Here is a 60,948-nt window from a genome sequence, read left to right on the forward strand (position 1 = left end):
AACCATCAGGAGGAAAGGAGAAAGGTTGTAGCTCTTCAGTTAATAGGGGCACCTCTGTTTTAGAAATGAGATTTTAAAATTGATGTTAATAAAAAGCTCTTTTTCAGGATATTTGGTTTGAGTTAGCACTTGTGACTTACCAAGTAACAAAAATACTAATACCTGCATTTCCTCCCTAAAATGGGTCTTAGCTTATCTCATCAACCAACCACCTGTTCTTAGAAGTGGCCATCATCTTCCTCTGTGAAATGGAGATGTGGAACGTTGTATGGTCCCTACAAAATGTGCCAATAACTGGGCTTTGGTGGAGGGTGAATGAGGCTTATGCAGTATGAAGGTGTGAAGTATGATGCCAAAATTATAGTATTGTCTGAACAATCCATAAAATTGAAGGGAAAATAACTAAATAATACACATGCTAGTAAGTTTCAAATGAAAAGAAATGGTGACAAAGGAAGTCATTTACAAACAAGAACAAAAGCCAAATTCCTATCCAGTGATCGTTTTCTTGCTGGTATTTGAGTTTAGGCAATTGCTGATTACAAACATCAACTATGCACAGAAATAGACCTGTCAGGGGACTCTTTTCACTGGGGCCCTAAGTCTCTTCTCTGATGGCTGATGTGCCCCAGCTGTTGTGCCTCGGCTCTGTCTAAGTTCCTACAATCAGAACACTCAAGGAAAATCTCAGCTATTCTAATTAGGCTATTTGATGACATTTAAATAATCTGAAAAATTGAATTAATTCAATAATTGAATAGTTAATATATACTTATTTCATTATAAGATTAAAAATATAAACAATATGGAGTGAAGGCCTGCCAACAGCTCTGCCTTCTTCCCAAATAGTTCCTGAAGTTATGCAGTTTTCAATGAATTTAGACAAATTTCCTTATATGCTTAGACAAGTCCCTCCGTCTTCTCTAACATGTTTCATCAAGATGTTGCTTTCAGGGCCTCCTCTGGTGGCGCAGCGGTTGAGCACTGGGCTGCGAAGCTGCGCGCAGCCTCAGCAGCGCCGGTTCGATCCCCAGCCACGGGGCGAGGGTCCCACATGGCGCGCAGACCTCTCCTGCCGCCCGCTGCTCCCCTTAGCAGTGTATTTCATCAGTCTGCCTGTTCTGCTCCCTGCTCTGGCTCTGGTGAATTCTCTCACCCTCCCGCGCTTCTGACTGTACCCAGTGCTTGTATGAATAAATAAATCTTAAAACAAAAACAAACAAAAAAAAATTTAAAAAAAAAAAAAAAAAAAAGATGTTGCTTTCAGACAAGTGGAAGACAAGGAAAAGGACACAGGAGTGGAAAATATCTTGTCCTGTTGGACATAAAGGCAAGAGCAGACCCCTATAAAATGCCTTTTGAAAGCAATTCCACAATGGGAAATAACTGACTTAACAGGAAATTACTAGGTATTGGCAGTAGAGTCAGTCCCTGCAGTACTTCTATTGTATGTCTGTTATGTTGCTATAATGCTCAGTGATCAATTATAATTAGGAGCACATAATGAACTCAAATTTAGCTATCGGAAAAACTGTACAGTAATGAGACTGAAAATAAGAACAGCTGTAGTCATTTCTACTTTATGGTTTAAAAAATGCACACTGGAAATTATACTAATCTGATAAGGATTAGCGACGTGTGTTTTGTAAGAACCAGGAATCTAAGAGATTCAGGCTAAATATGTTTCAGGGCAACAGTGGGTTAATAGTGGGTTAATGAATAATGCAACAGTGGGTTAATGCATAATGTGGGGTTAAGGTTTTATAAAAATTATATCTAGTGCATTTATTTTGTTTGTTGCATAAAATTTTATTGTTTTGTCATTCACTTACAAGAATATATAAACTTACGTGTGCAATTTCACACCTTAACACATGAACATGCTCCACTCACCCTCCACCAAAGCTCTAGTACTATCACCTTACCCCCTCTAGTCCTTCCTCGGTGCCCCCTCCCTGCTGGTAACCACCACAGTTTCCACAGTGTCTAAGATTATTTATGTTACATTTTACTAGTTTGCTTTCTTTGGTTATTTTTGTTCCACTAATGAGAGAGAACATAAAGTAATTGTCTTTCATTTTCTGACACCTAAGTATCCAATAACAGATATGTGGATAAAGATGTGGTCTCCACGCAATGGAATACTACTCAGCTATAAAAAAGACGGACTCCTGCCACTGGGAACTGGACCCGGCTCAGATTTTGCCACAGACTGGACCTTGCTGCCTTAACAGCTTGCTCTGCTTATCAATTCCTCCATTTACTAAGTGAGGAGATTGATTTCTGAGTAACTTTCCAGTGAGATTATGTCACTACAACTTTCAATAGGTGTTTGACTACATCTTTGACAGACAAAATTTGTAACATGGATAGATCTGGAGCAGATTATGCTAAATGAAATAAGCCAGAAGGAGAAACACAAATACTTAATGATTTTACTCACCTGGAATATAAAGAAACAAAGCAAGGAACAGACAAAACAAAAACAAAGCAGGGAAGGAAATGGTTATGGTGGGGACTATGGGGGGTTTGGTGGTATGTGCACTGCAGTGGTGATATCTGATGGGGTATTCAAATATTATCTTGATTAAAAATTAATTTATAAACAAACAAAACCAAACAAAACAAACCCTAGAAATTTGACGGCAGTAGTGTTTGAGACTCCTAGAGGGGGTGGGGAGAGGTGAGTGTAACCGTGAGAGGGCCCTAATGGAATATGATGGAGGATTATTGGTTCTTTGGGGGTGGGGGTGGTAATGTGACATCTATCTGAAGAGGTACCTGCACCCTAAAACATATACAGTCATGTAACCAACATTATCTCAATAAAAATAATCCAATTTAAAAAATAAAATAAAATCTGAATGTCCTGAACAAAAAAAGGGGAAGCAATTATTCCAATCACCATTGTCTTACCACTGCCCTCCCACCTCCCTGCTGCTCATGTTAGGTGACAGACAGTCAGGACCCTCTGTTAGCTGAGCTATGGCTGATGACAGACATGATCTTCATGACCCGCTGGGACCAACCTTGACCACTGCTAGCTTTCCATATTGGCTTGCTCTTATTCCAGAGGTCATGGGTTGAACTTGAGTTTCCAAAACCTATTAACAAGTAACACCCTGGCTCTCTGCCTCCAGGTCACTCTTCCTTCCACTTTCCTGCTCCCTAGCACCATTCCCAATTGCCCCATCAATTTTGTCCACAACAAGCCTCTAAGTGTATTTCTTCATTTTCTTTTATTTCTTTTATTTTTTGAGTGTAGAAGAACTGGGGAGTAGGCTAGAGGTGCAGAGGTGGCAGGGTGAGGGCAAGAGGACTCACCAGACACAGAGTGGGGAATGGAACAGGTAGATGTACTGAAATCCACTGCTGAGGGGAGCAGCAGGGAGACAGGAGAGGTCTGCTGCACCATGTGGTCAGCTCCCTAGCCAGGGATCAAACTCAGGCCGTAGTGATGATAGCTCTGAGACTTAACCCCTAGGCCATCAGAGAAGCCCACTTCATGATTTTCTTATTCCCCTCTCAATCTAGTTATAAGAGTGATAATTACAATTTTCCCAAGCATTTTCTCTTAACTCAGTGTGATACGATTAATGATTTTTGATATCTTGCTAACTAATATAGTTGTCTTTCAACTATGCTGCTTTCTAAATCAATATACACTTAACATGTCACTGTAAATAAAATTGGTGTGTCTTTCATTTTTCTTTTTCTGAGAGGAAATCATTGAAACACTGTTGGCTCTGATGTGCTTTCTCTCTTTACTTCTTAAGATAAAATAAGAAAAGAGAACATTTGGTGGAGAAATAACTGCAAGTACTTTCCTCCCATCCAAGCCACACTAACTAGAACAGAGCTTTACATGAAATAATTGGCTGAAACAAAATGGAAAACGCCAGTTTGGTCATTTTGAATGAGTTTAAGAAACTTGATAGCTGTGTACAACATGACACCATTCTTCATCTCCAAATTCTGCATTGGAGGAATTTAGGCAATTGATACTTAATTTTAATTATGTGACTTCCTTCAAAGAATGCTTAAAGAGGGCCTCCCTGGTGGCATAGGGATTAAGTCTCAGCGCTATCGCCCTACCTCCAGGGGGACCTGAGTACTATCCCCGGCCAGGGAGCTGACCACATAGTTCAGCAGACCCTTCTTTCTAACCGCTACTCCTCTCAGCAGTATATTTCCGTCATTCTGCCTGTCCTGTTCCCCATTCTGTCTCTGGTGAATCCTCTCACTCCCCGCACCTCTGGCCTGTACCTCAGGTCTTCTATGCATAAATAAATAAAAAATAAATCTTTTTAAAAAAGAATACTTAATGAATCTCATTCCATTCCCAGTCACTTGAAAGAATTTTTGCCAAAGCTTTTTCAGGTGGAGGCTGTTGATGATAGAAGGCTCTAGTAATCATGCTAATGGGTGTCAAAGAGCCCTGTGAGCTGATTGGTTTCTTATGTTTGTCAAACTGAAATCTCTAATATCCCAGAGATGACGCTCACAGTTGTCATTTAATGCCCATGTTATATTTCTTTTTCTTTAATTTTTAAGATTTATTTTATTTATTTATACAAGCATTGGGTACAGCACAGGAGGGTGAGAGAATTCACCAGAGCTAGAGCGGGGAGCAGAGCAGGCAGAAGGACCTAAGTACACTGCTGAGGGGAGCAGCGGGCGGCAGGAGAGGTCTGCGCGCCATGTGGGACCCTCCTTCGGTGGCCGGGAAGCAGCCGGGGATCGAACCGGCACTGCAGAGGATGAGGGCAGCTTCGCAACCCAGCGCTCAACCGCTGTGCCACCGGGGAGACCCGCCCATGTTATATTTCTACAGCACTCTTCACTTATAAAAATATTTATCCCCACTCTGACAAAAGTGCTCTGAAATCAGAAGATAAAATATTATTTCATTTGATAGGGAGAAATCTTAATAAGGGCAAGGAAGTGGTCCCTGGATCCTCAGTCTGAGAAGCATTCATTTGGAAAATTGTGTCTGTATTTGATGACTAAATTCAGAAATACTAATGCAAATTCCTTCAACACCAACATTTATAAAATACCGTGTTTTGAAATATGAAATGTCGGATGTCTTTATTTTTCCCATCATTCCTATAAAATAAGTCCATTTAGAACTTCCACTGAAATTTTTAACTACAGTGATATTTTATTTTGCTTTGTTTTTCTCAAATTAGCACTAGAGCCAGTATTCTGAAAGGATAATAGTCTTAATTAGCACTGTTAATTGTATTTTTAATTTGTTTTCAAAAGATTTTTGCCTCTTGAAACCAAATTAAATGAAAAAAAAAATTAAACATTTCCTTTGGGGGCCTCCCCGGTGGCGCAGTGGTTGAGCGCTGGGTTGTGAAGCTGCCCGCAGTCTCTGCAGGGCCGGTTCGATCCCCGGCCACTGGGCGAGGGTCCCACATGGAGCACAGACCTCTCCTGCTGCCCGCTGCTCCCCTCAGCAGTGTACTTCATCACTTTGCCTGTTCTACTCTCCGCTCGGGCTCTGGTGAATTCTCTCACCCTCCCATGCCTCTGACTGTACCCAGTGCATGTATAAATAAATAAATAAATTTTAGGGGAAAAAAAAAAACACATTTCCTTTGGAAAGTTCTGGCTTCTCAACTGGAAATCTTATATTGGTGGACTATTAACCTTCATCCTGTATTCATTAGCAATCATTTGGAAACACTAATCATTTTGGTAACAGAACAGTCTAGCCATGTCAGTCTTTAGCATGGAATCATCATCCTGTAGAGAGGAGGCCCCGGAGAGGATGTGGGGGTGATGGAATATGGTGGTTGTTTTTTATTATTTGTTCATGGTGTTTCCTCTAAGAGGCCCTAATTTAAAGTCAAAGTTGCAAGTTCCAAAGGCCTTAGAGACACGGTATTTCCAAGAGTAATACCAATTTTTCCCAAATTCCATCCACAATCTTCATTCAGTCATTGCATTCTCCAGCCCCTCACACCTGCGGCCCACTCTCCCCCACCCCTAGTTGCTTCTCAGGATCTATGTGTCCTTTTTTCCTCCTCCTGGGGCATATGTCTCCTTCTCCTTCTTCCCATCCAGTTTAAATCTCTCTCCTTCCAGGAGACCTTCTTGCCCTGAACTATATAAGTAATAGCACACATGTCATCAAATAACATCTCGCAAGCTTTGCTAGTCCATTATCTTGTTTTATTTTATTGTGTGCTATTATGATTTTCTGAAATTATCTTTGTTATTTTTTATTCACTTGATTTACTTGCTTGTTTTGAATCTTGCGCCATCCCAATCCAATAGACTATAAAAATAGAATATACAATGCAGGAGAACAGAAGATAAAACCCTATTTTCCTATTACTGTAGCCAACGTATAGATCTCAGTAGTGGAGACGTAGAGGCCCCAAAAAATACTTGTTGAGGATGTGAATTGCCACATAGGAGAAAGAGCATGAACTGGACCTGGCTCAGACTTTGCCACTGTTTATCAATTCCTCCATTTATTAGGTGAAGGAATTAATTGCTGAGTAACTTTCCTGAGAGAAGATTATGTTACTACAGCTTTCAATAAGTGTTTGACTTCATCTTAGAGAGACAAAATTTGCAAATGGAAACATCTACTGCGCCGTTTTTAGGGATAAAAGAGGACTCTCACCCTCCCCCAGGGAGCACAGCAGCATTCCTGGCCCCTTTCATTTCAGGTAGGACTGTTGCCCCCTGATCTTAGGGACTAGATGAGACCTGGGTCTAGGCAGCCCCAAGAAACCCCCGAATCATCAGATCCAATAGCCCTGGTCTAAGGCTGAGAAAAACACCAATTATGAGCTGGCTTAGTTACACTTTTCATGACTTCTCTTAACTAAATATGTTTTGAGGTTTTGGCATTAGACCATTTGCTAATAATGATAATAAATTATTGTTCATGATACTAAACTTTGTTGCTGGCTTCATTCTGCTGCTTCGTGAAAATCTTTTTTATTATTATTATTTTTTAAAGATTTATTGATTTATTTATGCAAGCACTGGGTACAGTCAGAAGCACGGGAGGGTGAGAGAATTCACCAGAGCCAGAGCAGGGAACAGAACAGGCAGACTGACGAAATACCCTGCTGAGGGGAGCAACAGGCGTGGCAGGAGAGGTCTGCCGCTCCATGTGGGATCCTTGCCCGCAGCCGGGGATCTAACCGGCACTGCAGAGGCTGTGGGCAGCTTTGCAGCCCAGTGCTCAATCACTGCGCCACCAGAGAAGGCCCTGCTTCATGAAAATCTTTTCTGCAAATGCCAAGGACCTTCAGTGTCAGAGTTCCTAGTACTCTTGAGCAAAGTATGGTCAACTTTGAAAATTGTGGGGAAATTTCTACACTTTCAATATGTTTTATGGAATCTCTTTTTCCATAAAAGTTGTTTTTTTCTGAACGTGGCCATCATTTCTATTTTGTCTATTGCTTCTTGACTATATTCCACATGATTTTGATCCCATAATTACTTCGCTCATGATTCCCTTCATTTGAAAATAGGTTTGATTTGCTTAGCCCCACTGCACTTCAGAGAAAATTTCTGATGGGTGGAAGGTGGTAATCATAATAAAATTACTAGCATGCTCATGAATTCAAAAGAAGATAATTTTGAATTATCCTCCTAGGTCATTTACTGTAGCAGCAATTCAGGTTCATAAAACAACTTCTTTTCTAAGCATGCTCTCCAGAAGCTTCTTTTTTACCTTGAGAATGATGCACAGTGAAACTGCCTGAGTACATGGGCTGTGTCTGCTTCCTGGAAGAACAGAAAAAAAAGGTAAGTTTTGTGCAAGGCCGGCTCCTCCACGTGGCCGGCTCTCGAGGGTCAAACCAGCAGGAAAAAACCACTTCCAAGGTAGACGAGCATCCGTGCTGGTTTATCTCAACATCTGTCTCCAAGCCCCAGGGCTCACTACCTTGCGTTTCGGCACTCATGACAGAAGATAATACAGAGCCCCAAACACATAACCGCTCAACCTAAATCCACATGAGTCCAATATTCAGAGCAGTCACTACCCTCTTCACTGTCTGATATGGATGAACCTAGAAGTGTTTTCCTTGCATGACATCCTGAAGTTTTCATCTCAACAATAACAATTTACAAAGATGATGCCTCAGATCCCGCTTAAAGAGCTTATGTTATCAAAGTGTCATCTAAATGATGACTTGTGCTAAACCATCACAGCTCTCCACCCAACCTCTATTCAATTAATTGTGGTCAGAAGAATATTAGCCAAGATGCAGCATGGTCCACCATCAGCCAAGCAAGCCTGAGAGTAGACTCAGCTAGCTATTCCCGCACCCCAAGAGCTGTTTAATGTAATCATTAGAGATGAAAGACTCACTTGTGGTTGAGTGGGGGTCAGTTGAAGTATATAACCTGACAAAACCGAGGTGAATAGCGGCACCTTTGGTTACCTGGGAAGAGCCACACCAGCTGCTCGAGTTTGCAGCAAGCTACAAGATTTCAAGGCACCTCTCGGAGAGGAGCTTACGGCACTACTGGGTCACACCTGTGCTGCAGGAGCAGATGTGAGAGCAGAACTGCAGCACAGCAGAGAGTAAGAGGCCTGAGCATGAGTCCCCAGAGCACGTCAGCCTTGGGTCCAAACTTAGAGGACCAACCTCTGGGAATGTGGAGGGAATTTCAGGAGTGGTGCTGATGATGAGGATAAAGGGCAGGTGGAAGCACACAGAACTATCCCTGGCGTATGTTCAGTGTGTATGTGTGTATAGATGTATATAGAACTGCACATGTATGTGCATACACGCAAGTGTGTATATGTCTGTGTACACATGTCCATGTATGTTCATATAAGTGTGTGTGTTTGTATGTAAGTGTGTGTGTGTAAATGATGGTGATGAAGTAGATCCCTTAAAGAAGAAGAAGAGATTACCCAACAGGCAGGAAGGAAAGAAGAGCAATGTGTTTTAAGAAACTAAAATAAGAAGGAATTTGCTAAGAAGGAAAGGGCCTTCAGATTCTGTTGATTCCATGCCTCTTGAGTTGAATAATTTTCTCTCTCTCTCCCAGAATATTATCCATTAATATGTTTTTATTACCGTCTACATGATAATGGTCCCCCATTAACACATACATAAATTTGTATGCTTAGATATGTGCATATATATATCCCCATATATATATATATATATATATATATATATATATTATATATATATATATATAACCCCATACTCATATCTGACTTTCCCTCTTGAGCACTAGACATTATATCTGACTGGCAGCCCAAGAAGTAACTTTGATGTTGTAGAGACATAACCACCACCCCCCGACCTCCCCCATACCTTCAGTTCTACTGTCGATTTCTTGGGTTTGTTGCTAGTTTGACTCTATCTGACCCTTTGTTTTGTTTCTCTCTATTCCACAGATAAGTGACACCATCCAGTGATTGTCTTTCTCCCTTGACTTATTTCACTTAGCATAATCCCTGCCAGCTCCATCCAGATTGTTGCAAACGGCAAGAGTTTATCATTTGAAATAACTGAGTAATATATCACGTGTGTATGTACCTCGTCTTTCTGATCTACCCATCTGTTTTAGAATATTTGGGTTGTTTCCATAGCTTAGCTACTATAAAGAATTTTGGGGCCTCCCGGTGGCGCAGCGGTTGAGCGCTGGGTTGCAAGGCTGCCCTCGGCCTCTGCGCCGCCAGTTCGATCCCCCGCTGCTCCCCTGCCACCAGAGGAGGGTCCCACATGGCGCGCAGACCTCTCTTGCCACCCGCTGCTCCTCTCAGCAGTGTACTTCGGTCCTTCTGCCTGCTCTGCTCCCCGCTCTGGCTCTGGTGAGTTCTCTCACCCTCCCACGCTTCTGACTGTACCCAGTGCATGTATAAACAAAACAAACAAACAAACAAACAAATAAATAAAACATGCCTCTATTAAAAAAAAAAAAGAATTTTGCAGAAAAATTTTAAGATTTTTGAGCCCAAACTAGACACCCTCTCTGATCTGTCTCTTTGTTTACCACACACTACATTAAGTCACCCCAAAGTGACTTAAATCCATTTGTGGATTATGCCTGTTTTGCTGGCCACCGCTGCTGTGCCTGGGTTCAGAGACCATGTCAACCATCAAGGCACACCACCCCCAGTTCCCGCTTTCTCATTGCCTGTAACCCCCACAGTCCTTTGAAAACATTCATCAGATCCTCGCTCTCTCTTCATTTACAAACATCCAAATTCTGTCTTCGTGAACACTTCACATGAAGGAACAACTCATTTTCAGTGTAGGAAGGTCTCGACTAGCTCTCAGAAGACATAAAATTATACAAAGAAAACCCAGTAGGCTGAACTCAAGACACTGAATCAATATTCTAAAATGATCTTTTTCATGTATCTGAAGCGCAGTAGGGTTATGTGAGGTAACCTGAAGAATAGCTTTTTCTCTTGTCTCTTTTGGGATTTTGGAGAGGATGGGGTGGTGGGCGTGGGTGTTATGTTACACCATTGAATGCAGCTCCAAGTTCTGAAACAATACCTTTGAAAATCCCATATTTTTTGGCAGCTCCCAAGTTAGGAAGTGTGGGTGGCTTTCCTTTTCCCGTCTTCACTTGGTGCCTAATTCCTTTTGGTTTGATTTGATCAATACAGCAGGTAATTTCAGTTGAGTGATAAGACGCTTAGCTGAGAAGAAAGGAGAAAAGGGGAGAATGGAGGTATCATCAACTCAGTGTGTTTTTGTTTTGCTGGCAGATATTGTTGTCAAAATATTTATTTGATTGTTTCACTGTTGGTGGAGCTGGATTTGGTGATGACTCTGTTAGAGTCAGCTTAACCTCTGGGATCCTGGGAGAATTTAGCTCTGATTTACTTCTTTTTTTTTTTTTTTTTAATAGAGGCATGTTTTATTTATTTATTTATTTGTTTGTTTTGTTTATACATGCACTGGGTACAGTCAGAAGCGCAGGAGGGTGAGAGAATTCACCAGAGCCAGAGCAGGGAGTAGAGCAGGCAGAAGGACCGAAGTACACTGCTGAGGGGAGCAGCGGGCGGCAGGAGAGGTCTGCGCGCCATGTGGGACCCTCCTCCGGTGGCCGAGGAGCAGCCGGGGATTGAACCCAGGGCTTCAACCCAGGGCTTCGCAACCCAGGGCTTCGCAACCCAGGGCTCTACCGCTGCACCACCCGGGAGGCCCATGATTTACTTCTTTTCTGCAGGTGTTCAAGGGCGAGAGATCAACATGTCATAAAAGAGAAGAAATCAAGGTCGAATCATTCCCTTTTTATGATGTGACATTGAGAAAGAGGCGTGTAGGGATAAAATACCGCCCAGGAGAGGCTGTTGTAGGAGAGAGGGAGAAAAAACTAAGTGCAGCAAATTGACAGTGACAGCCCCAATTTTTCACTCCTCATAAGCAGGCCCACTGACAGTGTTTGCCCCAGTGAATCATGTGACTGGTTTTGACCAAAGGGACATTAGAGAATGCGACAGACCATGACATCCACACGTGAAAAGATGTTCATTATCTCTCATGGTTAGTGAAATGCGAGTCAAAACAAGCTACTGCCTTCCCAGTGAGAGAATGGCTCTCATCCTAAAGACAAGCCACAAGGTTGAGAACATGGGGAGACCAGGCAGCTCTTACGTGCTGTGGGGGTGTGACTTGGTGCAGCCATTATGAAAAGAGCATGGAGGCTCACCCAAAAAGTAGGTTCCAGTTATTCCGCTTCTGTGTATTTACCTGAAAAATATTAAAACGCTAATTCAAAGAGATAAATGCATGCCACATCTGACAATAGCTATTTACAATAGCTGAGAGCTGGAAACAAACTTGGCTGATGAATGGATTAAGAAGATATGGGTATATATACAACAAAACACCACTCAGCTATTAAAAAAAAGAGATGAGGCCTCCCTGGTGGTGTAAGGGGTTAAGCATAGCACTGTGAAGCTGTCCACAGGCACTGCAGTATGAGTTTGATCCCCAGCCAGGGCACTGACCCATGTGGCACAGCAGACCTCTCCTGTCTTGCCCCTGCTCCCCTCAGCAATGTATTTCAACCAGTCTGCCTGTTCTGTTCCCTGCTTTGTCTCTGGTAAATCCTCTTACCTCCTGCACCACTGGTCTGTACCCCAGTTCTCATATACCTAAATAAATAAATCTTTCAAAAAAATAAAAAAATTTAAAAAGATGAAATCCTACCAATTGCAGCAACACGGATGAACCTAGAGGTTATTATACTTAGTGGAGCAAGTCAGGTGAGAACAACAATCACAATATGATTTTCTTCTTATGTAGCACATAAAGGAACAAAACAAACAAGTGGATTCAATAAAGCAAAAATAACTTTTAGATTATGAGACTAAGTTAGTGATTACCAGAAAAAGGGTGGGATGGATTAATCAGGCATGGTGAAGTCTAGAATTGGACTTTAGTAATAAAGATAATGTAATAGATATACATGCTGATTTAGAAGAGGCACACCTGAAATTTACATATTGTTAAAATGCAATGTTACTTCAATAAAGATTAAAAAATGAAACCAAGGACACAGATCGATGCTCTTGAATTCTGATGCCATCTGAGCATAAGCAGACTGTGGGAGAAGACTACACAGTCTTGGCAGCAATCAGCCAGCCCCTAGCCTGGCCAGAAGCCGACGGCCAACTACAAACCATGAGTAGCTGCAAACCCATCACAAAGCTGAACCCAAGCCAAATTATGGACCCATAGAATGGTGCATGGTGATAAAGGGGTGGCTCAGCCCCTCATCTGGGGGGTGGCTTGTTATGTAGCAAAAACTAGCTGTTACACAAGTGCTTGGGTGCAGTTGCACACACCTGTAGGAGGATTCGTGAGACCTCTATACTGAGTGTCCACAAGAAGGAGCTGGAGAAATTTTGAGATTGCTTTGTCCCTTTGAAGTCAGTAGAGGCTATTTGCCACCAGGCTTTTCCACTGCAGTCTGATTCTTGTGTGGCCTATTTTCCATAACAGGATTAGAAACTGCAGGAGACCTTAGGATAGATTACGGAGATGGCCTCTATAGAGAAGAGGAAATGTTAAATTACAGCTACAATTTGCTGCAATATTTACCAAGGACCATCACTTCTTTCTTTTTTCTTCCTTTTTAAAGTCAAGGAGCCAGGTGTGAGTTTATAGAGTTGACTGGAAGCTGAGAAGAAAACTCTCTGGCCTCTTTGAAGCTGCCAGTACCCGAAGCAGGTCTTCTCAGCCCACCGTGGTGCAATAAGGGCTGGGAGAAAGCCCTGCTGACAGATTGTATGGTATCTCATAAAAGTGAATCTCATGAAAGAGAAATAATATCCATGAAAAGAGCCACTTTGGGTGCACCACATGCAGTAATTTGGCTTTTTAGTGAAATAGAATACAATATGAAGCTTGAACAAGAATTTCAAAATTCAGTTAAGGGAGTCCTGTCCGAGTGGATGCTTATAGGTGGAAGACACTGTTCTGTTGTGTTGGGGTGCGGATTAAATGGCGGGAGTCGTGGAGCAGGCTGTCACGTTGGGGTCACCATTTATTGCCTCGAAAGGCGACACTGTTGGGAGCAGCATGGGATGAAAGGGATTCCTCAGAGTCCACATGGAGCAAGGAGAAGCCTGGAGTGGATACCCAGGGATGTAAAGTGCAGCACCACCCAAAGGCAGCCTTGTGCTTATTAGCATCGAGCACAAGGCGGGGGGGGGCGGGGGGGGCAAGTATGTAGGGAGTGCACATGCATTGGGGAAGCAGTTACTGGGGATGTAAGGTGGGGTGGAGTAACCCAGGGGCGCCAGTGTTCCTGCCAGTCTAAATATTATCTCTATTCTAACATCTGCAGGCTGCTATCAGCAGATGCTGGTTTCCCAGGATGTTCCTCACACCAGGACTTTTGCCCTTGGTGAGAGGCCCCATACCTGACCCTATTACTAGCTGACAAGCAGGAGCTCTGGGCACCAAGAATAAGGAGGGCCAGGATCCCACTCTGTACCTGGCACATTTTACAAGGAGCGTAGAAGGTCATAAAGGAGCGACAGGTGATCTCCAGGACCCAGCCGCAGAGGCCAGCCCTGTCAATGACAGCATCAGGCTTTGAGCCACATCTGCCGGCACAGCCCAGCCTGGCATGTGGGATGTGAGCCTCCTCCGCACCCCTGAACTGCCTCGGTGGAGCCCAGTGTGCTAGGAATGGTCCTTCAGTCTGGCAGCTAACTGGGTGGTGACTGAGATGCAGGGAAAGTACAACTATCTTAGCTGATCTTTCCATGGAGGATTCTTTGAATCCAAACTTTTATGTCCCAAAGTTTCAGTTTCAGAGGTGCTAAAAAGACTCAAATCAGTCTTGCTTCTTGAAGGTATAAACCTGAGCTAGGGGTCTTTGGGTTGACACTGCTGGTGCAGGGGTTGTGCTGAGGGTCCCCTGAGGAGGGGAGATGTAACTTCAAGAGTGATACCTCTCAAGTGGCCCTTTGCCATGAAGGACAATGTCCAGCGAAGCCATCAGAGCTTCATTTTCACTTTCCCTTACTCTTTAGGTGAGTTTTGTGTTGCCCAATAATTTCTAAATTTTTATTGTTGTTTTTTGCATTGTGTTGTTTAGGAAGGCAGACTAGAGAGAACAGACCAAAGAAAATGGAACACAGCAGTGCTCGTGGGATCAGATCTCAAGCTCTCTTTGTCTCTCTTTCAAAAAGAATGTGGGGAATTGATCCAGTCATCTATTTTGGGGCATTTGAGTTGTTTCCAGGTTTTACCTATTGTAAATAGTGCTGCAATAAACATAGGAGTACAGGGCCTCCCCGATGGCGCAGCGGTTGAGCTCTGGGTTGCGAGGCTGCCTGCGGCCTCTGCGGCGCTGGTTCGATCCCTGGCTGCTCCCCGGCCTCCGGAGGAGGGTCCCACATGGTGCGCAGACCTCTCCTGCCGCCCGCTGCTCCCCTCAGCAGTGTACTTCAGTCCTTCTGCCTGCTCTGCTCCCTGCTCTGGCTCTGGTGAATTCTCTCACCCTCCCTCGCTTCTGACTGTACCCAGTGCTTGTGTAAACAAAACAAACAAATAAATAAATAAAACATGCCTCTATTAAAAAAAATAAATAAAAATAAACATAGGAGTACAGGTGTTCTTTTGAATCAGTGTTTTTGTGTCCTCTGGGTAGATACCAAGGAGTTGTAAGAAGATGGAATACGCAATGGAATATTACCCAGCAATCAACAAAGATAAACTCATGCCATTTGCAGCAATGTGGATGGAGCTAGAAGGAATTATGCTCAGTGAAATAAGCCAGAAGGAAAAAGAAAAATATCGGATATTTCACTTATAGGAGGAATATAGGGGAACCAAATAAGAAAAGAGTATAAAAAAATAATAACAGTAGAAAACGCAATAAAGCAAAAACAGACAATTATAAACCAGAGACATCCTGCAGGGGAGGAGGAGGGAGAGGGATCAGAGGGAGGGAAGGAGGAGCACTGGGGACTGTGATGATGGTGCACGGGTGCATTGGTGAAGGAAATTCTATGGGGACTACACCTGAGGGTGGAGAGGGAAAGCAAATATTGTTTAAAAATGAATAAAGTTGTAAACAATTAAAAATTTAAAAAAGGAAAACTTATATCCACACACACACAAAAAAAAAGAATGTGGGGAATTGATAAGGCATAGGGAACAAAACTTTAAGATTCCCTAAATGCTTAGTTTGGTGTGTGCACTGAAAAGTTGGAAAGAAGAACTAAAGTCAGGCAAGTTGTTAGTGGTCTAAAGAATAGGAGAAAATTGGGGGGAATTTTTCCATGTGGATAGTTTGCACAGCAGCTGTGAGTATGAGAGATTGCTGGGCAGGGGGTTCAGGAGCTTTGGAGGGAGCAAAAAAAAAATTGGCACTTCAGACCTCTCCTGACTCAGCCACTGCTCCCCTCAGCAGTGTATTTCAGTCAGTCTTCCTATTCTGCAACCCGCTCTGTCTCTGGTAAATCCTCTCACCCTCCCGCACATCTGGCCTGTACCCCGGTTCTTGTATGCATGAAAATATAAATGTTAAACAAAAAAAAAATGAAATAAAATAAAAATAAATAAAAATGTGTCTGGTGTCTCATACATTAAGATATACAAATATCAATTATATATTTTTAATATGGAAGTTTGAAACCCTGCTATAGAACATGAAATATGTAAATTTCATCCAGGAAAAGAATAATGTTTAACATATCAATGACCTCGTAAGCTGATTCTACTCACTTTCAGTTACTCAAAAATCTAGGCCGATTTTAGGCAGGTACGTCATGGGCGTCCACAGTTCACAGGTCCTCTGCGGGTATTTGCTAACACAGACTGACCTCGCAGTCATAGTGATATAAAGGCTGTCTTCTTCTAGAAGAGGCTTTCTCTTACTCAGGCCAAGCTACATCTTCTTATTGGGTTAGAAGCAATGAATCATGGCAGGATGAAACCAGGTAAGAGTGGACATCAGCTTGAGAGTCAAACTTTGAGATATATTTTTTTCCCCCAGAGGAGGATGTTTAGGAGAGAATTTCTTTATTGACAAAGGATGTTCAGAGAAATTTTGAAATTCAAATTTCTCAGATTTAACTTGTGGTCAAGATGGGGTCATGGAGATTGGATTTACCTTCCAACGAAAACCTGGAAAAAGCTTGAGACATATTTCAAATATTGGGCATGAGGAATCAACTGGCATTGCTGGAAACAAATGAAGTGAACCATGTGTTAGTTCAGCTTCCTGATAAGAGGGTTTCCAGAGCACTGGGGTGAACGAGGCCCCAGGCAGATCTGTGCTGCCTCCTGACAATGAGAAAAAGGAGCTGGGGGGGCAGGAGAGCAAGTGAACTACTGTCCTCACAGCAGAGAACTGAGGAGGGGGCCAGCAGAGATAAAAACCCAAGCCAAAGGCTGCAAGTTCTCCTTGAATTAAAATACAAGCAACTGAGCAGTGATCAACATATGTGGGTAAGTAAACAACCCAAGGTCAAGAAAGAAATTGTTGAAATCAATCAAAAGTGGGCCTCCCCGGTGGCGCAGCGGTTGAGCGCTGGGTTGCGAAGCTGCCCGCAGCCTCTGCAGCGCCGGTTCGATACCCGGCTTCTCCCCGGCCACCGGAGGAGGGTCCCACATGGCGCGCAGACCTCTCCTGCCGCCCGCTGCTCCCCTCAGCAGTGTACTTCGGTCCTTCTGCCTGCTCTGCTCCCCGCTCTGGCTCTGGTGAATTCTCTCACCCTCCCGCGCTTCTGACTGTACCCAGTGCATGTATAAACAAAACAAACAAACAAACAAATAAAAACATGCCTCTATAAAAAAAAAATTAAAAAAAAAAAAAGAAATCAATCAAAAGTCTCAGAACAATGCCTGGTGCTCAGCCAGGGATGGGAACAGCATCTATTCCCAACAACAGAATAAAATGTAACTGGAAAGGCCTTGGTTGGAGTGCCCTACTCGGCCCTGAAAACAGAGACAATAAGCCCTGGAATCCAGTCTGCTGTGGACCTGCTCAACTGAACTTTAAAGCAAGGCCGGAAGGATCAAACTGTTTCGAAGGAAGTTGACCATGTCCTCTGCTATTCATCCCTTGGTATATACTTCTATTTTCATCTGATGTCATTTTCCTTTTCCCTGAGGACTTTATTGAAAATGTATGACAGTGTAGGCATGCTGACAACAAATCCTTCCAGCATTGTCTCTCAAACAGTCTTGACATCACCTTTGTGTTCAAAAGTCACTCTTGTTGTGTAAGGAATTCTAGATTGGCAGTTTCTCCTTCACTCTCTTCTGGTTTGCACTGTTCCTAATGAAAAGTCTCCTGTCATCCTGTTTCTCTATCCAGGATGTGTCTTTTCTGGCTGATTTTAAATTGTGTTTCTTAACCATTCACTTTAAACCTCTACTGTGCTATGTACACTGGGCAATCTTTTATTTTTGCTGTCATTTTCTTTTAAATGATTTGCTAAACATCTTAAATCTGTAGATTTACAGTTGCATCAAGCATGGGACATTTTTTACCATTATTTCTTAAAATATGTTTTCTATTCCACCTCATCCATCGAGGAGTCTCACCGCAGCTATTTGGCAATTTAAATAAAACAAATACATTTCCCTGCCTCATTTATTTCTGCCTAAGTGACTCTATTCAGTGGTGATATGATCAGTCATATCACCTTGTGATTATCAGAGATCATAAAATCTTTTAAAGTCACAGTGGAGACTTTTCGTTCTCCTCCTCTATGTTCATTAATTGTGGTTTTGTCTTTTTTTACTAAACACACTTCCAAGGGCCTTCAGTACAGATAGGTGATTCCATGATCTGTTGCTGTAGAAGATACTCACCACAGTTATTAGTTCATTTTACACTTTTCCTGCTATCCTTAACTTTTTTTCTCATATTATGTTAGTAATAATTTGAGTAACTGGGAAACTGATCTGGTCATCAGGACTCTTGGGTAAGTTACTATAATAATGGTTTAATCCAGCTGCCTTCTGAGGTGTCCATTTGATCAAGGGGATTTTCACTTATCCAGAGGGATTAAATTGATATAATTAGAGTTCCATTATTTTTAGAGAATTTAATCAAAAACAAAAATAAGAAGTTGAACCAACTACAAATTAGTTGATTGTAGCAATGAGCTCAAAGAATGTTTTAATGGTTTTAAAATAATTAATAATAAACTATTTCAACTATTTTGAAGAGCTTAGTCTAAGGAACATAAGTTAAATAATAGCACAGAAAATAAGCAAAACAAAACATTTAAGCAAGGAAAACATAGTTACAATTTTACATTTGGGTTCTGAAAATGTACATGGTGAGATGATTCAAGGGGTGTCTTAGATGTTGTTTCAATGACAATCCTTTTAAGCATTGTTACAATAATGTCAAATAGGGGTGAATGTCAGGAGGAAGCCCACTGATTTCCTTTCCAGAGTAATGAAAACAGAAACTCCAATTCCAGATGTCTCTGGAAAGCTAGATAATCACCACAGATCTTGTGCTTCCAAAAGTTCACTCAGTCTCTGGTTTTGTGCTTTGTTTGAAAAAAAAAAAAAAGATAAAAAAAAGACATCCATGTGTTCAAACATCCAGCTCTAGCAACTGGCCCCAAATCAAAAGGAAATGTTAGTAAGTGTTCTCACTGAAGGCAAAGATCAGACCATTTTCCTCATGCTATGGGAAGTCCCAGGTGCATAGAATTTCACCAGGAAGATAATGGCTTTTCAATAAATAATGACAGTTGTTTAGGAGGGCAGGCTGAGCAGAGAGACTCTTGGGTAGTCTAAGTAGCTGTGGTGATGCCTTGAATCTTTGCCACTATGCGCTCCCCACTGGTTCATGGGCAGTGAGGGTCATCTCCACTCTGCAAAGGAACTTCACCCCTTTTAAATCCTTGGTGCCAATTTAGTTTACAATTAGATTTGTAATTCAGTGAATGCATAATAGTGCTCACCTGTCCCACTGTCACCTGCCTATCAGCTTATTTGATTCATGTCCTCTGCAGTGCCTCCACCTGTGGCTCATCCTGCTAGGCAAACCTTTTCACTTTCTCATCCACCTGAAATTTCAGTTTGACATTCCCCTCCTCAGTATCAATCCTCTGATAACAGGCCCCAGCAGAAGCAGTTTGGATGCAGTAATGTATTATGCATGCAATTCCTAGCTCTTTTCCTTGCTTCAAGATATGATCTGTGACTCTTCACTCCCCCTCCCTCTACTTTCCTGGTTTTGCCACTTCTCACACCAGCCTTTGCTCACTACCTGTCTGTCTCTGCAGCCTCATTAGAAATGTGGGGACAATAATATCCTTGATCTCAGAGCCCTTTTGAGGATTACATGAGTCAATATATGTAAAAGTTGTAGAAAATTGCTGTAGTGTTACGGCAATTTCCCAGAGAAATCAGGCTGCACTCAGAGAGGTGGGGAGAGATTTGATTTTCACACCAGTGGGCTTAGTGGGATCACTCCCCAAAGGGCTGAGCACCCAAGAGCAAAAATGGCAGGGTTTTATACAGTTTGTGTGAGGAAACTTGCTATTCCATCCATCATAGCATAAACATTCTTTATTGTTCAGGAAGAGGGGTCAAGGTGTTATGGCTACCACTGCAGACAAGCAACAGTGCAGTACACCCAGCAACTTCTCCACTCCAGCAAGTAGCAGAATCAAACAGTAGACTCCCCCAAGCAGCAGGCTTGAGAAAGCAACACAAACTAAGAATCAGACTCCCCCAAGCAGCAGGCTTGGGAAACCTTCAGTAGAGCGTTACGGAAATATTAGCTATATATAAAATTGCATGAAATTATAAAATACTAATGCATATATAGGGTATAAATACATATAGGGTATAAATATATATATATGTGTGTGTCTATCTATCTATCTGTCTATCTATCTATCATCTGTTTAGCCCCCTCCTTTTGGACATTCTTTTTTCTCTTCACATTGCAGTTTGAGAAGTTCCTACTAACATATTTTCCATCTCCTTGATTCTGTCCTTGGCCACATCTACAGATGAGCCCATTTAAACACATTTTTTACTTCAGCTACAATGTTTTCAATTTCCAGCATTTCCATTTGGTTCTTTCCTAGAATTTCTATCTCTCTGTGCACATTACCCATCTGATCTTACATGTTGTCTACTTCTTCCATTAGTCTTTACCTCATCAATCATGGTTATCTGAAATTCTCTGTCTGATGATTCCAGGATTTTTGTCATATCTGAACCTGGAGCTGATGCTTTCCTTGTCTTGTCAAGCTGTGTTTTTCCAGCCTTTTTAACTTAATCTGAATTATTGGTTTATTACTAAAAGCTGGACATAATTTATTAAGTGAACAGTCTTTTAAGGTGAGGTTTTATGTTAATCTGGCTAGGAATTGGACCATTTATTTTTTTTTTTAATCTGTAGGCATCTGGGACTCAAATCTCTCTGGCATCTGTGCTTTCTTCTTCCCATTTCCTTTAGACTTCTCAAAAACTGCTCCTTACATGGAGGTGATGTGCTGCTGCTCTTTTAGCTGTAACCCACTCCTATTTTGCTAGAGCCCTATTGACACCACACAGATGAGTAGAGTGCTCTGCTCTAGAATTTTGTGATTCAAAATTCAAGCTTTCAGTGATACCATGTCCCTGGGCTGTGACCTTGAGATGCTTTTCTTATTTCCCCCTCTCCCTTAGAAGAGACAGGAGGACTAGAGAGAGCTAGAAGTGGGTGATTGTCCTTCTCTGAGATGAAGGACACAGAAACACAGGGGATTTTTCTTGGCTCTTCATTATGAAAGTCCTAGATATAAACCTGATGAAAGTCCTAGATATAAAACTCATGAAAATATGTCTTCTGAGGCCTCTTCTTCTCAGAATAGCTTCTGATTCTCAATCTCCAAGAATTCAGCAAAATTACCCCAAAGGTGTTTCTACCAGTTTGTCCAGTTTGTCACTGTAGTCCAGGAAGGCCAATCTCAACCACAATTCTCTGAATTCTCTTCTTTCTTTCACACACACTCTCTCTCTCTCTCTCTCCTTCTCTCACCATTTCAAAACCTTCATCACCCAGAGGCAAACCTTTTCTATCATCAACTTCGAAAAGGTGATCACCTTATGAATTCACTGCAAGTTTTATTCAGAAAACAGCAACAGAAGAAAGTAGACATATTCATGGCCACACACACTGCCTTAGACCCCTGATCTAGATGTCCCAGAATGGGCCTCAGTCCTGATGCAAAAGGAAACAGTGGAAGAAATGCAAGATATTGTGTGTTTGAAGTTTGCTGGTATGCTTGTGCTCTCTGTTTGCAAGCCACCCAACCTCATTTAAATAGAGTTCTACATAGTAATACCAACATTATCTACAGTTACCTATTCTCCTTTGAATTCTTTTTTTAAAAATATTTATTTATTTATGTATACAAGAACTGGGGTACAGGCCAGAGGTGTGGGAGGTGACAGGATTCACTAGAGACAGAGTGGGGAACAGAACAGTCAGATTGACTGAAATACACTGCTGTGGGAAGCAGTGGGAGACAGGAGAGGTCAGCTACACCATGTGGATAGCTCCCTAGCCGGGGGTTGAACTTGTTCTTCAATGCCTGAGGACAGCTTCATAGGTTGCGTCTTAAACTCTTGTACCACCAGGGAGGCCCTCCTTTGAATTCTTATCACTTTGTGTTTACATGTAAACACACACACATCTGTGGGAATAGGGTGGAGGAATGTCTGTTGAGGGCATAACAATATGACATCTTGAAATCATGAGCTACTTTTTCATCATCCATATTTCAGTTGTCACATAATTTATAAATAGTCAGGATGCAAATATGTGATTGTCTTGTTCCTGGGTCAGTCATCAGTTGAGAGCTCTCCACAGTAAGGAGGGCACAGTGGGTCTTCACTGAAGGGATCAGCCACAGCCATCACTACAACCCTATACACCCCACTACAACAGAGACCGAGAGGATTTGGGGGCTAGCCAACTTCTCAAGCAGGTTTCTCTACAAGTGTGAGGCTTGAAGTTTTCTTTGAAAGCAAACACATTTTTTCAGAGATCATGATCCATGCTTCAAATCTTTCCGTATTCTTCCCATTCCTTTGCCACTTAGAATAAACACTTAATAGTGAAGTCTCAGATGATATTATACTACCATAAATTCCATTTTATATGTAAGGCAATTTAGGCATCTGCACTGAACCATTTCAACTCTTTCTTGTTAAAAATAACTGTATGTTTCATAGGCATTTCTAAAAATATATGCATTTTTACAATGTTTCCTATTAATAACCAATGTGGTTTCTGGACTATAGATCCTGGAGACACATATGTGTCCTGTGCCACCTACTTGGGCTTGCCAAACAGTATTCTTGATGAATGTGTGGAATGCCCTTCTTCCAGAGTCAAACATCTGGTTTTGGCACCAATTATTGGGCCAGCCCCACATTCAGCACAAAAATGGAATGTACTGGATTTGCTCAGGAAGGAGCGCATGCTACCCACATTTCCAAATGTCAAGGCTCTTGCAAAACTCATTTGAGTTGATTTTAGGTGTGACATGGAATCAGAACACTACTCTTTCTTGCTTGCTCTAGATTTTTGCTTATGCTACCAGCTCATCCTAATCATCTTCTGTGTTACAAGGAAAGACTTAATTTACCAGCAGAATCAAATAAGGACTAACCAGCAATTTCCACATCAAACAGATTTTTAAAATTGCAGCAGCAGCTGAGATCAAATTTTGTATTATTATCATTAACCTATGCTCAGATGTAAAAGTGGAAAAGCAGCCATGAGGGGTCCATGGTTCATTGTACTATACATACTTAAGCCCTAACATTATGAAGCAGTTTTGGTTGTGAAATGTCCAGGACTGAACTGTGAGAATCTGGGTGACAGTTTCCTCCAGATCCCAGGTCTCCCAGCATAGCCATTAGCATCTTTTCTTTTCTCAGCAAATATTTATCAAGGACTGTGTCAGTAACGATAGTAGGTGCTAAGGCTGTAATCATGAACAGAACAAACCCTCTACCAAAATTGAGGAGGTCCAGGTAGAGATATTTAAAAATAAATGAACAGGGACCTCCCTGATGGCGCAAGGGGTTAAGTGTCAGCACATGAAGCAATCATAGCCACTGCAGCACGAGTTTAATCCCCAGGTAGTGAGTTGACTCACATGGCACAGCAGACCTCTCCTGTCTCACCCGTTGCTATCTTCAGCAGTGGATTTCAGTGGATCTACCTGTTCTGTTCCCCATTCTGTCTCTGGTGAATCCTCTCACCCCCACCCCACCCCCCACATCTCTGGCCTGCACCCAAGCTCTTGTATGCATAAATAAATAAATCATTTTAAAAAATTTAAATAAATAAAAATAAAGGAACAAATAAATACATGTCAATCAATTATATGAATCTAAGAAGAGTGAGAGGCAGTGGCAGATGGGCTGACATCTGAGCAAGCACCCGATTCTTCTTGCCTCCATAGTGGATGCAAAATCCTTTATTTCCTAATCCCCATGTCCTGCATGTGCTTGGCCATGCCACCAGGTTTGAACTTCTCCTTCCTAGGCTTTGTCTTCCACCTCTCAGATCATGTCTTGGAAAATTCATGCTAAGTTGACTGGACTGGGTTCTCCTTCTGACATTCTTGTGGTCACCCTCTCTAAGGAGCTGTGTGCAGTCCTCCTGCCCAGGTACTTGTCTGGTACTTGTCCTGACCGAACCGCTGCTTCTGCCCCGCTGTCCACCAGAAAGGGGCAGTTTGCTTACTTTGTCCATGCTTCAAAACATAGAAAATAAGAGTTATTTTTTCACAGGGTGTAATAAATGCTATAAAGTGCTTAGGAAGAACCTAAAATACAGTAAACCCAAAATAAATCAATGATCATAGTGATTATGATCATTACAGTCACTATGTGTCTGCATGTATTGCATCATATCTGGGACCCTCATCTAGAAATTAAGGATTATTGACACCTGCAACACCAGAAAGGGAAACAAGTGAGACAGGACATGCAAGATAGCATCACACTGAAAATGTGACAGTGAGGACAAGACTGACATTCTGATTGTCTGAGGTGATTTTTTTTTTAAGATTTATTTTATTTATTCATGCATGTAAGAACTGGGGTATAGGCCAGAGGTGAGGGGGTGAGAGGATTCACCAGAGACAGAGTGTGGAGCAAAGCAGGCAGATCCACTGAAATCCACTGCTGAGGGGAGCAGCGGGCGAGACAGGTGAGGTCTGCTGCACCATGTTGGTTTGTCTCCCTGGCCTAGAGGGGACCGCAGTGCTGGCAATAGCTTGATAGCACTGAGATTTTAACCCCTGTGCCACCAGGGAGGTCTCTTGAGGTGATTTTTGAAGGACTGATAATTAGGACTTGTTTAGCCCATATACAAGAATAAAGTTTGTCAAGTTCTGACTTCTGCTTTGAATATGATTGAATGCAGGATTCTAGAACCCATGCTTGGGAAGTTTTCCCCCTTCAACAACATATGTGTAGAAATGGCAGACCCTGAAACATCACAGTGCATTTGCTTTCAGTTTTAAAACATCTGATTCAATAAATAAGGACAGAAGTTATTACCTTCCAGAGTGGGGCTTCCACAGGGAAGATGGTATTTGGCATTTCTGGATTCTCTAACTCAAGGAGGCTGTCAGGGATGTGGCATCCTTTCATCCTCTCCTGGGTATTTCCCAGAGGAGCCCTAAGAACACCTCTCCTCATGGTTAGAAAACATGTCACCTCTAGCCCCAGAAAAATCCAGAAGAAAATAATGGGGGGTGGGAAATATAATTCAAAGCCCCCCTTACAGCTACTGGCTGGACATGGACCCGTGTCCTTCCATAAACTCATCATTAGGAAGAAGGAAGGCTCCCCCTCAACTGGTTCACACCAATCCTGATTTACCTCTGGAGATGGAGTGTAATTTTCCTCTACTAAGGTCTATGAGGAAGTGGTGAATCTCCAAACAAAAGCAGGATCTGCCCTTGAGGAAGAAAGGCGCATTGGGTGCAGAATTGACGGCAGACGGAGTCTGCAATAAATGACCAACAAACTTTGCAAAGCTACTAGTGTTACCTCTAAAGTGTGCTGACACTAGATCTTTGATTTTTGTTAGGCATCAGCTGCTTGGACAGAAGATATACTTGTGTTTCCCACCCCAGATTATTACACAAGAGAGGGTTTCAAGTCTTGGGGATTTACAAAGTAGTCCTGTCCTTCCATATATCCAAAGACAACCAGAAGTTGCAAAGCATCTCCCATGAACATTTTAAGAGTTCTGGGTCAGAGGTTTTCTTGTTGCCAGTTGAGATGGATTTGCTTTCCAACCAAAGTTCCTACACTCCAGTTGTCCAGTGGAATGTGGGTGGCCAAAGCAGAAGGGAGAATTTGTTCTCAAGCTTGTCCTTATTGTGTTTGTCATAACATTGTTAGTGCTTTAGGAGTGCAGGAAAATGCTAGCTTTGCTCCTTATTTATTGAGCGCAGCCTCCCATAAAATCATTTTATTTTCCTCAGAGCTGTATTGGATTTTCGTTTATGTTGGTGCCTCAAGGAAATGTCTGGCAGGACCAGCTGGGGAGGAGTTGATACCCATTGGAATCACTTTCTAAAAATGTAGTTGAATGTGGGGAGAAAAACACAGAAAAAGTTAAAAACTGAGCAGCAGGGAAATCTTCTTGAGTATAAATTGTACATTCAGATTGGCTACCTGGACACCATTGGTAAGAGAGAGAATGAGAGAGAGAGAGAGAGAGAGAGAGAGAGAGAATAAGAGGGGGGAGGGAGGGATCGAGTGAGAGAGAAAGAGAGAGATCCCAGCTAAAATTTCCATGATAGCATCTTTTACAAAAGTTGTTAAGATGCTGAAGAAACTCCACCCTCAAAAAGTGGGCTTTTGTATTTAATTCATATATAGTGTTAACTATTAAGTAGAGGATATTAATATATAATACTTGCTTTTATGGTTTTAATGTCTGTAAATGGAAAAATTAATTATTCCTTAGTCTTTCCTTTCTAAGGATACTCTAGAGTCTTTAATATCCACTTTTTTTATTACGAAAAGCTATAATTTTTTCTGTTTAGTCCAAACTATGGGCAGTATGCTAAAGACCATATCACTGTCTTTTTGCAGTTTCCTCCCCTCTTGAGATCTAGACTAAACATGTTACAGCCAAAAATGTCAATTCTGCTTTCTGAATGGAGTCAGTGGCAGCTGGAAGCCAGGAGAGGATGAGAACACCATTGGTAAGAGAGATACCCATGTAGGGATGATGCGATTTTACCATCATCTATGGCCCTAAGAGAGACTCCTAGTTCAGCGGTATGCCTCAACACTGGAGCTCTGTTGGACTCATTTCAGAGATAAATAACTGGATGAATGTGTGGCTCAAGTCACTTGTGAAGACACAAGCTGATGATGAGAGTAGACAAACTGGAGGAACTGGAGAGTAATCAGCAAACAGGAGCATCACAACTAGAGAGAGACACGGGGCGGGAGTGCAATGGTTGTAGTGCAATTAATTGCCAAAACAAAGAGTTTTCAAGATCTATAACTATGGGAGAAAGACTTTCTGTTGTCACAGTCCACAGGGATCCTTTCCTTTTACAAAACTATTGTCAGCTCCAGTAAGGAAGAGCTTTTCGAAGTCCTCTGCCTGGGAAGTTGAAGTGGGGGGAACAGACGTTGTGCCGCGTGGCTCAGGCAACTAGTGCTGTTGTCGCATGGTTAACTCTCACTCTCTTTCCTGAGCGTGTGTCCTGTTCTATGTTCTACCCCTTGATTTGTCTTGTGTTCTCTCTTCTGTGACGTAAGAATTGGTCATCCACCTTCTTCTCTGTGTTCTTAATTGAGTCAGTTTCATTCACTTTTCTGATTTTAAATCTCCATATCTCGCCCAGCCTCCCCCCTGAGCTCCAGCTCTGCATTCTGAACTGTATCCAGCATTTCCACCGAGCTGTATCTAGATGTCACCAACATCTCAAGACAAACTCTCTCTATCAAAGCTAAACTTCCTGGTTTCTTTGGTTGGTACTGTCTGCTCAGCCACCATGACCTGAAACCTCACTAGTCTTGGGGTACACTGTTACCTTACATGCAGATCCTGCTGAATCCTGTACACCATAGCTTCTGCACTGCCCTCATGTCCATTTCTTCCTCCACTCCCAAAGTCATTACCCTTGTCCAGATCCTTACTTCTCACGTAGACTATTATTCCAACTGCGGATTATTTTCCTTTCCACTCTTCTGTATCACACAGTCATGTTAACTTTCCTCAATATGTTTTTGGGCGTTCCCTCTACTGCTCCAAAGCCTCATGTTTCTCCATGACCTCGACAATGCTGTGCTCCAGGCAGTGTTATTTCTCACCTGCATTACTGCAATAGACTTTTAATAGACTCTGTCATCTCCTGTGACCCCAACTCTACACAATTTGGTAACCTGTGAACAGAGCAATTTGTTCCTAAAACCAAGTGTGAACTCATCCCTTCCCTGTGTATTGTCCATGATTCTCTAGTCCTGTAACATGGTCTTGAAGGTCTTTAGAGCCCTGGGCCCATGTTCATCTCTTATTATCAGTTGCCAAACCCTCCACTTCCTACCACCCTCTTGGGACACAGAACAAAGAAGTAACAGTAGCAGGTGTTTCCTTTTCTTAGACAGGGAGCTCATGGGGCGGCGATGGGTGGGCATCAGTTCTCATGTCACCCTGTGTTTGAAGCCTCACATTCTGTTTCCATGAGGCCAGAAACCATGTCGCTTAAAAGTGAAAAATTCTTTCTGGCTTATTTCACTTAGCATGATCCCTTCTAGCTCCATTCATGTTGCTGCAAATGGCATGAGTTTATCTTTTGTGATTGCTGAGTAATATTCCATTAAGAAAAATACCGGATGGTCTCACTCATAGCAGGAATATAGAGGATCCCAATAAGGCATCAGGAGAAAAAAACTCATTATAATAAAGTAAAAATCAAAATCAACAGGCAACTATAAATCATAGACATACTACAGAGGGGGCGAAGGGAGTAGGATCAAAACAAGGGTGGGAAGAGCACAAGGGACCATGGTGATAGTTCACGGGTGAATGGGTGCAGGGAATTTTACGGGGACTGTAACCAAGATGAAAATGCATACATTGTGAAAAATGAAGAATGATGTAAAATATATATATTTATATATATAATAAATTAAAATTAAAAAATGAAAAATTCAGTCAGTCATCTGGCAACATCTCAAATATCCAGATATTGGGAATCATGTAGCTGAAACAGGCAGATAATCTGAAAAGATATCTTCACTTTTCCAGTTAAAATTTATTTTGATTTTAAGTAGTTATCAAGGGGCAGATATGTCCAGTGACTCTCAGCTGATGTTCCCTGTTTTACTGTGGCAATGGCTTCCAGAAACTTCCACAGGTACCCTGGCAAGCATTAGGCAGAGCCTGAGACTGAAAGGGTCCCAGGCAGAGACAGAGACAAGACAGGACTCAAGGACAAAAATTTTGCAAGCATCTTGCTGCTCCCAAGGGCTGGTAAACTAGAGGTTGGAAAACTGATGACTCTGGGCCCCGACAGCTGTTGCCTTGAAACCCCTTGGCCCATTGTTTGTTGCTATTGTGTTTTTTTGTTTTTGTTTTTGTTTTTTACCATTTCTAAGCTGTCTTTCCATAACTTGTCAAGTCAGCTGCTATGGGAAGAAAAGAGGGTGGCAGACCCAGAAAACTCACAGACCTCAGGTCAGATGGCTCACACCACAGCAGCCCACCTCTATGTGCACCCTAGGGTCTGCCGGCCCTGCCAATCAAGAGCTGCAGCTGCTGGGTGCCCACAAGTAGCCACACAAACAGATTTTAGTCAAGTCCATTTTTCTTTGCTTTCTGAGCCAACAAAGTTTAATTCCTTTGTTCGCAAACCCCAATCCAAAAACCTATATAGACCCCTGGCCCCGGCACCTTGGGGAATCTCATACCTGAAGAGGTCTCCTTGGAGCTCTTTTCCTTCCTCCAGCTCTCCAACTCCCAGCAGGCAGGTACCTGGACAGCACTTCCCCTCCAGGCTTCTCAGCCTGGATTGTGGGGAGGTTAAGACTGGTCTGAGGGGCCCAGGCAGCACCCTTGTCTGGAGACAAGTCCATGTGATTGTTACAGAAGGACTTCAGTGCCTATTGTGTATACACCAATTTAGGGACCTGGAAGAAACCATCACATTTGGGGTTCTGTGCAGAGCTAAGATTCTGGGCCTGCATCTCATAATCAAGACAGCCTGGAGAGCTGACAACAGATCTAGTGGCAAAATTAATGACACTGGTTTTGAGTGACCCAAAGAAGGAAAATCAACAGCAACTTGATTTCCTATAAAATTAGTAGTTAAAGGGCCTCCCTGGTGGCGCAAGGGGTTGAGCAAAGCACTGTGAAGCTATCCACAGCCTCTGCAGCATGAGTTCGATCCCCCGCCAGCCAGAGAGGTACCCACATGGTACAGCAGACCTCTCCTGTCTCCCCACTGCTTCCCTCAGCAGTGTATTTCAGTAGATCCACCTGTTCTGCTCCCCACTCTGTCTCTGGGGAATCCTCTTACATCCCATACCTATGGCTATACCCTGGTTCTTCTATGCACAAATAAACAAATCTTTAAAAACATTTCTAAATACTAAGCAACAGCATGTGGCTCTGCTTCCATAGGGCAGATGAGGGCATTTCATGACCTGGAGGGGAGGCAGCAGGTGAGGGCTTCCTGTGAGTATAACTTATTCCTTGGGGGTCAGAATGTAGCACAGAGCCCTGTTCATTTCCACAGATCTATGCATCCTGCCTGCATGCATGTGCCTAGGAGCAGTCAAGGTGTGGGGTCTAAAACCCTTTACCACATGGGAAGAAGAAAGGAGGCCGAGCCCAAGTACACAGAGCACGCTGCAGCATTTGGTTAAGCTTAGCCCAACTTGCGTGCACTAAAAATATATTCCATGGACTAGGGTGCACTGGGCAGAAGGCTAGTAGTTCCTTAAAGTTCTGATGCATTATTAAATTTCTCCTGCTTTCATATTAAACTTCTATGAAAGAGTCTCACTGCTTTGTGGGGTGGGTTTCATTCAAAATGAACATCCAATGTGAGGAGGTTCACTCTTCCTCTGGGTCTCAGGCCACTCTGTAAACCAGTGACACTCATTAAAACCAACTAGCATTTGTAAACAGCTGAGATTTGCTCAGGGCCGTGGCCTCAGCCAGGCCATCTGGCCATTCTGCCCAGGTCTCTTCTTATTTGAACTCTCAGACATAATAATTTATTATCTTTCATTTGCCCAATGTCTTCAGAAAGGATATTTCCTTCCCTCACACCTCACAGAACCAAAAGAGAAAAAGCCAAGTGAGAAGTAACACGGTCACAGGAGGTGACTAGTTCTTTCTAGGGGTCACTGTAGGGCCTGTCGCCCTTTCCCTCTCTTTTTACAAGAAAACATGGTGTGATTAGAGAGAAAGACTTCCCCATGGATACCTAAGTTGTTTCCAAATATAAATATTTTCTTGGACTTATTTGTTTGATTTATTTGTTCTTTAATTTTAGAAACCTTGGCCACTTTGGAAGTGATTAAGAAAAAGCAGCTTTATTTTGCCAGGGCTCGTCCTGAGGTGCACGAGCCTCTTACCGACATGTGGTCAGCACTGGACAGTCACAGGAAAGAGTCGCCAGGAATGTATTTGCTGGAATGTTCCATCCGTGAGTAGCATCGTTACTTAAAAGAGTCTGTCTTTGGGCCTCCCCGGTGGCGAAGCAGTTGAGCGCTGGGTTGCGAAGCTACCCGCAGCCTCTGCAGCACCGATTCGATCCCCGGCTGCTCCCCAGCCACCAGAGGAGGGTCCCACATGGCGCGCAGACCTCTCCTGCCACCCGCTGCTCCCCTCAGCAGTGAACTCCAGTCCTTCTGCCTGCTCTGTTCCTGCTCTGGCTCTGGGGAATTCTCTCACCCTCCCGCGCTTCTGACTATACCAGTGCTTGTATAAACAAATAAATAAATCTTTAAAAAAATTAAAAAAAGTTTGTCTTATTGTTTAGACACAAGCAGGACATTTTTAAAGTGAGGAGGCTGTAGGAAAATGGCATTTACATCAGTGTGAGCCAATGTGCATCATGTATATTGCTGGTCAAAGGAAAAATATGTAAGGAAAATTGTAAGTCTTGTCCTTCTGATTCTCTTATGATGAGTATAAAAATGATTAAATTTTGATTATAAAGGCATGGACAAAGTTTAACCAAAATTATATTGGAAAATGTGAATGTGAATGCAAAGTATGAATCAGCTTCTTGTTTCCAAAGCAAGCTGGAGTCAGTCAAGGGCGTGGGTGGCCAGCAGGCCGCAGTGACCACACGAGGGTTTCCCTTCAATGAAATCAGTGGCAAGTAGGTTTGAGTTAGAGAAAAGTGCCAAAATTTTATTTAAAAGGTGAATTATTTTTTTAAAAAATGACCCAGAGGAAATAGAGGAAACAGAGTATTAAAAGGTAAATAACTGGGGCCTCCCTGGTGGAGCAGCCAGTTGAGCACCGCGCTGTGGAGCTGTCTGCAGCCTCTGCAGCACCAGTTCAATTCCTGACCGGCCAGGGAGATTCCCACATGGCACAGCAGACCTCTCCTGTCACACCCACTGTTCCTCTCAGCAGTGTGTTTCGGTCCTCCTGCCTGTTCTGCTCCCTGCTCTGTCTCAGGTGAATCCTCTCGCCCTCCCACGCCTCTGGCCTGTACTCCAGTGCTTGTATAAATAAATAAACCTTTTAAAAAAAAAGGTAAATAAACTGGACCCTTATTGGATGTCGACTCAAAGAACAAATGATTTTTTGTTTCCCCTAGATTATTTGAAATATGCTCATTCATAAATAACTTGTTAGGTATGTTAGGAGGAAAAGCCAATGCATAAGGGGTAAATAGGAAAGTGCTGAACTTCTTGGTAGCAACCTGAGTCATAGGGGAGCTGGGAAGCTGTAAAAGGTGAACCATTTACCAGAAGAAAGGACACTTAGGACAGTCATCTTCAGAGCTGCCAATAGCGCAGAAAAAGAGACGACCAGACACCAGTGCCCATAGCACCAGGTAGGAAGTGGTTTTTGCCTAAGAGAAAAGAAAATTATACTTTTAAGATTTATTTTATTTATGCATACAAGAATTGGGGTGTAGGCCAGAGGTGTGGGGGGGAGGGGAGGTGCGAGGATTCACCAGAGACAGGGTGGGAAGCAGGACAGGCAGATACACTGAAATACACGGCTGAGGGGAGCCGCAGGAAGACAGGAGACGTCTGCCAGCTTCCTGGCCAGGATCAAACCCATGCCGCACTGGCTGGTGATAGCTTGATAGCACTGAGATTTTAATCCCTGCACCACCAGGGAGGCCCAGAAAATCACACTTTTGACACTGGTTAAATCTCCCCATCTATTTAACAATTTACAGGAAATACAGAGGAAAGAGACCCATGTAAATTGACACCCATGAGGATATAGCAAAATCTAGGCTGGGTGCAGAGGTTAAAGTCTCAGCACTATCAAGTTATCCCCAGCCACTGTGGCGTGAGTTCAATCCCGGCCAGCGAGCTGACCCACAGGGTGCAGCAGACCTCTCCGGTCTCCCTGCTGCTCCTCTCAGCAGTGTATTTCAGTGTATCTGCCTGTTCTGCGCCCCACTCTGTCTCTGGTGAATCCTCTCATCCCCCTCACCTCTGGCCTACACCCCAGTTCTTGTATGCATAAATAAATAAAATAAATCTTTTTTTTTAATCTAGGCTATGGGGAACTCTAGGGTATAAAATATACAATCTCTCTAACAAAAAGCAAAAAAGAAGAAAAATAGACATGGCCATACTCGAGAACTGTTATTCTAAGAAGCAGTATACATTGAAATGCTAAGGACTTAATTATAAGCAAATATGAGTTCACAGAACTAAGGACAAATCCTTGCTTGTAAAATACTTCAAGGTTTATTTCATGTTATGTGCTACATGCAAATATAACAAAAACAAAGTGTTGACTTAATTATGGTAAGAGATTACTCAGTATATTAGAGAGGGATGAAGGGTATTCTAATAGAAAATCAAACTGCTCTTGGAAAAACTAACCAGTTCATTCAATGAAATAAAATCTCTAAGCTCATAAGATGTGCAACTAGAGTACTTTTTAAAATAGTAACTATTACATTAAATATTATTCTCCCAAGCATTTTGCTCAGAAACTAGAAACTCTCTAACATGTCATTAATATAGTTATGAGGAACAAATAAATGGGGATCAGAATGCCAAGTGATTTGCAGGTAATCTGGGCTTGAATTCCAATCACCAAACAGGAGCAGAATCAGCATATTAATTTGAGTCCCAAATGCCTATAGCTACAGCAAAAATTAAATAGTCCACCTCCTAGCCAGATTAACATAAAAGCTCACCTTAAAGGACTATTTGCTGCATTTTCTACGACCTGATAAATCATTCCAGCTCAATCAAAACAAAATAATTCAAAGTAAGCTAAAAGGTGTATAAAAACACAGCTTGATGAGAAAAAGAAAGCATCAGCTCCAGTTTTAGACATTACAAAACTTTTGAAATTATGAGACAAGGTATTTAAGGGAACTCTGGTTGCTATGTCAAAGGCTGTAAATGAAATAGTAGACAACATGCAAGATCACATGGGTAATGTTCATAGAGAGATGAAAACACTAAGGAAGAATCAAAAGGAAATAATGGTAACTGGAAACACTGTGTCAGAGAAATAAGCCAGAAAGAAAAAGAAAAATACCGGATGGTCTCACTCATAGTAGGAATTTAGAAAACCTAAATAAGGGACCAGGAAAAAGACTAATTGCAATAAGGTAAAAATCAAAATCAACAAGCAACTATAGACCAGAGACACACTACAGTGGGGGACAGGGGGAGGAGAAGAGAAATTAGGGTCAGAAAAAGGGGGTGGGAATTGTATGGGGAATATAACCAAAATGAAAATGCATACATTATGCAAAAATGAAAAATTATGTAAGAATTATATAAAATAAAATAATTCATTAAAAAAGAACAAAGAACACTTATTTATACGTCATCATCTTATCTTCCAGGTAAAATTAAGAGTTGCCTACAGTTTGAGCACTTTTTTTTTTTTTAAAGATTTATTTATTTATTTATGCATATAAGAACTGGGGTACAGGCCAGAGGTGCGGGCATTGAGAGGATTCACCAGAGACATAGTGGGCAGCAGAACAGGCAGAACCACCGAAATACACTTCTGAAGGGAGAAACGGATAAGTCAGGAGAGGTCTGCTGTGCGTTGGGTTTCTCTTTGTTCTGCCTGGTCTGTTACAGTGGCTGGCGATAGCTTAATAGTGCTGTCCTTAACCCCTGCACCCCAGGGAGGCCCATTGAGCACTTCACAGATGCAGTGAAGCTTGGGCACCTAGTGAGACAGGACAGTGATGTATCTAAATCTTGTGGAAATTTTCCCTAATCACAACTATTTCTTGGAAGAAAGTCAAAGCACTGTGCCAACTGTGAACAACAATGATCCATTGGGCTGGTGTCAGAAAATTCAAGGGTTGGCCCACTCAGAAGGGCCATAATTGGTTCGTTGAAATGTGCTCTGTCACATTTCAGGGCAATGTGAAGGAGCGTGGCTTTTAAATTTGTGACCCAGAGGCCTCCCCTGAGCCCTTGTTCTGCTCCCAAAGCCAGAAGGACACAGCAGACCAGCCCAGTAACCACACTTTGTGCTGTTCTGGGGAAAACTAAATGTTTTATAAATTATACTTACTACTGAACTAAAATCTGCATATGCTCTGTCAAAACTTCTAGCATTTTTCTGGAAACTTCTAGCTCATTGAATGAGTAGTTCAACTACAAAATACCCAGGTAGGTTGGTTTTCTTAATGTCAGTGACTTCTGTCTTTTTTGAAGTAGAAATACAAATTTTTTTGTTTCTTTGTGGGTTGTGCCTATTTTAAGTACACGAATAAATCCTACTCTATTATTTTGTAGGTATTATAGCCACGTACCTTATATTGTCTCAACTAAAGTGAAATGAATGAGAAAAGGGAGCCTTTCTACACGGCAGGAGTGGATGCAGACACATCCAGCCTCCATGGAGAGCTGCATGGAGGTGTCTCAGAACATTAAAAAATGAATCTGCCACTCAAACCAGTAATTCTATTCCTAGGCACCTACCCCCCAAAATTCTAAGACAATTATGGAAACTTGTTCTCCTGTGTTTATTGCCATGTTATTTATATTAGCTAAATTACAAGCTAAGGGCCCCAAAGCACATAAGTGGATTAGGAAGATATGGTCAATATGCACAATGGAATATTACTCTGCAATCAAAATAGATAAACTCATGCCATTTGCTACAACATGGATGGAGCTGGAGGGGATTATGCTCGGTGAAATAAGTCAGAAGGAGAAAGATAAATACCAGATGGTTTCACTAATATGAGGGATATATGTAATATTAAGTAACTAAACCAAGAGTGAGATAAAGACAAGCTTGAAAAGTAACACTTGATAGCTGAACTGAAGCACCAGGGGCTGGGGTCAGGGAGGGGGTAAGAACAGAGAGGGAAGGAAGTAGCCTGAAGTATGGCGGGGGCTGTGGGTGATGAGGTGGTGGGTACACTACAGTGGTGATGCCTGATGAGGGTGTCCAAATATTACGTCAATTAAAAATAAATACATTTTAAAAAATAAAAAATAAAATGATAAATAAAAATAAGTGAAGACAATTTTATATTGAGAATCTCATACCACTATCTGAAACAGATGGAAGAATCCAAATCATTTATACACTTGGTAATGGTTTATATACACAGCGACAGAGCAGGTGGCTGTAACCTGACTGTGCTCCCTCTAAATTCCTATTTTATCCCCCCACCCCCGCCACCATTGTGGTAGTATCTGGAGATGGGGCATCTGGGAGATTAGTTCTCCTATAAGAAGAGATTCCAGAGAGTTTGTTGTGTCTTTCCTTCTCCTCTCCTCTCCTCTCCTTTCCTTCCCCCTCCACCATATGAGCACACAACAAGAAGGCAGCTGGCTACAAGCCAGGAAGGGTCCCCTCAACAGAAGCTGACCACACTGACCTTGTGCTTCTGGCCTCCAGAACTGTGATATGTCTTTGATGACTTAGCCACCCAGTCATGATATTTGATTCTAGCAGCCTGAGCTAAAACAGTGTTTTAGTGAGACTCTTTTAGATGAATTCAGCCATCTTTGCTAATAACACTTGACATTCCTGCAAATGAAACAGACTCTCAGTTTGACTTTTTAAAGACTGATTGTATAGGAGCTTTGAATATTATGAAGACATAGCCTGGTTTCTGATTTTTATTACATATCTGTGTAGATGTAGCCAGTTAGAAAATAAGATGACTTTAAATGACTTTTGAAGCAGTTACAAATTCATCAGCAGTAGGAAAACATTTCCCTTCTCTCCTCTGCTGGAAAATCATTGGCATTCAGAGCAATGCCCAGAATCATAACTAATCGACTTGGACAACCCATTCTTGAGGGATGTAATTTGTAATGCCTCGCAGAGTGCCCTGAACTACAGCTGTGTCTTAATAGAACGTGATCGCAAGCTAAACTGTATAAAAGATTCTGAGGCTCAGAAGGAAGATGACTGGCAGGTAACCAAACAACACCATCTTCTGAGTCAGCCAGACATTCAGATTTCCAGTAAAGGCCCTACAAACAGTCAACTGCCAGAACAACAGCTTCTCTGTCTTCCAAATACAGTCCGTAAACAAACTGTCACAGACACTGTACATCTGGACAACACAGTTGCAAAGTTGACTTTGGTTGGAAGAAAACTACACCCCTGGCTTTAATTTGCATGGAATTTTGACCTGGGTGAAGGGCAGCCTATTGTGAACATTAATATTTTTATGGGCATAGGCTGCCAAATATAGAAGAATCTGAGAAATAAAAGTAACACTTGTAGTGGCAGCATGGCAAGGCTGGAGGCCGGTACTCGTGCGCCTAATCCATGGAGAGCACTGAGCAGACATCATAGGTGTCTCAGTTAGAAAGGAAGTCCATCCCCATCAATGCAGGCAAAGCATTTACAGGATTAAATCTGTCTCCTTAATCTTTCTCTTATTCTTCACATTATGGAGCTCCATGTAAATCCAGTGTCTCAGGCAATTATATGAAAGATAAACACACCCTTGGTGATAAAACTCAGTGAAGACTGTCAATATGGAAGAGAAAGAAGAAAGTGACTTGCTTTCATGATGTTGCATAAGTGAACCCACATGAGAGATTCTTTTTATGATATGCTGAAACCTTCCTGCTTCTCCCCAGAGTGCACGAGGGTCAGCTGCATAGAGAGATGCCTTCTGCTCTGTTGCTGCAGTGAGCCCTTGATAGCTTCCATCTGCAGCTAGTGCTGCCTCTGAAGTCACCCGAGGAAGAGTTGGGAGCCTTCAACACTCAACCAGCAGACACTGTGCTTGAAAACATGTCTTGGGCCTCCCTGATGGCGCAAGGGGTTAAGACACAACCTATGAATCTATCTGCAGCCACTGCAGCATGAGTTTGATCCCCAGCCAGGGAGCAACCCACATGGTACAGCAGACCTCTCCTGTCTCCCCACTGCTCCTCTCAGCAATGTACTTCAGTGCATTTGCCTGTTCTGTTCCCCACTCTGTCTCTGATGAATCCTCTCACCCTCCACAACTCTGGCCTGTACCCCAGTTCTTGTAAACGTAAATAAAAATAAATCTTAAAAAAAATCACTTTGTCAATATTTCATACTCTTTAGGTGTTTGAATTTTTAGAAACAATTATATAACCAATATAGAAAAAGAATGGTACCAACTTTATAGTTGGGGAATCTGACAGGAGGCAAATAATTATTGATTGCTATGGACTGGAAATTAAAATAAAATCTCAGTTTTCAAGTTCAATACCTTCAGGCTTTCTAACTGAAACTTTGCACCCAAGAAAAGCATTGAGGCAGGCTAACATGTGGTATCCATTTTTATTTAAAGATTAAAGACAAGAAATTTTAAGTATTAATGATTATTATGAATAATAATTCATACAGGGATCAGAGGGAGGGAGGGAGGAGCACAGGGAACTGTAGTGATGGTGCATGGGTGCATTAGTGGAGGAAATTCTATGGAGACTACACATGGGGGACAGGGGGAAGCAAACATCATTTAAAAATCAACAATGATATCAAAATATATAAAATAAATTTTCAAAAATGTGTCTATGATATACCTATTTTTTCAATGTCATAACTGTCCACTTTGACCTCTACTTCTCTTACCTGTACCCAAAACACAAGCCTGGCTTCACCCTATCTGAGAGTTATTGAGGCTTATAGATTTTCTTTTTTTTTAAGATTTATTTATTTATATAAGAGCTGGGGTACAGGCCAGAAGTGTGGGAGGATGAGAGGAATCACCAAAGACAGAGCAGGGAACAGAACAGGCAGACTGACTGGAAAGCACTGCTGAAGGAGTAGTAGGTGAGACAGGAGAGGTCTGCCGCAACATGTGGGTATCTCCCTTGCCAGCCAGGAATCGAACCTGCACTGCAGAGGCTGCAGACAGCTTCACAGCACTGCGCTCAACCCACTGTGCCACCAGAGAAGCCCCTATAGATTTTCTAGTGAGTCAGGTGGCAAATTTTGCTATTAATCTCACCTCAACCTTGATTCACATCTAATAACTGGGTTTCTGTCTTAATGTCTTTAATAAACTACTTTCCCAAACTCCTGCTTGGGATCGCTCCCATCTTGCCCCCACATCATTCATTCCTCCAGTCTGGGGGACTTTTCTTCCCTAGCCCTCATCATCCATGATCAAGCACTGTCACTCTCGGCCTGCCTGCAGGAGATGCTGAAACCACTCACCCTCTAGCTTAACAACAAACACTCCAAGAGGCTGATCTTTAACTCCCATTTTACAAATAAGAAACCATGGCAAGTCGCTTCACCTCCTGAGGTCTCAGTTTTACGCCTTGTGAGATGCTGTTACAGCATCACCTTGCTATGGCGACTAGAGACAGGGCTGCCTCCTCATTGCTCTACAGGCTGCGGCCACTCCTGTGCATCTGTCAGGTCCCCTTTATTCCAGGTAAGACCTATTTTATGACAATCTGTGCTTCCAAATACCCCAGGGACAAATACAAATTGACACAGCAAAGTACAGGGTTTAGATGAGAACTTTCTTGGCATACGTTTAAAACAGCGAGCACATGTTGTCTACTGTGAAGTCTGGAGCAATTATCCACTTTAGTTTAGTTAAAATTCCCTTCCATCATTGGCCCTTTTGTACTTGCAAGGCACATGTTCCCTTTATTTTACCCTATTTTCCATTATAGCAGTCATCAGTCATGCCTCTCTAGTAGATCTAGGTGTCTGCTGCTGAGCTCCTCCTCGTGAACAAACATTCCTCTTCAAGAGAGGAAGGGGATCTGTGCTATCTTTCTTCCCCCAGCACATATAGGAATGTGGAATACATGTTTCCTCCATAATATTTAATAAAGAAGGAAGTAAAGATGGAAAGAAGGAGGCAGGGAAGAGTATGCTTAGGGGTAAGCTTGAAAATAATTTTAATAACAATAATAAATAAATAATAATAAATAAATATTTTAATAATAATAAAGAATTTTAATAATCTTGATAATAACAATTTCTAGAACTTACTGTGTGCTTACACCACATCGTCTCCTAAGTAATTAATATAGTGTAGATGCAAACCACAAGATAAGTGAAAAATAGAAGTGAGGCACAGAGTTTAAGTAACCAATGTGTGGTAACACAGCATCCAAAACCAGGAAATCTAATCCCCACTTTGGCTCTCTGCCAGCTCGCAGCGCCCGGCCAGCTCTGAGAGTGACTTTGGGTTTCCAGGTCGTCGGATCGGGTGCACAATTGACAACCAGGTCACCCGGGTGGCCTGGCTGAACCGCAGCACCATCCTCTACGCCGGGAATGACAAGTGGTGCCTGGACCCTCGCGTGGTCCTCTTGAGCAACACCCAAACCCAGTACAGCATTGAGATCGAGAATGTGGACGTGTATGATGAGGGCCCTACACCTACTCCGTACAGACGGACAACCACCCCAAGACCTCGAGGTTGCACCTCATAGTGCAAGTGTCTCCCAAAATTGTAGAGATTTCTTCAGTTATCTCCATTAATGAAGAGAACAATATCAGCCTCACCTGCATAGCAACAGGTAGACCAGAGCCCACAGTTACCTGGAGACACATTTCCCCCAAAGCTGTGGGCTTTGTGAGTGAAGATGAATACTTGGAGATCCAGGGCATCACCCGGGAGCTGTCGGGGGACTACAAGTGCAGTGCCTCCAATGATGTGGCAGCGCCAGTGGTCCGGAGAGTCAAGATCCACCATACATTTCAGGAGCTAAGGGTACAGGCGTCCCTGTGGGACAGAAGGGAACACTGCAGTGTGAAGCCTCAGCAGTTCCCTCTGCAGAATTCCAGTGGTACAAGGATGACAAAAGACTGGTGGAAGGAAAGAAGGGCGTCAAAGTGGAAAACAGGCCTTTCCTCTCAAAACTCATCTTCTTCAATGTCTCTGAACATGACTATGGAAACTACACTTGTGTGGCCTCCAACAAGCTGGGCCATACCAATGCCAGCATCACACTCTTTGAAGTGAAAACTACAGCTCTGACCCGTTGGAAAGGCCCGGGTGCCGTCAGCGAAGTGAACAATGGGACGTCGAGGAGGGCAGGCTGCATTTGGCTGATACCCCTTCTGGTGTTGCACCTCCTTCTCCAGTTTTGATGTGAATGCCACCTCCCCGCTGGGGAGAAGCTGCCGCCACTGCACCCACCAACAGAATAGCGCCGGCAACTCTGACAGCAGCAAGAGCTTTCCCGTTTCTAAATAAGATATAATCAAATGCAATTCAGAGAAGCAGAGCCTAATGGGACACGAATTTGAGGGAGGGGAACAAAGAATACTTTGGGAAAAAAAGTTGTAAGAGGAAATCGAAAATCGCCGTCCAGGCCTTGCAAATATTTAGGCACAGCTGAGTTTTCTTTCTTTTCCCAAGTGGGAAGAACGCGCGCCCGGTTTTGGACCTGCCTGCAAGCTGCATTGTGTGACCTCTCTGTGGCCGTGGGCGAGGGCTCAGCCACTCTGTCCACTAACGTGCCCCCATCAAGGAAAATTCTGGAATCGGCCATCCCCAATTCAATCCGTCTCCTGAGATGAGCACAGAGTGTGTCGAGCAGGCCCAGACTGGCTGCTGCAGGCCCTTTTGTAGACTGTGCCACTATAATGTGTGATGAAAGCAAAATTAAAAAAAAAAAAAATAAAGAAAAAGGAAACAAAACAAGACAGCCTGCCAGCTACAACAATCCCACAATCAACAGTCACAAAAGATAGTGTTAAACTTTTTTTGTTGTTGTTGTACTACATGGACATTCTGGATAATAAGGAATTCTGATTCATTATTAATTTTATTAATTATATTTTCTGATATGAGTCTAGAACTTAGTGCAAAAACAAGGCACAACTAAAAAATACACAACTGAAAGGGGTGAAGAGAAGTATGTTTGTTCAATATTAACAACAAGTAGTGTATTTCTTAACTAGGTTTACAACTGGTGTACCACGCACCGGGCATTAACCACCCGGTGAGGATTTCACACATCCACCAAAAAAAAAAAAAAAAAAAAAAAAAAAAAAAACCACACACACACACACAAAACCACCACATACAATTTAACCAACATCTCCACCAGCGCTACAGGTTTCTCCTTATTCTGGTATTTAATGCAGACAATACGATGCTTCTACATGCTGTTTAGAAATGGAAAGGTGAGCTGCATTGTATCTTGAGTTTGTTAGCTATGCTTCTTTTGATGACATATATTATACAGTATATATATATACATATATTTTTTTTGTTAGAGTTCTAGCCATTTTCTTTCCCAGCAGGGTCCTTGCTCAGACATTACTGCATGCTGTATATGGCGTTAGCTGTGTGTTGATCTTCTAAAAGATGGTAGAGTTTACTGGTAATTGTGTAATCAGCTCCTGCCTTTTTATTTTCTTGGGTTATTTACATGTCAGAGACATTTATAAAAAGTGAAAAGAAAAAGCCAAACACTAATACCAGGCTCAGCATCTTTTCCAGGTGTGGCTCTCGGAGGCCAAGGCCACGACAGGCAGCCTGCTTCTCCATCACGCCTCGGGCATTAACAAACGGCAAGCAACTAAACCAACTAAACAGTCCATAACTACTTGCTTTAGCCCATTATGGGAATCTCTGATGCCTTTGGGACCACTGGAGAATTGAATCTTCTTGGTTTACTTTATTTAATTTCCCACCTTCGTATGCGTGTGTATGAAAGAGAAGAAAACGCAGTTTTTAGGTAAACTTTTTTCCTCCCCTGAAGTCTGGGAACCAGAGAGGCCTCGGGGAGGGGTCCTGGATGTGATGAGGGAAAGTGGGATTGGGGGCTAAGGGAGGGGGGTTGTCTCTGACTTGACATTAAAAAGTGTTCCATGTCCCTCTTAAAAAAAAAAAAAAAAAAAAAACCAGGAAATCTAGCTCCTAATGCCAAACTCTGTATCCATGATGTATTGTTTCTTTGCAGTTGTATGTAATTGATTCACAGAATCAATTATAGGTCAATTACAATCAATTACACAGAATAAAAAACAGACTGAACATCTATTCCTACAAAAGCAAATGACTTAAAGAAGTGACTCACAGAATGTTCTCAGTTCTTGCTATTGGATTATATAAACAAAAACTCATTATTTAGGGAAATTTACAGTGGACACTTAAGATAAGAGGACTTGGAGAAAGAAGAGGACCAGGAAGGGTCAAACATTTCTTTCCAGACCTTGTATAGATTAATAAACAACAAACAACTCAGAGAATATACTCACGCAACTCTGAGGGTATTTCAAGGAGGCTTCGCATCTGGAATCTGTGCTGACTCTTCTCATATTGTATTTCCCCAAGGATGACTCACAGGAAATTAAGGTTTCAGAAATATGTTGTATTTTTTATGGCATTTCTCTACCTTCACAGAAGAAGTTTTAAAGATAAGTTGATTTTGTGGTTGTGTTTTTCCCCCATAAAGTTTATCAAAAGAAATTCATTTTTTCAATGGTTTTTACAACCTCTCTAATCATAATATTTATGTGTATGTGATGATAGTGATGACAATCCTGTTGTATGTGGTACAAATATTCCAATTAGGGTTAAAAGAGGACATTTTTAAAAATCTGGATAACAGCCAAAACTGCAGCAAAACCCCCAAAAAACCAAATGTTAGGTAACTATGTGTCTTGAGCTAAGCTGCATACAGTGAGGGGTATGGAGGTGGTGGCAGCCTCCTGTCTCAGAGGACATAGTCCATGGGAATCAGAGGTAGACCAGATGTCTCCCACAGTGGGACAGAAGTAGGCATGAAACATATTGAGTGTTTTGACTGTACATGCACTGGGAGATTAGTCACTCTAAGTGGAGGGTCATTAGAACTTTGTGGAAGGATGGTGTTTGAAATAGGTCTTTAAAAACCTCCACTTTTAAATATTTGTAAAGGTGGAGATGGGGGAGTATATAGTGAAATCAGCCAGCATAGAGGGTATTCTCCTTCCTGTATGTCTCCTTTCCTTCCTTCCTTCCTTCCTTCCTTCCTTCCTTCCTTCCTTCCTTCCTTCCTTCCTTCCTTCCTTCCTTCCTTCCTTCCTTCCTTCCCTCCGTCTTTCCTCCCTTCCTCCCTTCCTTCACTTGACATAGTATTAAATGTGTACTGGGCCAGAGTAGAGATTCCTGAATCTCTCCTCAGTACCAAGACTGCTGCCTGGTTCTCAATAAATACCAAAAAACAAAAAAGGTTGTATTGTGCAAAATGGGAGGTCAGATAAGTGAAGAATTCTAGCTTGCAGATTATGGGGGGAAAATCTGTACTAAATCACTTACCCCTTAGAAATTAATTTAAAACAACCTATCCTCCATTGTGAAAGTTCAGGAGAGATAAAAAGATAAAAACAAAATTTCCAAGTAAGGTTAGTTTTTCAACTCAATAGACTAAGGTCTAGAACAGGGACCACACCTTTGTCATTTGATACACTGTTTATTTAGCGCTTGTGGTATACCATCTGTGGTAGTAACCATTGTGGAAAAATACGTGTAGCCGGTGCCTCCTGATGCTGTGCCCACAGTGATGGAGAAGAAATACATTGATGTTAGACATTGCGTGATGCCCATGACCTGGCCCTGTACTGGGAAGTGCAAGTACATTACCGGCTGGTGTACCCACCCTCTGAGGCAGGTATTATCTTCATTTACAGATGAGGATTTAAAACCAATATAGACTAAGCAATCTGCCCAACACTACATGATGTTGTGAGTGATAGAGCTGAGACTAAAACATTCGGGCTTACGCAAAAGCACTAATTCCCAGGGATATCGACAGCCCTGACTCATGACAGTGCTGTTTACAATAACCAGGGTACATAAGCAACCTGAGTGCCCACGGGCAGAGGCCTGGGTTAGGGAGATGTGGTATTGGACACATGAAATACTACTTAGCTATAGAAAGGGATGAATTTTTGCCATTTGCAACAACATGCATACAATTGGAGAAGAAAATGCTATGTGAAGTAAGAAGGAAAAAGACACTTACATGTAGAACATAGAGAAACAAAATAAAAGGTCAAAGTCAAGCCAATAATAAACTCTAGAAATCTGACTGTAGAATTGAGATCACCAGGGAGGAAGACGGAGGGGCCAGTGGGCTGTGATGAGGCCTGTGGGTTTCTGGGTGGTGGGTGTGGTGGGGTGACTTACACCTAAGGGTGTGGGCTTTACCTCTGGATCACACACAGTAGATCAATGTAAACCGGTGTTGCCTCAACAATAACAACAACAACAACAACTGGGGAGCACCCAGTGCCTGCAGGAAGAGACTGTGGAAGGCCAGCAAGCAGCCCCCTCCAGGGAGGTCTCAGAAGAACCAAACCCGTGGACACCTTGATCTTGTCTTGCAGACTCCAAAATTGTGAGAAAATCGATTTCTGTTGTTTACACTGAAAGTAAAGCAAACATGTGCTCTTAGCTATTGATTTCACACTCCTGAGGTCAGAGTAGCCACATCCCAGATTGTTGCCAATGTTGGGTCTTGAAGAATAATTGGGAACTTTCAAGGAAAGGGAAGGTGTGGGAATGTTGGAGGCAAGAAAGCACTTGGGGTGTTGGGGAAGGTGCTGAGCATGGGGCTAGAGACACAGAAGTGAGTGCTGTCAGCCATGCAGGTACCCCCTTGACATTAGAGTCAGTGAGCACTTCCCATTCAGACTGACAGGAAAGGCTCCCCTGACCTAGCCCAGGGATGGAGCTGCACTACTTAGGTGCTGGCTGAGAAGCACAAGAGCAGAGGCTGGGAAACTGGGAGGCAGGGGCCAGTGGGCAGTGAAGAGGACTGCAGGGAAGGGACGGGCATCGTGGGAATGGTTCCAAGCATACCCGGGTTTGCTGTCCCCCTGACAGCAGGCCAGGCACTGACTGTAGCTTGAATGATCTTGGAAGTTCCTCCTGGCAAACACAGGAGGATAGGCAGGTCTGACGGCAAGAGGGTGAAACCAGAAGGCGCTCAAGGGTTCATTGTCGGACCTCACAAATGGGTGCAGAGAATCTTGGAGTCTCGATAGATTTTACAGGCATCAATGCTGAATCAGGCCTGCACAGACACAGCAGGCAGGGAGGCCGATGACCTCCCAGCCCTGAAATTCGATACTGGCCACAGAGGCAGTGGCCTGATTTTTAACTCCTGGCCCCCAGCCTGCCCTGCACCTGGTTGCCTCACCACAAATAGTGTAGAAAGATCAGCCTGAAAAAGCCACTGAGGGCTTCAGGGCTCTCGTTTACCCGCTCTAAGCCTGCTGGCGCTACAGCCACCTCAGCCCTGGGGGTGGCAGCTACTTGGCAGTTCCCCTCCAGTGCTTGCTCTCGATGCCCAAGTAAGAACTTTAGACTTGGCTAACAATTCGTTGTTAGCCAACGAATATATATATATATATATATATATATATATATATATATATATATATATATATATATATAGTGCCAACAGGCACAGGGCAGGTTCACTCTCATTTCAGACAGATGGATAAAAGAGAGTCCAGGAACCCTGGTGGATTTTTCAGGCTCTCAGGGAACCAGGTACACAGGCACCGCAGGCAGGAGGCTGGCATGAAAGCTGGCATGAAAGGAGGTGGGGGTGCTGGGGGGCAGGGAGGCCAGCAAGACACCAGCCCCTCGCAAATATCTATGCTCTTTCTCTGGGCTCTCCCTTGCCACCTCATGGTCTTGCCTCTTGTGTGGTCATGCCGCTCGCCCTCCCTGCAGCCAAAGCTTCCATCCTGCCTCTGCTCAGGCGTGCACACAACACATGCACACACACCCATGCTCCAGGTGTCCACAGTCAGGCACAAGTGCCCCCACACATGCTCCCAAGTCTCTTCTGTACTAACACCATAAAGGCTGCAGGTGATAGCCATAGAGGCTAGTGGTGTCAAAAGCCTGATTAATTCATTTACCTGCAATATATACTTCTTTAAAAAAGATTTATTTATTCATGCATATAAGAACCCAGGTACAGGCCAGATGGTACAGGTGGGAGGGTGAGAGGATTCACCAGAAACAGAGTGAAGAACAGAACAGGAAGACTGAAATACACTGCTGACGGGAGCAGCAGGCGAGACAGGAGAGGTCTGCCACGCTATGTGGGTATCTCCCCAGTCTGGCACTGGGATCGAACCCATGCTGCAGAGGCTGGGGACAGTTCCACAGTGCTGCGCCACCAGGGAGGCCCAATATATACTTTATTTTATGTTTGAGGTAACATTAGGATCCCCTCCATTGGACATCACCACCATAGTGCAGCCTCCGCCACATCATTCACAATCCCCGCTGTACTCCATGGCGCCTCATTCCCTCTCTGTTCTTGCTCCTCCCTCTCTTCCTCCCTATCTGGAGGCCTCCATTCACATTCAGCTTTCCGGGGTTAGTTTCTAAGTTTGTCTTTCTCTGACCCTTAGTTTGGTTTCTTCTATTCCATGCATTAATGCCACCATCTGGTATTTATTTCTCTCCTTCTGATTTATTTCACTTAGCATTATCCCTTCCAACTCCATCCATTTTGCCACAAATGGCAAGGGTTTATCCTTTTTGATTGCTGAGTAGTATTCCTTTGTGTATATAGACCATACCTTCGATCCACTCATCTGTTTGGGGGCACTTAGGTTGTTTCCATGGCTTGGTAATTGCAAATAGTACTGCAATAAACATGAAAGTGCAGGTTTTCTTTTGAATCTGTATTTTTTAATTGAAAAAAATATATTTTAATATTTAAGAGCTAACTGGTCATTTACCTCTGTTCAGTAGATGTTCAGACCTCTCATCTGTTTTGTTTTTGCTCATATGTATTTCCTGGCAGCCAGTTGAGCACTTGCAGAGAGTACTACCTGCTTTTCTTCTTGACTTTGAAGTTCTAATCTGTTTCTGTAGATGCACAGTTCGATCAGCCCAGGAACTGAGAAACAGCCACAGTACGGGAAGTCAGAGACTATGTTCTGCTTATTTGCATGCCAGTGTGCTTTCTAAAGACCAAGATAGGAGAGTGGCAACTCAGATGTGCCAAATATGTTCACAACCTCCACTGATGAAATGCCACTCAAGAGAGAGCAAACGTGTGGCAGATTTTATCCCAAATGCTCCTGACCAGGGTGCCCCAGACTTATCTCACACAGCATGAGTGGAAAGGTCTTGCTGATCTGAAATGAGTTTGGAAATGAAAGTAGTTTTCCTCTGGTGTCAGGATGAGTGAGTGGCAGGAGCCTAGGTGAGTTCCCATCTCTGAACTGCACAGCTGTTCTGCCCTTTCTTCATTTCCATTTCTGCTTCTCATCACGACATGGATTTTAGTGGCTCAGGAGATGACAAAAGAAGGCATCTGGACTTGAAGGCATAACAGTATCAACAACTTATATATATATATATATATATATATATATATTTTACATCATTTTTCATTTTGCACAATGTATGCATTTTCATCTTGGTTATATTCCCCATATAATCCCCACCTTCCCTTATTTTAACCCTAGTCCCTTCTTCCCCACCCCCCCCCACAGTGTGTCTCTGGTTTATAGTTGCTTGTTGAGTTTAATTTTTACTTTATTATAATTAGTCTTTTTCCTGGTACCTTATTTAGGTTTTCTAAATTCCTGCTATGAGTGAGACCATCCGGTATTTTTCTTTTTCTTTCTGGCTTATTTCGCTGTTTTAATTTTTTTTATTTATGCATACAAGAACTGGGTACAGTCCAGAGGTGCGGGGCGGTGGGGGAGGGAAGAAGATTAGCCGGAGACAGAGGAGGTAACAGAACAGGCAGATACACTGAAATACACTGCTGAGGGAGACAGAAGAGATCTGCTGTGCCATGTGGGTAGCTCCCTGGCTGGGGATCAAACATATGCTGCAATGGCTGTGGCTAGCTTCATTGGTTGCATCTTAACCCCTTGCACCACCAGGGAGGCCTGGTATCAACTATTTTTATCTTAAAGAGATTGTCTAGCCACAGCCATATTTGCAAGATGGGGAAACTGAGGCACACCTTGCTTATCAGCTCAGGCAACGGCAGTATTAGGGCTAGAACCAAGACTAGGACACTTTCCATTGCACCATGAATCATTCTCACATTCAATCTCAGCATCATTTTCTGTGCCAGTATCCAATATGACGGATCTTAGCTAGTTATCACTAGGCAAATTTCCTAGATTAAAAGAAATACTAATTTTCTAAAGGGCTCTTAGTTAAATTCAGCTTAATGAATGTTGTTTAAAGAGCAATATGATTGCTTTAATTACCTTTAGGTTCGATCCACATTATAGAGCACATTGCCTCTATGATGGTCCATTGGTCCACTGGAGACACAGGAGCTGGTTTTCTGTGAGCAGAGAGCCTGGGCACGTTCTGCCTTCCATCCTGAGTCTGAAATTGTGACGACATGCACCTTATTATATTTGATTCCCTCCGGCATTCGAAATACTTGGTTGGCCAGAAGCCTCCCTCAGCCCTTTCGTGTTCAGAAATATTCATCAGTCAAAAGCTGGAAGATGTTAGCTGGCTGACCACCAGAAACAGACCCTGTGCTTGCACAAAACCAAGAGCTCAGACAAAAACACAGCAGAGAAAAATCTATTTATTTCAACAGCATTTTAATTTGAGGAAAGAGCTCAGGCTTTTTTTTACAAGAATTCATGGATCTGCCTATTCTGGGCTCCAATGTATTTAGAATGTAGAAGAGATTTCACTTCTTCCCTGTAACCATTGCCAGAGTGTGTTTCTACTGGAAGAGGATAGCTTGCTCATGATGATGAACTTGGGGAGCCCAGAGACCACACCTTGCTGCTCCCCAAACACACATTCTGGATTTTTGGACACAGCTTTGCTGACAGCATTGGTGCCACTGTCAGGTAGAACCCACGAGCCAGGTGAGACTGCAGTGCTGCCCACTCGTCTGTGGGTGCATTGAACACATGTAGGGGACCCCAGGAAATACCTGGGGGAAGAGCACAGGCCAGAAGAGAAGGAAAAACCCCAGAATGTCAAGTTCTTAGTAATGGTGTGAGCTCATTAATGCTATTTAGTGGTGACTGCGGACCTGGTTACATAATCCACACTTCTAAACAATTTTATATGCAGATTTTTTTTCCTTCCTAGAATGATGTCTGTGGGATAATATCCCAGAAATGAGAAGAATTTATAAACACTGGGGTATTGTTTATGTTTTTTTTGTTGTTGTTGTTTTTTTTTTTTTGCAAATCCATCTTACTGCTAACGGGGCTTTCAAGGACCATTTCTTTTAGGAGGACAGAGGGAAAAATATCTGGGGACAAATGAGACTCCTGAAACTAGCAATATTCCAAGCTATATCAATCTTCACAATCTCAAACCTCAGAAGGCTGGCTCTGATTAAAGTCTCCCCTTACTAACTTCAACTGATCAAAGAAAGAAATATGGCTTCTGAATAGATGTAGCTGGATAGTCTGTAATCCCACCAATTTACTTGCATTTCAGAGTCATTGGACATATAGATTGGTTGAAAATGTTCAGGACGAGTCCCTGGTGTTTTTGCTCAATGTCAGCACCTCCCTTGGGATATTCCAAAAGCAGCTCTGCCTGTGGGTCTGTTCTGACATGTCAGTATTGACCTGTCTAGTTATCTTTCTTATCTGTGAATCTAGTTCCTTGAGATCGCAGAGGTCCACAGCTCTTTTCTTGCAACTGGGCAACCAGATCAAGTAGAACATATTTGCCTGCAGAAAACACTCTTGATATTAGAAGCAAAACTCTACAAAGAATATTAGTCAGCAATCAAAAAAGATAAACTAATGCCATCTCCAGCAACATGGATGGAGCTGGAAGGAATGATGCTCAGTGAAATAAGCCAGATGGTCTCCCTTATAGGAGGAATGTAGAGGATCCAAATAAGGAATTGGGGGAGAAAAGATATTATAATAAAGTGAAAATCAAAATCAACAAGCAACTATAAACCAGAGACATTCTGCAGGGGGGGAGAAGGGAGTAGGATCAAAAAAGGGGTGGGAAGAGCACAAGGGACTAAGGTGATGGTTCACGGTGAATGGGTTACGGTAATTCTACGGGGACTATAACTGAGATGAGAAAGCATACATTGTAAAAAAAATGAAGAACAATGTCAAAATATATAAAAATAAATAAATAAAATTATTTAGAAAGAAAAGAATCACAATTTACACCCAGATGCACTTAAAAATAATATATAATGAAAAAAATGCACATTTTCTTTCTGACCTAATATTATTTTAAAAATATTAGAGAGTAGAGATATAAATTTTGCTTATATTCCCACAGTGAGATGTGGTTATGATTTCCTGCCTGTAGTAAGGATTCTTTGCTCACTGACACCATCCTTTTTTAAATTTATTTTTACTATTCTATTCCCTATACAATTGCACCCCCCTTATTTTGGCCCCATCCCTCCTTTCCCTGCCTCCCCCCATAGTGTGTCTACTTTTGTTGATTTTGATTTTTTCTTTTCTATAGTTATTCTTTTCCTGGTCCCTTATTTAGATTTTCTAAATTCCTGCTATAAGTGAGACCATCTGGTATTTTTCTTTTTCTTTCTGACTTACTTCACTGAGCATGATCCCTTCCAGCTCCATACATGTTGCTGCATGAGTTTATCTTTGTTGATTGCTGAGTAATATTCCATGGTGTATATGTACCACATCTTCTTGATCCAGTCATCTATTTTTGGGCATTTGGGTTGTTTCCAAAGCTTAGCTATTGTAAATAGTGCTGCTATAAACATAGGGGTGCAGGTGCTCTTTGGAGTAAATGTGTCTGTGTCATTTGGGTAAATACCTAGGAGTGGAATTTCTGGAAGCTCTATCTTTAGTAGGTTGAGGAATCTCCACACAGCTTTCCATAGCGGTTGGACCAGTTTGCACACCCACCAGAAGTGCAGGAGAGTTCCTTTTTCTCTACATCCTTGTCAACATCTGTTGTTGCTAGTTTTTTTTTTTTTTTAATATGTGCCATTCTCACTGGTGTAAGATGGTATCTCATTGTAGTTTTGATTTGCATTTCCCTGATTACAAGTGATGTTGAACATTATTTCATATGCCTGTTGGCCATTTGCATTTCCTCTTTGGAGAAGTTTCTTTTTAGCTCTTCTGCCCATTTTTTGACTGGATTATTTTCTTTGTTTTTGTTGAGTCTCATCAGCTCTTTGTAGATTTTGTCATAAGTCCTTTATCATTAGTGTTGTGTGCAAAAATTTTCTCCCAGTCGGTGGGGCTTCTCCTCATTTTGGTTATTGTCTCTTTTGATGTGCAGAAGCTCTTTAATTTGATGTAATGCCAGCTGTTGATCTTTGCCTTCACTATCACTGCTTTGGGTGATGTTTCTGTAAAGATGTTTTTGAGGTGCATGTCATGTAGTGTTTCGCCTATATTTCCTTCTATATATTTTATGGTTTCAGGCCTTATGTCTATTTCTTTAATCCATTTTGAGTTGGTTTTTGTGCATGGTGTGAGGTAGTAATCAAGTTTCATTCTTTTGCATGTAACAACCCAGTTTTCCCAGCACCATTTACTGAACAAACTTTCTTTGCTCCAGTGCATATTCTTTGCTCTTTTATAAAAGATTAGTTGACCATAAATCTGTGGGTTTATTTCTGGGTTTTCTATTTGTTTCCATTGGTCCGTGTGACTATTCCAATGCCATGCAGTTTTGATTATTATGGCTCTGTAGTATAGCTTGAAATCTGGGAGAGTTATGCCTCCATACCCTTCTTTTTTTTTTTCAGGGCTATTTGGGGGTTTTGGTGGCTCCATATGAATTTCATCAATATTTTTTCTATTTCTTTGAAGAATGATATTGACATTTTAATTGGAATAGCATTGAATCTGTAGATTGCTTTTGGTAGGATGGTCATTTTGATAATGTTAATTCTTCCAATCCATGAGCAGGGGATGTCTTTCCATTTCTTTGTGCCTAATTCCATTTCTTTTAACAGTGTCTTATAGTTTTCTTTGTATAGGTCCTTTACTTCTTTTGTTAGGTTTATTCCCAAGTATTTTATTTTTTGTTCCAATAATAAAAGGAATGGTTTTCTTGATTGTTTGTGTATAGGAAGGCTACTGATTTTTGTGTGTTGATTTTGTATCTTGCTCCTTTACTAAACTAGGATTGATGAGTTTAATTAGTTTTTCTGTGGAGTTTTTGGGGTTCTCTATGTATATTATCATATCATTTGCAAATAGTGATAGTTTGACTGCTTCCTTGCCTATTTGTATTCCTTGTATGTCTTTCTCTTGTCTTATTGCTCTGGCTAGGACTTCCAGTATTATTTTGAAAAGCAGTGGTGAGAGTGGACATCCTTGTCTTGTTCCAGATCTTAATGGAAATGTTTTCAGCTTTTCACCATTGAGAATGATATTGGCTGTGGGCTTGTCATATATGGCCTTTATGATGTTGAGGTATGTTCCTTGTATTCCGAGAATTTCAAGGGCCTTTATCATAAATGGGTGTTGTACTTTGTCGAATGGTTTCTCAGCATCTATAGATATTATCATACGGTTTTTATATTCCTTTTTGTTGATGTATTGGATTACATTGATTGCTTTTCAGATGTTGAACCATCCTTGTGTCCCTGGAATAAATCCTACTTGGTCGTGGTGAATTATCTTATGGATGCATTGTTGGATTCTGTTGGCAAGGATTTTGTTGAGGATTTTTGCATCAATGTTCATTTGGGAGATTGGCCTGTAATTTTTTTTTTTTTGTGTGTGTGCTGTCTTTGTTTGGTTTTGGTATTAGTGTAATGCTGGCTTTGTAGAACATATTTGGTAGTATTCCTTCTTTTTCAATTTTTTGAAAGAGTTTGTGTAGGATAGGCATTAATTCACTGCTGAACATTTGGTAGAATTCATTTGTGAAGCCGTCTGGGTCCGGGTTTTTGTTTTTGGGGAGAGCTTTGATTACTGCCTCAATTTTGCTGCTTGTAATTGGTCTGTTTAGTTGTTCTATTTCTTCTTTGTCCAGCTATGGATGATTATATTGTTCTAGGAATTTGTCCATCTCTTCTAGGTTGTTGAATTTGTTTGCATATAAGTGTTCATAGTAATCTCTTATTATTCTTTTGATTTCTAATGAGTCTGTTGTGATTTCTCCTCTTTCATTTATAATCCTATTTTTATGTGTTTTCTCCCATTTTTTCTTTGTGAGCCTTGCTGGAGGTTTGTCTATTTTGTTTATTTTTTCAAAGAACGAACTTTTGGTTTCATTGATCTTTTGGATTGCTTTTTAATTTCCAATTCATTTATTTCTGCTTTGATTTTTATTATTTCCTTTCTTCTACTGGCTTTAGGGATTTTTTTGTTGTTCTTTTTCTATTTCTTTGAGATGTGAGATTAGGTTGTTTCTTTGAGTTCTTTCTTTGTTGATGTGAGCCTATATTGCCATATATTTTCCTCTTATTACTGCTTTTGCTGCATCCCATACATTCTGGAAAGAGGTGTCCTCCTTGTCATTCAACTCAAAGTACTTTTTAATTTCTTCTTTGATCTCCTCATTAGTCCAGTGGTATTCCAGTAGTGTGGATTTCAATCTCCATGAAGTGGAAGGGTTGCTTGTTTTCTTTTCATGATTTATTTCTAGCTTGATGACTTTATGATCGGAGAAGTAGTTGGAATGATTGTGATTTTCATGTATCCGTTGATGTTTGTCTTGTGGCCCAGTATGTGATCGATTCTGGAGAATGATCCATGTGCACTTGAGAAAAATGTGTACTCGGATTTTTTGGTGTGCAGTGTCCTATAGATGTCTGTTAAGTCCATGAGTTCTATGTCTTTATTTAGGGCTCTAGTGTCTTTGTTTATTTTTTGTCTCGTTGATCTGTCCATTGGTGAGAGTGGGGTGTTGAATTCTCCCACTATATATGTATTTTCTTTAATGTCTGTTTTCAGAGCTGATAATAATTGTCTAATATATTTTGGTGTCCCTTCATTTGGTGAGTATATGTTGATGAGAGTTATATCTTCCTTATATATTGTCCCCTTGATTATAATGTAGTGTCCATCTATGTCTCTTTTCACCTTTTTTAATTTGAAGTCTATTTCATCTGATATAAGTATGGCTGTTCCTGCCTTCTTTTTTGATCCACTTGCTTGTAGTATTGTTCACCAACCTTTTACTTTCAGTCTGTCTTTATCTTTTGTGGTTAAATGTGTTTCCTGGAGACAGCAGAAGGTTGGATTTTGTTTTTTAATCCAGCCTGCTACTCTGTGTCTTTTTACTGATGAGTTTAATCCATTTACATTTAGAGTTAATATTGATACATTGGCATCTGTGTTTGTCATTTTGTTTGTCTTTTTTTGTGATTTTATTCCTTGCTTTATTCTGTTCTTCTTGTTCATTCCTCTGTTAGTTTTGGCTTTAGGACTTCTTGTAGAATTTTTTGGAATGGGAGTTTAGTTGTAATGAATTTCTGGAGTTTCTGTTTGTCTGAGAAGGTCCATATTTTTTCTTTGTAGAAGAAGGAGAGCTTTGCAGGGTAAAGTATTCTTGGTTGGCATTTGCTGTCTTAAAGTTTGCTGAATATGTTACTCCATTCTCTTCTTGCCTGTAATGTTTACTCAGAGAAGTCAGAAGTTAACCTGATTGGTTTTCCCTTATAAGTTATCTGTTTCTTCACCCTTTCCAGTTTCATTATTTTTTCCTTGTCTTGAATTCGTGCAGGCTTTACTATTTGGTGTCTTGCTGTAGTTTTCTTTTCATTATGGTAATTGGGAGTTCTTCTCGCTTCTTGTATGTCTATATTCATCTCCTTTTTCATGCTTGGGAAGTTTTCTTCAATTATCTCCTTGAATAATTTCTCATTTCCTTTGTCTCTCTTCTCACCTTCTGGAATGCCAATAACTCTTACATTTCCTCTCTTCATGGAGTCTGATAATTGTCTAAGAGTCTCCTCATACTGCTTCATTTGTACTTCTCTCTCCTTTTCTCTTTTGGCTCTTTTTATTTCTGTATCATCGATAGTACTGATCCATTCTTCCATTTCATCAATTCTGTTTTCATTGCTTTTCCCAGAGTTCTTTATCTCCTTTAGTAATCTTTTAATCTCCTATGTTTCTTTTCTTTCCTTTCTTAAGGTCTCAATTTCATTGTTCAGTTCAGTGATTATTTGTCTTAAATTATTTTTTTCCTTTTGTTTTCTTTCTGCTTTTTAATCATGATGATTATTAATTCTCTACCTGATAGGCTGAGAAATTCTTCCATGTCATTGTTGAGCTCTGGTGACTGTATTTCTTTTTGTGATGTATCCTCCTGTGGGCTTGCTTGGTTATTTATATTTTTTCTTCTTCCTGTTGTTTGCTTTCTAATTAGTTCTATGCAGTGGGATGTTGGGTCACTGGTGTTGGCGGGCATCTCTTTGGAGTGCTCCTTTAGGGGTGTCAGAAACTCTTTACCAGACTGAAACCAGCACTCATAGGCCAAAACTCCATCAGGGTGTTGATGCTGTGTTGCTGGGCACTGTCCCTACAGTTCCCTCCCTCTGTATTTACTCAGTTCCAACAGGGAATCACCTAGTTGGTGATTTTGTTCTGGTCACGAGGTGGCACCAGAGACCTGTACTTGCTGACCTGTGCTTTTTCCCAGTGGTTTTCTGAGTAATGGAGGGCAAGGTGAAGGGGAGCACCTCAACACAGGGGCTATTATTCAAGCTGGGTGCTGTGTCTGCCCCATGTTCACCCAGTGCTGTGCCCACAGCTGTATGGATCCCACACCCTGAATTCTGCACTCTAGGTCTCAGTTCCAGGACTATCAGATCCAAATGCTGGCTGTCACCCTGTGGAGTGCCTGCTGCTATGGTTCATCCCACACCCCGGATCCTGTGCCTGGCTCTCAGTTCCAGGATGTGGTCTTCTCCATGCCTTATTTCCCTCCTTACCCCTGTTTGCGTGGTGCACCTTCTCTCAGAGCCTGAGGGTGTCTTTGGGATCCCTGGTTTCCAACTATAGGGTGTTGGTGATTTTTTTTCTGGTCACTAGTTGGTGCCAGAAATTTTTCCTAGTGTCCTTCCAGAACTGTTTCCCCCACCCCCCTGTGGGTCCAGGGGAACAGAGTGGGAGTGGCATGGAGTGCCTCAACAGTGTGGGGGTTCTGTGTCTGCCCTGTGCCCCACCATCGTGGGGATCCCATGCCCCGATTTTCATGCCCCGGGTCTCAGTTCCAAAGCCCTCAGATCCAGGACGTGGGCTGTAGCCCAGTTCAGGGTCTGCAGAAATGGCGCCTTTTGCACCCTGCTCCCATGTCCGGGTGCCTGGTTTCTGATTACTCAGTGAGGGACATTCACCTCAATGAGGGCTCCTGCACATCTCCCCACAATCCTAGGTCACAGGTGTGGGGACCTGGGCAGCCGCGATCCACGTATGATTTTCAAGCTCACCGCTTTTCTGCACAAGCTTACCAGTTGGCCTTGGGTTATTTGTAGGTCTCCTCGGAGTCTTTGTTTTTCTCTAATAGTGCCTGGAGCCATTCACTCACCTCTGCGGTGATTCCTGCACTGTTCTCCACAGTTCCAGTTCACAGGGTGCTGTGGCTGAAATAGTTCTTTTCCACTCACAGTCCCGCTTGATGCATAGTTTGTTCTTGTTGGTTGTTTTAGATTTGTTTTTTTTTTTTTTTCCTCCTCTCTGTTGGTCGGAGAGTGCTGACTTTGTGGGTGGGAGAGGGTAGCAGCGTTCTGAGCTTTCCTCCCTTTTAGTCCTCTTTTATGGCAACTTTCTTCTTTGGGCAGTTTGCCAGACTCACCTGTTTATCTTCTGTGTTCCAGTTCTCACAGGGACCTGCTACTTTTCCTCCCTATTAACTTTTAACTTTGTTTTTTTATGGGCGGTCTTACTCGCAGTGTTTCCTCACTGCCATGTTGATCTCTTTGACACCATCCCTAATGTTCTAAGACCACATGTGAAGGGAGTGAAAGAACCGTGACCTCAGCATTTGTGAGCTGGGCACAGTTTGCCTTTCAATTTCCTCACTCACCTTTCCCATCAGCCACACCTACTCATTCCGTGTGTCACAAATACATTTTTCTTCATCAAGGGCAAACCATGAGTCCACATGGATTATGACCATGAGCAAGTCAGGCTCCAAGGGATTGTGGTCAGGGCTTGCACCAGGTGCCTCTATCCAAGTTCTCCCCCTTGGGAGAAAGCTCCCAGCCCTTCCCTTTTCCTCCCTCCACAGTCTCCCAGGTCCATAGAAATCAAGAGCCTTTGTTCAGCCTCCAGAGCAGAGTCCTGATGAGCCATGGATATGGGGGAGAAGGGTAGAGGGAAAGCAAAGAGCCAGGGAGATTCTCACTGACTTACAGTAGCTCTTCCAAGCGACCTCAGTGAAGCTCCAGAGGAGAGATATCTCTTCCAAATCTGGAAACTTCTTTATAACTGATGGTGTATATGATTTTATATCTTACATGAATGATATATGATTTTAGATCTTATAAGATATATCTTATATCTTATATGATCTTAATGGAACTCCAATTAAAAACTGGAATGTGTCTCAAAGGAGACACTAGAATAGATAGGGATTCTTTCAAGAATCACTCACAGACCTCAAGGAACAACATCCAGCAAAAGCCGGTATTACCCCTTTTCAGGTGAGTGAGAATGACAGTGTGGGTCTAGTGTTTCTGGAATGATACATTGTGAGAGCTTGGAACAATCTATTTAAATCAGAGTGCTGATTTAATGTACCACGTATGATGTGGTATGTTAGATACACTAGAATATGGAGTGATACACTTATAGACTCTAAGAAGTGTAAATAATATATAAAACTAATGTTTCTGTCTTAACCCACTTAGTTATAACTTGAGTTGACTTGAGGTTTTTGTTCTCTAGCATCATTTCTTAATGATTTCAAGGGAACATCTGTCAAATGACTGGCCGGGAACTCCAGACTGAGTCCATAAAATAGAGGGCAGCCCTTTGGCAAATGGAGGCTATTATGTTGTTTTTACCATCACACTCTGCCTAAGTGGGTAAGCTCACGCCATTAAAATTATCCTAATCATTCTTGATCTTTTTTCAAAATTAACCTAATCATTCTTGAAGTTGGGGGGAGGGTGACCTACAATAGATTTGTCAGAGTTTATGCTTAAGGTGCATACAGATCTCTTCCAACCCTCATAAGGCAATTTACATCCCATTTGTTTTCCACACTGGACATGAAAAGAAATAACAGATCTTGCTAGAAATATTATTGATATGAAATAATATTTTCTGATCATAAAGGATATACATACATGGCATAAAATAAAGGCATACTCACTATCAGTAAGATGCAGCATCTCACTTATGCATTTATAGTTAATCTATACTTCTAATAACCAGTTTTGTTTTTTGAAATTTACATTTTTAGAGTGTACAGAATTATCTGAATTATCTGACAAGTAATGATCTGCCCAGAAATTAATTTATTAGCTTGTATTTTCAAAAAGTTTGAACTCTTACCTGAAACCAAAAAGTATTTTCTTAAATATGGAATGGTCTTCAGTTAGTTAAATAGACATTACCAACATCTACCATGTGAAATTACACTTACATTTTGGAAATTCACACATATGCTTATAAAGTTATACATATACTTACAAAGTCTGGACAACTGTCAAAGGGATTGCTCCCAGAGGCATCACTTTATCCCTCCTGCAATTATGATTCTATAGGAAGCTGAGCAAATAATTATTGGCCTAGAATGTTGTTCAAACATAAAAGTGCCTCTTGTCAAAATGCAAAGCACATAGAATGAGCCATTGTGAGTGCTGTGTGAGGAGGATGAGTTGGATTTTTTTTATATATGTATAACTTTTTAGGTAATTAGGTGCTCTCTAAAAATGTGCAAGATATATTTACAAAATCAGAAAAGAACACAAAGATGATGCTTTGGTTTTACCAACCAATGCTTTGGAATTATCAATTTATATACATAATCTATATAGTTCTTCCTTCTCTACATTTCTTTGTCTGAAAATAAAGATAATAACATTGTATTTCCCCAATTATATTCCATTCTATAGTGTTATCAACTATGTAATAGTTATTACAATCAAAGAAGATTGATGGCTTAGAGCATTTATAATGCTTCAAAGTATGTCCTCACATTCTTTGATTTCTCTTCACAATTTGGAGTCTAATTTCCCTCCCTTTGTGAGTTTGCTTGATTTAGTGATATAACAATTAGTACAGAAGTGGAAGGCCCTGTGTGTGACTTCAGAAACTCATTCATAAAAAACAATGGCTTCTTGTTGGTCTCTTTTTCTCAGGCCACCCATTCTGTGGAAAGCCAACTGTCATGACACAGGGACACTCAGAAGTGCTACCAAGGATGTGTTGAAAAGGGAACTCTCCTACATTGCTGGTGGGAGTGCAAACTGGTCCAACCACTATGGAAAGCTGTCTGGAGGTTCCTCAGACTACTAAAATGGAGCTACCATATGACCCAGCAATTCCACTCCTAGGGATCTACCCAAAGGACACGAAAACATTAATTCAAAAGGAAATCTGTACACCTGTGTTTATTGGAGCACTATCTACAATAGGCAAGATATGGAAACAACTTAAATGCCCCAAACTAGATGACTGGATCAAGAAGATGTGGTATATATACACGATGGAATACTATTCAGCAATCAAAAAAGATAAATGCATGCCATTCACAGCAACATGGATGGAGCTGGAGGGGATTATACTTAGTGAAATGAGTCAGAAGGAAAAAGAAATATATCGGATGGTTTCACTTACTGGAGAAATATAGGGGAACCAAATAAGACATAAGGGGAAAAATCATAACAATACAAAACACAACAAAACAAAAACAAACAATTATAAATCAGAGACATCCTGCAGGGGAGGAGGAGG

General features: G+C 41.9%; 1 protein-coding gene across 1 annotated transcript; it reads left to right on the plus strand.

The window, feature by feature from the left end:
- Positions 1-39,465: 39,465 nt before the first annotated feature.
- LOC119234689 (neurotrimin-like) lies at positions 39,466-41,513 on the plus strand. The gene is given in 4 exon segments (XM_037497709.2): positions 39,466-39,550; positions 40,330-40,500; positions 40,503-40,820; positions 40,823-41,513. Coding segments are annotated over 4 exon segments (981 nt in total). The 3' UTR covers positions 41,230-41,513.
- The last annotated feature ends 19,435 nt before the right edge of the window (positions 41,514-60,948 follow it).

Source organism: Talpa occidentalis, unplaced genomic scaffold, assembly GCF_014898055.3.
Source record: "Talpa occidentalis isolate TD23 unplaced genomic scaffold, MPIMG_talOcc4v2.1 talOcc4.8, whole genome shotgun sequence".
Classification (NCBI taxonomy): domain Eukaryota; kingdom Metazoa; phylum Chordata; class Mammalia; order Eulipotyphla; family Talpidae; genus Talpa; species Talpa occidentalis.